General features: G+C 35.8%; 1 protein-coding gene across 1 annotated transcript; it reads right to left on the minus strand.

The window, feature by feature from the left end:
• Positions 1 to 2,342: 2,342 nt before the first annotated feature.
• Positions 2,343 to 52,574, minus strand: LOC149556716 (T-complex protein 1 subunit beta). Its single transcript, XM_089831193.1, has 11 exons — positions 52,351 to 52,574; positions 52,191 to 52,247; positions 48,751 to 48,816; positions 48,307 to 48,418; positions 48,078 to 48,206; positions 47,541 to 47,612; positions 46,864 to 46,979; positions 46,449 to 46,525; positions 22,389 to 22,874; positions 3,048 to 3,363; positions 2,343 to 2,921 (listed from the first exon to the last, which is right to left on the minus strand). The coding sequence occupies exons 1-11, from the start codon at positions 52,354 to 52,356 to the stop codon at positions 2,775 to 2,777; spliced, it is 1,584 nt and encodes a 527-aa protein (XP_089687319.1). The 5' UTR covers positions 52,357 to 52,574; the 3' UTR covers positions 2,343 to 2,774.
• Positions 52,575 to 72,089: the final 19,515 nt, after the last annotated feature.

The raw sequence follows: 72,089 nt of genomic DNA on the forward strand, positions 1-72,089 counted from the left end.
GGTGGATCTCCCTTGTATTCTTGAGATTTTATTAATCTCAATACTTCCAAATCCCCAGAACTGAATAATATGCCTTTAAAATTGCTACGGATATGCCTTCGAAATTGCTACGGAAAAAATATTGAACCTGATCTTAAGCAAATTTCATGGGATATAAAGGTTCAATAAGGTACAGTAAACAAGAGTATCAATCAGTTTTTTGAAAATATGGAATATTTTTTAAATGAATTTATAATAATATCCCACCATTATATAACTAGTTTGTATGTGAATCTAGCTATTTTTTTATTTATTACCCCTTTTATTTGAAAGAAAAAGTATCTCAAGGCTGCTCAAGGACAACTGTATGTATTAGATATAAAACAATAGGGTTAGTCACCCTTCTATTCTTGACATTTTATTAATACTTCCAAATCCCAGGAACAGAATAATATGCCTTTGAAATTGCCATGGAAGAAATTTCCAACCAGACCTTGAGCAAATGTCATGGGATAAAAAGGTTCAATAAGGTATAGTAAACAAGAGTATCAATCAGTTTTACATGATTTCTTTTCATCTGTGAAATATTAATCTTCAAAAATGATCCCCTCTAAGAGCAATATTACAATTTAACATGTAGAAAATACCTTCGACTTATCAAGTTTGATGTTGTTTGCACAAATTTATGAGTATAAATTACGAAAAATCAGCACATACATTAATGCTGATATAAAAAAAGAAAAATTGGATAATTAAAATCATAACTCATAGGGCATCACCACTCGTTTCACATAACAATGATGAGAAAGCTGAATTATCATGCCAATAAGAACTACGAGAGATTTGAACACGGAAGACGGATTCATTAGAATGTGCACTAGAAGTACACTATGACAAACATCTATTTGATAACAATAAGACATGACATGAATTTACCCACTCTTAAAAGATTAAACATCAAAATACTTACCCACTCTTAAAAGATTGAACATCAAAATACTATCCTACTACTATCAAAATTCAACTATATAATTTTTGAGTCAAACTCATTGGCCCATGTTTCACGAGTAGTGGTTCTCAAGAACCAATCCTCATGAATGAATGGAACACTCAACATTCTTTGCATCTGGCTGATGTACCTCCCTAGGTCACCCATCCCGAACACTACTACACCTCAAGTGTGCTTAGCATGGGGTTTCCTTCAAGGTTAAACCCACTCAACTTACTAACCCATGGACTCAACTTTGAAGGGAACTCCATGGTATTCTGATGAGGGGCATCACAAGGTGGTCCAATGCTTCGCCAAGACAAGGAATCTTAAATATGGGTCAATGCAAAACCTATATGATTGAATCCTTCGTAGCAATCTTACAAATTGATATACTTTGGGAAAAATCTATTAATTTTCAATCAAAATTATTAATAAACAATTGAATATTTTACTTCTTGGCACAAAATCAATATCTAAATCGATACATTGAAACAAAGGCTACTCTAGAAAGGAAGCATAATTTTCAAGAGTTGTTAAAAGTGATCATTAAAATACAACACTTTATTGTGTTTATCCAAACAAGACTACTTAATTGTAGCCACTCACACAGCCACTCAGATTAGTTAACATTCTATAATATATCCTTCAAACGCATACATCAACCGTATAAAAAAGTATTGTACAAGCAGCTCAAGCATAAAAATGACACACAGTACCAAAGGGCATTATATAAGTGATGCATCCCTATTAGAATACAAATGTAATTAGAGACCTTTCTATGATCAACATTTTTTGTGACCGTTTATCTTCTTCCACATACGTTGCTTCAAATTTAAAATGCAATCCAAAAATTGCAGTTATTTCTTGACTTCTCAACTTATGAACGATCGTTCTATACAATATTCAATATGTTACAAATAATATACATGCTGAATATCAAATACCATTGCTCTTCTTCCACATACGTTGCTTCAAATTTAGTGCACCAGTTTATCAAAAATGTAGTTATTTATCTCAACTTATAGAACCATCATTTTATACAATATTCAAAATGTTTCAAAATTTACTTATTTTTGGAACATTAGTAAAAATTCATATAATTGGGGAATATTAAACACGGCATATTTAAATACCATATACTTCGCAGACAGTCCCAAGCTCAATCTTTAATCAAATGTCACTACACTAGTCATTGTGACCACGTTAATCCAGATAAACATTTCAGGCCCCTTGAAAAGATCGTATGCATTATTATGAATTTTTTTGTTAGAAGAGAAACATGAAAAGCGAATATTATTAGCATGATAACAAGTCTTCCCTTGGAAAGAATGAAAAGGCAACTCATATTCAGGGAGAGATTACTGCAGCATGCTTTTGCATAAACATTCATCAGAAATCCATTTAGTTTTAAAAATGCTAAACTCAATCTTGTGTATCCTCCCAAAATTTATCGCACTATGAGAAAGCTTCCAACAAATAATACTCTGGGCTTCCTTCCCAGGCTACAAGTACAATGTGAATATAATATATAAACTGCAAATATCCCACTCTTTGGTGACATTCAACAAATCATAAGAGAATATAACCAGTAGCCACCTAGCATGTAACTATGACTGGGCTTAGCAGTTGATGATAAAAACAAGCTCATTTAGAAGCTTCCAGGAACAGTAAATGGCCCAGGAATAAACAAAATAACATGCAGCTGATGCAAACTGAAAAAATGGAACTTGTAAAAAGATATTATCTAGCATTACTAATTGAATCGAAAAAGTTACCGAACACAATTTAGTAAGACCTCCTGGTGTTACATTCTGTTCTCTCTCTTTCTAGGAGCACAACTAATGACTTCATCTACTCTCAAAATCATCTCTGCAGCCTCTGTTGCTGAAAGCAGCACAGCTTGTTTTACTTTGAAAGACTCAGAAATTCCTAGCTTTTCCATGTCTCCAATCTACAGAAGAAAAAAAAATCAAATTAAAGCTAGAAATTAAATCTAATATATTTGTACTGAACTTTTGAAAGCATGAAACCATTGTCACTTTCAAAAAAGCTAGAGAAATACAGAACAAAAACTTACAGCTCCTGTTATGACATCGATCCCTGTCTTGCTGTCTTCCTTCTGATGCTCTGCACGAAGCTGTGCAACTAAATCTGCACTGTCTAATCCAGCATTGTCTGCTATAATGGTTGGAATTTGCCTGAGTGCATGTGCAAAAGAATCAATGGCAAGAGACTTCTTTCCAGGTGTACTCCTTGCAAGCTCATCCACTTCCTTCGCCATGAGCATTTCAGGCCAACCACCACCAAGAAGCACTCTACTGTCTTGCACAGTTTGCACAAGCACACATAATGCATCATGCAAAGACCTCTCAGCCTCATCTAGAACATGGAAACTGCAAAATGAATTAAGACCGCATTTAGTTGAGCAAATACACAAACTAACAGAACTACAAAGTGGACTTTTTCATGGTTAATCCCTAAGAAACTGATTTGTCCCCTGGATAGCTGGATGCAGAGGCAGAAGTGGACGGATGCTGGATGCCCTGCAGATTTCCAAAGGCTTCCGGAAGCCTTCAGCTGGCTTCCGGCTAGCATCCGGATGCATCCAGAGGAATCCAAACCAATTAAATCACTTGTGAATACTCATGGAAAGCACAAATCTAGACAGCCTTCAAAAAGATTTCTGAATGGGACCTAATCCTAACACTAATTGGTCTGCTTCACTTGGCTTTGCATTGATTTGTGATGACATCTGACTAGTTAACCAATAATCATCCTATCTTGACAAAGATTTGTATGCACCAGAATCAGAAGATCCTTCTAATGCTTGTGCATGATAATTATGAAAATAAGCTGGTGGTAAAATGTGTGAGATCACATCTTCTGGAATACAGTATGTCCTAAACCAATGTTACCATCCCCTCTTATGAACATAACTGAAACAGATAATAAAACTCTGTTCAGCTCAATTTCAAAGCATTAGACTACAGAAAGTTTATAAGAAAGCAAAATCATAGAGCTTAAATAAGAAGTAAAAAGGTGTCTAATATCCCCATGTAAATGATACAGTAGTAACCATCAAAGTAGTATATTTTCTTATGCAGGCAAAAAAATAAAAATCACGGACTCAAGCAAAGGATACTAGCCACTTGTGTGACAGTGAATTGAAATACAAGGGCATAAGATGGCTTGGAATCCATGTGCAATCTACTACAAGAGTCCAACAAGAAAATGAGGATACAATTTATCAGGATGATATATCATATACTATGGCAAAAGCATCATGTATTTGAATTGAAGGCCATCTTCTTAAATAGTAGAGACGAAGACGAGGATGCCATATATAGAGTAGTTCTTGAGGAAAGGGCAACTAATTCAAGCTAAGAAACATTCTGGCCAATTCAAGTTGCAGACATGATTTTGAGATTCAAATGATTTGATTTTGTATATTTCTTGCATTTCTTTGCATATATATACATATACATAGTTATATATATATACACACACACACACACGTGCGCTTCCTCCCGCTTCAACATCCGGAAAAAAAAAAATCCCACAACCCATATCCACTTCCAGAATCCACTTCTGAATCCGCATCCGAATCGGTAACTTAGGTTAATCCTATAATTTCAATTCAAAGTGTTTGAGCATTTGGTGAAGATTTTGGGCATTGGGGATACAAAGCAAAAACTAATAGGATACATTTGTGAGGCAATCCAAAACTATTGAAGATGACATAAAAACAAAAATGGTCTCATTTGGAGGACCATTGACTCGAAGTGGAACAATAAGCTCCACCTACCCATGCATCAATGCATGCTATGGATAGTACCTCAAACCCAAGTTTTTCTTCTTAAATCATATCATAGATATTAATGGAGAGGCTATCTAGGGTATCTTAATATTCATTCAGAAAATGACACCTAAGGTTGAAGTGAGAATAAGTTATTCAAGTGTTACAAAATTATAAGCAAGCAAATGGAAATCTCTTTTCTTTGACGCTAGCTATCCACAAGAGGATATAAAAAGTGGAGTCTTATATCTTACAAATATTGATTACAAAAAAATTAATAAGAGTTATTGGTGGATGATTAGTGTAGAAATACGCCAAATCTTCAAAAGATTTTTTTTTCTTTTTTGTTTCAACCTTGTAGGACTTCTAGATATTAGCACAACTACAGATTATTAGAGATGATTCACACAAAGCAGCACAATAAGTTAAAAGACACCTTAATTATCTACTTTTTGTGCAATAAAACAATTGTCTTTGTACAAATAAAGTGGAGGAAAGCTGTCTAGGAGCCTGTACAATGACATTGATCCAAATGGAGACTTATATGTGCAAGATAAGCACACCACTTGTTTGCAAAAGAAGAGATTGCTAATTTCGATAGGCAAGCTTTACTTATAGCTACAATAGAAGAAATATGTATTGGATTAGATGCTATTGTTGCATATGTTGTTGAATAAAAACAAAGGAACAGTCTCTTCCATATAGTTCCAAGATTGAGTTGTGGCCTTCTAGTACAAGACTGAAGCCATAACTAGCTAGAAAGAGGGCCTTGTCCAAATTTTTCACTAACACAAAGAAGAGGAAATCGTAAATCATTGCAAGTTGCAAGGACATGTAATTTTATGATGATGATTCTCAATGTCAATCGTCACAAACTAGTATACCTATATTTAAAAATCAGGTTGAGCGATTTCATTTGTGGTGTATATATTTGTGAGTAATAGTACTCATAATATGTATGGACAAATAAAAGTAAAATCCTATATCCATAAACCATGGAACATAAGACCAAACAGTTAAGCTATTAAAAACATGATGGTCACAAGTTGAAATCCCCGACTTCAATTGCTATAACACTACAACATTTGGGGTCAAATTGTGACGGCAATTTGCAATGATGGTGTAATTTGTGCTGATTTTCATGTTTTTTTTGCAATTATTCCCGACATCGTCACAATACTCACGTTAGCATCGTAATTGCAATGCTCGCATAGTATAAACAAAAAACAAGACATAAATCATTCCCCATTTGTTTTGATCGTGGAGAGTCGTGCCCGAAAGAAGGTGGAGAGCTCCAAACGAGGGTGGAGAGCTCTGAATGTCATTGTGCCCTTGTTATTGGTGCATTTTTGTTGTGATCTCTGCATTTCGTTGTCGTGCCTTTGCTTTGCGATTTGGGTGTTGTGCCCTTGTGATCTCTACGATTTGGTTATCGTGCCCTTGCTCTGCGATTTCATTGTTGTGCCCTTGCTCTGCGATTTCGTTGTCATGTCGTGCAATTGCTCTACAATTTCATTGTCGTGTCGTGCCCTTGCTCTGCAATTTCATTGTCGTGCCCTAGCTCTACGATTTTCTTCAAGGGCTATGTAAATGTTCATTTCTTTTCCTTCTAAACAAGTATCTCTTCTTTATAGTTCCTTCTAAAGATGTATGTTTAGAGATCTTTTTTAAGGTGCTTATTACATCTTAAGCACAACAGAAAAATTGATCCAACAGCATACATATTGTAGAATCCAAATAATTAAACTATAAAACTCACTCAACCCGTGCTAAGTGACTTACCTCAAGATCCTCCACAAAGCTAATGCAAACTATGAAAAATGGGTAGAGTTCGCAAGAAGTTTTACAAAAACATATCATAGTAGATATTTTTAGAAAGAAACTAGCCATAACCCAGTTAAATGGGTCTAGTTGTAGATTAGTTGGGTTGATTGCAAATTCCTATAGAACTGTCATCAGATTAGGTACAATAAAACAAACAATCAATTGTTCCCAGCTAGCAGGATCAAATACAGTTTTCCAAAGTGATAAAATTGCACATGCAAGGAATTGAAGAATATCTTCAATGAAGAGTTGAGTGTAAGGAGTTGAAGAAGCAAGTTATGCTTCTGTGTAAATGCCATAATCATGAGGCTCATTCCCTTGCAAAAGCCTCTGCCATAATGACATTACCTCTAAACCACGCAAAGGATGTTGAAGTGGTTCCCAACCTTGAAACACTCTTATAAGTATTTGATGTTTGGACTATAAATTCTCAAAGACACTTGCAAGTTAGTCCAATGTCATAGTACCTACCACAACACTTTCTTGGATTCTATCCAATGTCTCCCATAATATCCTCTATGTTGTCTAGCTATTGTTTCTGTCGTATAGTCTCTTTCTAAAGTCGCTCCTTCTACCTCACTCTCGTCCCTTAATTTGATTATCAAACTTCTAAATATCTACCTCTACCTTATCTAAAATCAACTTCACATTGTGTTGTGACTCTGGCATAGGTGTTTAGTCCTCGATAGCTTTCATATCAGCATTTCAACATTCAGGTTTTAAAGATTCCTCTTCATTGTATAGTCCTTTCCACACTAAAAACCACTTTGTTACTTCATTAAAATCAAGACTTGAACAAAGCCAATGATAAAACAAAGCCCATAATCCAAAATCCAAATAATAAAACAATAAAACTCACTCAACTCGTGTTAAGTGACTTAGCTCAAGATCTTGCACAAAAATAACATATATATGTATATATGTATTTATGTATATATAGAGAGAGAGAGAGATCTTGTGGATTGTGGAGATCAGTGGAGATCTATGATTTCGTTGTCATGCCCTTGTGATCTCTGCATCTCGTTGTCGTGCCCTCATGATCTTTGTATATGTATGTATGTACATAAATATACATATGTATATGTATATATATGTGTATATATATTATGTATCTATGTATATAAATAGAGAGATCTTGGCACAATGGAAAAACAATAAAACTCACTCAATAGGTAGCATGCCCACAAGTATTGTAACAAGCTTTTAAACATAACTATATAAGGAGGCTTTTAAACATAACTATATACGAAGTGAGTTAGGATGTATATAGGTTAACCTTACATTAACTGTAAACTACAACACAAAGGCTACACCAAAGTATTACAGTATTGTAATTATAGAAAACCGTCTGATTCGCCCAAGTGGGTGTATGATGGCGAAGAGTTGTATTGGGTGAGTAAAGCTCACAGTGGTTATAGGAATATAGCTAAATCAAAACAATTAGAAACTAGAACTAAATATTCATTAGAGTGAGTAGTTCAAGGGTCTTGATCCCATGGATACGGGAATGTAGGCAACCACGTAGGCGGAGTATACCTCTAGTGTGCAAACACATTGGACATAGTTAGGTAACACTTAAACTATTTTATGACATTATATGCTAATTCACGAGGCTCATTCCCTTGCAAAAGCCTCTCGCCAAATCACCCAAGATGGCTAGAATATCTAGCTAAGCACCTCCTATTCTATACAACAAGCAATGTCTTCTCTTCTAATCCACTATAATCTTGTCACTTTTCACTCATCAATCTCAACCCAAAAGGCTAGTGTAATGTCCCCATTTTAGCAGTTGACCAAGTGTGTGTGCGTTAGCCTTGTTCTACATGGTCCCGAGGGCTAACGAAGGGTTTAATGGGATCTTGGAGTGTTTTGGCCTAGTCATTTCCAGTTTGGGCCAAAACGAAGTTGATTTACTCAGTTTCAGGCATACTTACTATTTTTAGTAAGTCGGCAGGACATAGTGCAGGTCAATTTTGGTGATTGGATTCGATACTCCTCGGTGAGAGCTTTCCGATGAGCTATCACTCGCATTATTCGGAGTCCGATTGCTAATACATTTTAATGTCTGAAGTTTTATTAAAGTAACGTCTAATTTAATTGTAAAATATTAAAGTGTTACTTTAATATTTATTTTATGGTTGTGTACCCAAGGGAGACATAAGGGGTATTTTAATATATGTTTTATATTACACATCTTTTATCCCACATTGCCCATATGAGTTGAGCGGACCCGTGGGAATAGAATAAAAGGAAGCATTTGTGGCTTCATTAGACAGGTTGAATATGAGAAGAAATTGGTGTGTGAGTTGCAGCTCTGTTCTTGGCATTTGAGGACGTCTATCCTCTCTTGTAACATTCTAGACGTCATTCCCTTGGGGTTTGGCCTTTGGAATTCTTTCTTATTGGCTTCATTATCAAACAGTTTAGTTGCATTTCCAGCTACAGACAGATTTGATATTTTGCTCATATCTTCTTCACTACTTGTCCGACGCTTATGCCGCTTGGAGGGAATGGTATTATGAAGGTAGTGGACTGATTGGAGGACAAAGTATTGTAGCAGCAAGTTCGTAAGCATGGGTTGGAGTATTATGACAATATTGCTGAAGTAATTAGTGAGTTGATAAATCTGCCATGTATTTGGTTTTATGAATTCTGAAAATAACATTTTATTAGCAGCAATTCATTTCCACTTTGCATATTATTGTAGTTTCTTTCTTGTTTATGTTGTATGATACCAATTCCATGCACGATACACAACAAACAAATAAACATTTGATTTCCGGAGTTATAAGGGGTTTTAAGAAGTTGAATGCAAACTGTTTGACATAATTCCTTTCAGCAATTTGGTTTAGTTTTTTTTGGACATCCAGGGGTGCCCATTACAGTGGTATCAGAGCTATAAGTCCTGCCATCCTGTGGAGGTCTTATAGGGAATTTGGAACAGCCGAATAGAGGGAAAAAGTGTTTGACGAAATGTCAAAACACTAAAATCAGAAATAAATAAAAAACACAGGCTAAGCATTTATGTTTGAGCATGCGACAGGGGTCTTATAATTTCCGCGATACCAGAGCAAGACAAAATAGGATTTCAGACTTGCAAAGCAAACAGTCTAGTACATCTGTGCAGGGGGACATTGAATCCAACCATACAGACACAGAGGAGATATTCTGTGATCAAGTCAATAATATGAGTGATCGAGATGACAGGAATACAGGATTAGGCGGAGGCAGAAATGCTGGTCCAGATCAGGGGGAGGTACTGTTCCGATAGTTACTGGATACATTAGAGCAGGGGCAGCGTATGCAGTAGAACCAGAATAGGCGAATGGACATGATGTTGCAGCTTATGGCTAGACAAATGGGTGTCAATATTAATCCAGGTGATGCCAACAACAGAAACAATAACGAGGGAAACAATAACAACGGGGGAAACAATAACCATGAAGGCCAAGGCAACAACAATGGTCCTGAGAATAACATTAATGGTAATAATGGACACGGCAACAATGGGAATGAGGCTGATAACTTTAGACACGTTGCACGCCCAGCACGAACTGCGAGCTCGAGACCTCTTCTACCCACTTTCCCACCCAGAGATCCGGTTCAACCAGTAAACGAACCGCATATTACCGAGTTACAGGATCAGTTCAAGAGGGACTGGGAGGCTAGTGGACCAGAGTTTCAGGCAGATATTTCTCTTAGAGATTATATGGACTTGAGGATGAGACACATGCCTAAAGCAGGAGGGAGGAATCAAAACTTTGAGCTGAGGAAGAAAGTTGGAAAACTTTCTTTACCTTATTATGATGCTTCAGGGAAGATGACTGCACGAGCTTGGGTGCAGAAGGTAGATACATGCAGCTAAATCCTATGCCTGAGGAGGAGGCTATCAAGTATGCGGCTATGCACTTGGATGGCGTTGCACATGAATGGTGGCATCATGGCATGGTGACTTTGGGGCATAATCAGATTACATCCTATGAGGAATTCACCGAAACATTGATTGGGAGATTTGACACTAAGGATCCCGAGTTACATTTCAAGGAGCTAGCACAGTTAAAACAGTCAGGTTTTGTGGATGCTTACATTGCCGAGTTTCAGCGCTTGTCTATACTTGTTACTAATATCTCTCCTAGGAGATTGGTGGTGTTATTTTGTGATGGTCTTGCTGATCCATTACGAGGTTGGGTGAAGGGACATGATCCACTCACGTTAGCTGAAGCAACTAAAAAGGCACGAGATTTAGCCCCTTCGGTATACAAAGGAAAAAACCATTCAACAGATTCTTCCTACCGCAAGGACAAAGACAAAAAATCGTTTCAGAAAGAGTATAGCAAACCAAAAGAAGGATCAAAAGGACTAGACAATGAAACCTTGAATGAACTTCGAAAGAAGAAGTTGTGCTTCCATTGTAGAGAGCCTTGGGACTTATCTCATAAATGTTCTCTCAAGGCTAAGGCAAATCAAATGGAGTATTTTTCAGCAGAAGAGTCAAAGTCAGAAGGGGAGGATCAGCACTCCGATTCAGATGAGGGTAACACTATAGAGGAGAGCAACATTCCTAAGGATGATAGATCGTTGGCACGCTTGACAGGGGCCCAAAAGGCAATCACATTTAAGGTCAGGGGTACTATCCAGGGGCAGAAAGTGAAATCTCTTATTGACACTGGGGCTACACATAACTTCATAGATGCACAGTTGGTAGCCAGGAGAGGGTTACAGACAGAGGAGCATGATGGATTTAGAGTCATGGTGGCTAACGGTGATAAGTTATTATGCACTCGGAAGATATCTAATCTTCGCATCAGGTTTGGAGATGGCTACGAGTTGGAGGATGAGTTCTATGTTGTGGACATGGGAGATTATGATGTCATCCTCGGCATGACATGGATGGCTTCACTAGTTGAGTTCACACTCAATCTAGCGAAATTGGAGATGAGATTCCAGCATGAGGGCAGAACTGTGGTACTTAGAGGGCTTTCAGATGGAGGTTGCAGAGCAGTGTCCTTGAGGAGAATGCAGAGACTTTTTCGTCATGATGACATAGAGTGGGCGGCAGAGTGCCACATTATGCCAACTTCACCAGAGCCACAAGAAAAGAGTCATCCACTAGATGTCCAGAAGATACTTGATAGACACGCTAAAGTATTTAGCGATATTCCTCATGGGGTTCCTCCTGACAGAGAGATGGAACATGTTATTGAGCTCGAGGAGGGAGCCAAACCAGTTATGATTACTCCCTATCATCATCCTAAGAAACACAAGGATGAGATAGAGAAGGCGATTAAGGATTTGTTGGAGATGGGGCATATCAAGCCCAGTAAGAACCCCTTTGCTTCAGCAATAGTATTGGTAAAGAAGAAGGATGGGACGATGCGCATGTGCATCGATTACAAGGCACTGAATAAGAAAACAATTAAAAATAGGTATCCCATTCCTATGATTGATGAGCTGATTGATGAGTTGCATGGGGCATGCTTCTTCACCAAAATTGATTTGCGATCCGGATACCATCAAATCAGGATGAGAGCAAAGGACATTGAGAAAACAGCCTTTCGATGTCACTATGGCCACTTTGAGTTCATGGTTATGCCATTTGGTCTAACCAATGCACTTGCTACATTTCAAAGTTGTATGAACCAGGTATTCAGGAAGCAGCTGAGGAGATTTGTCTTGATCTTCTTTGATGACATCTTGGTCTTCAGTAAGACCTGGGAGGAGCACTTACATCATCTGGAGTAGGTGTTATCTATTCTGGAGAGAGAGTCATTGTATGCCAAGGAATCTAAATGTGAGTTTGGCATGATTGAGCTCCTTTACCTAGGGCATATCATTAGTGCAGATGGCATTCGGGTTGATCCCGAAAAGATTAGAGCTATTGTAGAGTGGCCTACTCCCACAAACCTTACACAGCTTAAGGGATTCTTTGGTTTATGTGGTTTTTATAGGAGGTTTGTTAAGAGATTCTCACAGATTGCTACACCCTTGACAGATCTTACCAGGAAAGGAGCCTTCGTGTGGACAGGGGCAGCACAGAGGTGTTTTGAGCATTTCAAGCAGGTAATGTCTTCATGTCCAGTTCTAGCTCTACCGGATTTCACGAAGCCTTTTGAGCTTCATTGTGATGCATCAGGTGATGGGATTGGAGCAGTATTGATGCAAGAGAAGCATCCCATTGCATTCGAGAGTAGGAAGCTCCGAGGAGTTGGGAAAAGTTATTCTGTCCATGACCGGGAGATGTTGGCCATAATGCATGCATTGGCCAAATTTCGATCATATTTGGTAGGTGGACGTTTTGTGATTAAGACTGATCACAACAATATTAAATACTTCATGAGCCAGCGTGATCTTAATGACCGGCAACAAAAATGGGTGACTAAATTGCAGGCTTATGACTTTGACATAGAGTTTGTCAAAGGTAAGAAAAATGTGGTGGCTGATGCCTTATCTCGAAGACCTCACTTATGTGCTCTGTCAGAGATTTCAGGAGATTGGAGAGATCAGATTATAACAGAGTATGTCGGAGATGCTTGGGCTTCTGGATTGATTTCAGGTACCATACAGGATGATCGCTATGAGGTGATAGATGGATTGATCAGAGTTCAAGACAGGGTTTATTTGATTCCGTCATCACATTTGAGAGAGGCGATACTGAAGGCATTTCATGATGCACCCACAGCTGGACATCCGGGGGTCTTCAAGACCTACAGGCAGATCCGAGAGCGGTTTTCATGGAAAGGGCTCAAGGATGATGTTCAGAGGTATGTCAAGGAGTGTGTGGTTTGTCAACAGAATAAGGGAGAGCACACATTTCCTGCAGGTTTATTACAGCCCTTGCCCATTCCTGATAGGAAATGGGAAAGTATTTCGATGGACTTCATCACTGGTTTACCACGAGTGCAGGGAAGGGATTGCATCTATGTGGTGGTGGACCGCTTGACGAAGTTTGCTCACTTCTTTGCTATTCCGTCCACTTACACAGCAGCACAGGTGGCAGATCTTTTCTTTAAAGAGATATTCAGGTTACATGGGCTGCCCAGATTCATTGTCAGCGACCGGGATAGTAAGTTTATGAGTGTTTTTTGGCAAGAGTTGTTTAGGTTGTGTGGTACAGATCTTACACCTAGCACTAGTTATCATCCGCAAACAGATGGGCAAACAGAGATTGTGAATAAATGGGCGGAAGGATATTTGAGGAACTATGTAACTACACAACAAAAGGCTTGAATCAGATGGTTGCATATGGGAGAGTATTGTTATAACACCACTTATCATATGTCCATCAAGATGACTCCTTTCATGGCACTCTATGGTTATGAAGCACCTAGCTTCATGGATTTAGTTTTGAGGGACAGTAGAGTGCCCAAAGCCAAAAACTTATTGCAGGATAGTCAGGACATCCTGAAAGTGCTCAAAGAGAATATACAACAAGGCCAGAATCAACAGAAATTGTATGCTGATCAGCACCGAATAGAGCGTAGCTTCGAGGTAGGGGATATGGTTTACTTGAGGCTACAACCATATAGACAGTCATCGCTCAAGAAGAGGGGAGCTAAAAAGTTGAAACCTAGATTTTATGGTCCCTACAGGGTGATTCGCAAAGTGGGCAAAGTCGCCTATGAGCTTGAGCTTCCAGAGGGCAATCGAGTGCACAATGTGTTTCATGTGTCTAGGCTTAAGAAAGCCATTGGTCAGAGTGTAGTGCCTTTTGCAGATTTACCCCCTTTGGATGAGGAGGGGAAGCTTGTGTTAGTACCTGAGGCTATTCTAGATACCAGAGAGAGGAAGCTTAGAAACAGGATAGTGAAGGAGTATTTGGTCAGATGGAAAGACCTGCCGGAGGAAGATTCTACATGGGAGAGTGAGCAGGTTATTCAGCAGGCTAGACTGAGATTGCTTGAGGACAAGCAATTTCAAGGGGGGCGGATTGTAATGTCCCCATTTTAGCAGTTGACCAAGTGTGTGTGCGTTAGCCTTGTTCTACATGGTCCCGAGGGCTAACGAAGGGTTTAATGGGATCTTGGAGTGTTTTGGCCTAGTCATTTCCAGTTTGGGCCAAAACGAAATTGATTTACTCAGTTTTAGGCATACTTACTATTTTGAGTAAGTCGGCAGGACACAGTGCAAGTCAATTTTGGTGATTGGATTCAATACTCCTCGGTGAGAACTTTGCTATCACTCGCATTATTCGGAGTCCGATTGCTAATACATTTTAATGTCTGAAGTTTTATTAAAGTAACGTCTAATTTAATTGTAAAATATTAAAGTGTTACTTTAATATTTATTTTATGGTGATGTGTACCCAAGGGAGACATAAGGGGTATTTTAATATATGTTTTATATTACACATCTTTTATCCCACATTGCCCATATGAGTTGAGCGGACCTGTGGGAATAGAATAAAAGGAAGCATTTGTGGCTTCATTAGACAGGTTGAATATGAGAAGAAATTGGTGTGTGAGTTGCAACTCTGTTCTTGGCATTTGAGGACGTCTATCCTCTCTTGTACCATTCTAGACGTCATTCCCTTGGGGTTTGACCTTTGGAATTCTTTCTTATTGGCTTCATTATCAGGCAGTTTAATTGCATTTCTGGCTACAGGCAAATTTGATATTTTGCTCATATCTTCTTCACTACTTGTCCGACACTTATGCCGCTTGGAGGGAATGGTATTATGAAGGTAGTGGACTGATTGGAAGACAAAGTATTGTAACAGCAAGTTCGTAAGCATGGGCTGGAGTATTATGACAATATTGCTGAAGTAATTAGTGAGTTGATAAATCTGCCATGTATTTGGTTTTATGAATTCTGAATATAACATTTTATTAGCAGCAGTTCATTTCCACTTTGCATATTATTGTAGTTTCTTTCTTGTTTATGTTGTATGATACCAATTCCATGCACGATACACAACAAACAAATAAACGTTTGATTTCCGGAGTTATAAGGGGTTTTAAGAAGTTGAATGCAAACTATTTGACATAATTCCTTGCAGCAATTTGGTTTAGTTTTTTTTGGACATCCAGGGGTGCCCATTACAGCTAGTAGGGTCAAGACTCTTATGAATGTAAAGGGATTTTGGAGTGATTCAATAGCATACTATCTCATCCATGGCACCTATTTCATTTTCAGTTCTACAATTTTCATATCATACACATCATTCCAGAGCCTTTACACCAAACGTGTATTGGACAACATCTTCAAAAATAATCCAACGCATTACAAACTCTAAATCTTGAAAAAAAAAATGCAAATAACTACAGACCTGAATTTTACTAACATAGAATGTGCTCCGTGTCAGAAATAGAATTTCTTGAATTTATCGACATAGTACTAAGTAGAATCCAAAAAAATTGCATTTCAATTCTCCGTTGGGGACATAATCATATTTTATTCCTTCATTTTAGAGATAGTAATGAGGGTTTTAGCTCAAGCCATGGGAGAGCATTTGAGTTGTGAACATAAAATAGGGAATGATTTATGTCATGTTTTCTTTTTCTTTTTTTATATCAAAATCAACTTTACATTGTGTTGTAACTCTAGCATAGGTGTTTGATCCTTGATAGCTTTCTTTTCAGCATTTTGACATTCAAGTTTTCAAGTTTCCTCTTCATTATATGTTTGGTTTATCAATGATTTCCTCCACTTCGATTACAGTGCACCTCAACTAGCTGCTCCAATGATGCAATCACCCATATATCTCCAGATTATGCAAGCACTCGTTGATTTACAGAATCTAGATAGATATTGAGAGTTCCAAAGCCATAAACCTGAAGACCATCATGTGTGTCCCACTTTAGGGAAAAATTTGATGTCACGTTCTTGTGCATATATTTCAATCACTTCCTTCAAACTCAACTGAGGTGCGCCCATGGAATTATTCAAGTGAATCCCACTACCCATGGAAGCTGAGGCTGCTTGTTCAGAATATGTTGCTGCTGCTTGTTGCTGCTGAAGTGCCTCAAATTGGCGCTGCTCCGTCACCCTATGATAGCTTACATTCTCTCTAGCCCCAGGTTGTTCCACCATCATACCCTCTACAACTTGATTTATCATTTCAAGGGCTACATTTAGCTGACTTCTTATCCTCTCATTAGCAAGGAGCTTGAGGCGAAATAGTCCTTTCCACCCTAAAAACCACTTTTTTACTTCATGAACAAAGCCAATGATACAAAACCTGCTGCCATTTGGAAAAAATGCTTCCTCCAACATTGCAACCATATGATAAATGGGAATAGCACATGCCCGAGCCATAACCCAATTAAATTGGTCTAGTTGCTGATTGATTGGGTTGATTACAAATTCCTGTAGAATTGTCATCAGATTAGGTATGATAAAACAAACGATCAGCTATTCCCAACTAGCAAGATCAAATAAAATTTTCCAAGGTGATAAATTGCACTGGCAAAGCAAATGCAGATGCAATACATGACAAATTGCTCCCAGGATTCGTAGCATAAGTTTAGGGTCCCTTGGCTCCCAAGAATGTCGCATAGGTTCAAGGTAGTAACACCTTACACTCAACTCTTCACTGAAGTTATTCTCACTGCCACAATGACATTACCTCTAAAACATGCAAAGGATGTTGAAGTGGTTCCCAACCTTGAAACACTCTTATAAGCAATAGCAACGCAAATGCAAATACAATACATGACAAATTGCACAACTTGTAGTCTTCAAATATACAAAGAGATCTTTTTAAGGTGCTTATTATTTCTTAGCACAACAGAAAAATTGATCCAGCTGCATACATATTCTAGAATCCAAATGATAAAACAATAAAACTCACTCAACTCGTACTAAGTGACAAGTCATAACCTAGTTAAATTGGTCTAGTTGCTGATTCGCTGGGTTGATTACAAATTCCTATAGAACTGTCATCAGAGTAGGTACAATAAAACTACAATTTTCCAAGGTGATAAAATTGCATATGCAGATGTATGTATGTATGTATGTATGTGTATATATATGTATGTATGTATGTATATATGTATGTATACATATGTATATGTATATGTGTATATATACATACATACATACACATGTGTGTCTATGTATGTATCTACGTATATATACAAAGATCTTGTCGATTGTGGATTATGGATTATAAACAAAAAAGAATGAAAAACACGACATTAATCATTCCTCATTTTTATGTATATAAACAGAGAAATCTTGGCACAACAGAAAAACAATAAAACTCTTAGTTACCGGATTCGTGCCCTAGAGGCTGGATCTAGATTCGGATCCAATCCAAATCCGGATCCATGGTTGGATTCGTCCAAAAAAAATTTAAAATTTCGATTATTTTCTTTTAACTATTATGGATTTGATCAATAGATTCATACTATGAAATGATTTAGAATCATAGATTCATACTTTGAAATGATTTAGTTTTAGAATATTGTATATTTCTCTCATTTTCAAGTGTGTGTATGTATATATATATATATATATATATATGTATATATATATATATGTATATATATATATATATATATATATATATGAATCCTCCACGAATTATAATTGGGAAAAAAACCACGAATCCACAAATCCAATTCACGTGCCCGAATCAGATTTGTTTCACGAATCGGTAACTAAGATAAAACTCACTCAACAAGTAGCATGGCCACAAGTGCAATGGCAATGCCTATTGGATATAAGTAAAACAATTAGAAACCAAAACTACATATTCGTTAGAGTAGTTCAAGGGTCTTGATCCCATGGATACGAGTATGTAGGCAACCTAGTAGGCAGAGTATGCCTCCAGTGTGCAAATGCCTTGGACATAGCTAGGTAGCACTTAACCATTTTAAGACATTATATGTTAACTCACGAGGCTCATTCCCTTGCAGAAGCCTCTGCCACAATGACATTACCTCTAAACCATGCAATGGATGTATGTATGTATGTGTATGTATGTATGTATATAGAGAGATCTTGTGGATTGTGGCGATTAGTGGAGATCTAGGATTACGTTGTCATGCCCTCGCAATCTCTACATCTTGTTGTCGTGCCCTTGTGATCTCTATATATGTATGTATGTATGTATGTATGTATGTATGTATATACATATGTATGTATATAAATAGAGAGATCTCAGCACAACAGAAAAAACAATAAAACTCACTGAATAGGTAGCATGGCCACAGATGCAATGACAACGCTTATTGGTAAGTAGATTCCTCTTTTTCTCTCATTTTTCATGTGTTTATTTCACTTTAACTATTATTTCTTAGGGGGCTTTCGTAAACGTGGACCCATTTTATGCAAGAGACGATGAGAACATTCTTGGATGTACCCATGTGATGAATGCTTGTGAGCAATGAAGATGGACTTCCATGAAAGTAGCAGGAGGCGATGAGGACATTCCAGGTACTTTAAAGATTTATCCTTTCTTAAAAAATTTAGATGTTAACAGGGAATTTAGATGTTGGGTTGGGGAATGAGCTTCTACCTTCACGTGGTTGGCCCTAATGAGTAAAGAATATTAACCTATTCTCGAAACCAAGTGAAGCTCAACATTAACCTATCATTGCATGACAACTAACTCTGTGTATTTCTTGATTTCAAGCAATGCAAAAGGATGCCATAGTTCAATATGCAATCTCAATTCATATGCATACGACATCAGGCGGAGCTGAAAAATGCAACAAGTTTGCATTTTTGTTAGAAGTCTTTAATTAGGTATTTTAAGTTATAGACCACCACGAACATTGTTCATGATGGTCTATAATTTTAAAAACTTAGACCTATTAAATAAATGTAACCACGTTGTGTTTTATCAACTCCACCTGTTGTCCATCCATTTGAACACAGTTGCACGTGCATTCTTGATTCAAAGTGGCAGAATCTTATTTTGAATACGCCTTAAAAATGACATGCACTAGAAGATGGGAAAATGATGTCACTTTTGCAGGTCTGGAACCTAGTTTTGTGCTTTAAACATTGACCATTTCTTAAATATTTTATATATTAATGGGGAATTTAGATGTTAGGGCGGAGGGGGTGTGAGGCGAAATGAGCTTCCACCTTCACGTGGTTGGCCCTAATTAGTAGAGAATATTAAACCATTCTTGAAACCAAGTGAAACTCAATAATAACCTATGATTGCATGACAACTAACTGTGTGCATCTACTATGAGCTATGAGAGCATCATAGGTATTCAACATTTGCCACCAGTTTTTTTTATTAATACAGCAAGTCGTCACAATTGTGACGGATAGCCGTCGGTCCCACAGCGTTGCTGCCACATATCCGTCGCAATAGAGACAACCTATTCTGATGGCTAGCTGTTGGACCCACAACATGTGCGATGGCCTTTTCATCAGCTAGCTGTCACAATTGTGACGGTGAAAGGTGAACTCTTGACCCTTATCTCACTTCAATTTAGGAAAGCTTTAACTTTCGCAATTGCGACAGTCGCCCCTTTTGTCGCAATTTTTGGCGTTAAAATTTTAACACCTGTCTGACAAGAGCCAATTCCTGTTGGTGTCGCTTGGGCAACGGTTGGTCGTCGCAATTCAAGCCCAACTGTAGTAGTTTAAGAATAGCCATGCGGCTGAAGCTTATAGGGACCATCTTATTAGGACCTTGCAAATGGGGTTCCAAGCAATGTGAATCTTCTATATCAAAAAAAAATGCTATCTAAATTACTCGTATATGTGATGTATCTTGTTTATATATTAGTTACTTGTTTTTACATAATACTTTTATATATTATACATATGAAGTAATATTGTTCATTTATATGAAAATTTATCTTCAAAATAATGTAAATAATATAATGAATGTTCATTTATAAGTGATGTATAAATACATGTATAATATATAAAAGTTAAATAAGGGAAGTGACTTTTCACTTGGCAGTAAAGTAGTTGTCCCAGGTAATCTTCATTCTCTTGCATCCTAATGATGGATCACAGAGTGTGATACAAAACATTGATGCTAGAAAATTCTACACATTCTAATATATTAACTATAAGGGTATGACCAATTGATCTAAGGGTGGGCAAGGTTTCAAATGGTCACAACCAACATGGCATTTTATGTACTCTTGATTGCTTCAAAGAGGAGAGTGCATAAATGAGACGGATTTCAGTTATAGGGAAGGGTAGGCCCTGGGTGCTGCATTATGCACAAGAAAAATGAAAAGAACAAATATCATTTGTTCATTAATTTTGAGGTGGCTAGAAAGATCTGGTTTCTCTTTTTGAACAGGTGCGCAGTAAAGTGGATGATGCCTAGCAACATTCCAAGATTGCTCAAAAGTTGGACACTCAAGATTAAAAGCCAAAGGTTACACTTTATACGTTCCATAGCTAGACCTGTAATTGTCTAGAATCTATGGTTGAAGCATAATAATAGAGTTTACCAAGAGACATATACAGTCGTGGAAAGAATTTGGTGTCCTAGAGGAAGGCTCTATATCGAAATAAAGAGAATTTAAATGGGAAGACAACTAGTACATTGAAAGAAATGGAACCTGATGGGCTGATACCTGGCCAAGACTCAGATGGTTGGTAAAGAAGGTTGAAAGCAGCCAAACCTGGTAACGAATAGAAATGCCCAAAGCATGGATGGATGAAACTCAATTTTGACAATGAGACTAAAGGCAATCCAGGTAAAATTGGAAGAGTATTTAGGGATTTGAAAAGACAACCAACTACGTTGTTCTCACTTGATTTTGGGGTGGTGACTAACATGGCAGAGTCCAAAACCATGCTATCAGGTCTGGGGATAGCTTGAGATAAAGATTGGGAAAACTCTGGGTAGAAGGTGATTCCAATTTGGTGGTAGAAGCAATGAAGCAAAGAACTGTGCAGAACTGGAAATTGGAGGTGACAAGTATCAGCTGGGTAAACTTAACCAAGTCTACAAAAATCAAGAAAAATAAATTGAAAATGTTTAGACACAAAGCATGAATGTCCAGTATTTTTTTAAGGGTTTGGGCGAATTGTGGAGTAAAGATTTTTTTTTTAAATACTATAAGTGACAGAAAAAATCGTGGCCTTGAAGCTTTAATTCCTTTGTGAAAAATGTGCATCAACTTTACAATATTCTACAGACCCTCGTAAACTTCAATAACATGCTGTTGAATTTAATAGGATTGCTGCAGATGTAAATGAATTGCCTTCTTGGTATATTCTTCCCAAAGACAACGATCTAATATTTATATTAGAGAAAGGAAGAAGAGTAGACATGTCACATGAAAGGACATGTCCATTCATTAACATAATGATGATTATACATATCATTGTATTAAATTCTCTAATATAATAACAATATGTAATTTCTCACATAATATATATAGATAGATAGAGAGATAGATAATAATTTCATATTTCAAATATAACAAGTATATATAAATTATATCTCATATAATCATATATATTCATAGGCTTATCCGACTGAAGCTACAAAACATTAACACATACAATTCATAGTTTGTATTCTTGTGTCAAGCAGATAAATAGAATATTCAGGTAGATTTTCAACAATTACACAAGGCCATGCAATCTACTGAAACAAGAAAACTACTTGCTAAAAACCTACACAATTAAGTAAATTCAGGGAAAATATGCTATATCATTTATTTTTTCTAGCACTGTGTAGCACACCATTGTTTTGAAATATAAGTTATAACAAGATATTCCTTCTCACAAAATATATATTGCAACAAGATTGAGAAAACGGCATTAGGTAGAAAGTTGCTTTAAGAGAATCAATTTATCAAATGAAAAATCCAATTAACAATAGGGTAAAAGCAAAGAATAAAGTTCAAGATTAAATACCTTGCTCCTCGTAAGACTATGGTGCATGCTTGCCCCATCTCAACTCCTGAAAAGTGAATTAGTTTGTCCTCTCCAATCATGATTTCCTCAATGAGTTTGCAATGCCCGAGTTTGACTGACTCCGGATTGTCAAATGTTGAAGCAATTTCTCCCCCAGTTACAAGAGCCAAACGTTCGATACCATCAAAATCAGCATGCTCAATGGCAACAATACCAGCATCAGCAAAAAGCTCCTCAGGAAAATTATATATTAACTGTCTGTTTACAAAACAATTGATTCCGTGTGCAATGATATTCTGCACCTTTCTCCTCATTTTCTCTTTCTCTGCTGCCTCAATCTCTGCCACTTTTGCCATTGAATCTACACGTACACGAGCTCCATATATTTTAATTTTGTCAGTATCCATAGCAGTATTAGCTACCAATATTTTTGCATTTTCAATACGCTTTGGCTGACCAACACCAATCTTTTTGTCTAATATGAACCTGCCACATCAAATGCGCATTGTCTTTGGTCACCAACAAGATTGCGACAACATATAGGAGAAAACAAAAACAAACATATTGAGCAGTGTAAAACTCAATGACAACATAAATAGGAGCAAAAAAAAGAAATAATATCTTTGTCCACACTTAATAGAAGTTACAGCTCAACAATTTATGTTTTCACATTATACAAACACAACTTTGCCACATCAACAGCACACATACATACATATGCAGTAAATCAAAATCGGTGTTTATGAGGAAAGCAACCCAAAATTAAAAAGCCAGCCGACTTCTTTCAACAGCCTAATATAGAAGATTAACAATTTATGCACACTATTTATAGGGAAAGAAACTCAACTAGATAAAATATGTCCTATTTCTAACAATCTAGAATATAACAAACAAATATGCAATCCTTGTATTTTACAAGATGATGAAATCTTTGATGCCCTATCCTATTAATCCATAAGCCATGGATATTAACATGGATTTTTTTTCAAAGACTTATTACTCAAAAATTTCATTCTCATTTAAACAACTTGTAAGGGTTAAAACTAAGATAGTAGAACCAAAACAATGGCTGATTTTGAAAAACTTAAAATCCTTATGCAAATGTTCTGATACCACTAACATCACTGATATAAATTACATTTTTCAATTGATCCACTAAAACTTGCTGCTAAATATTTTGGTATAAGAATTCTTAAACAATTCACTTAGAAGTTATACTCATGCGGGAATAATTCCAACAAACAGGTGTTGAGAGGAACAACAACTATGCTTGTAAGTGGCTAAAAAAGCAAGTGAAAGAAAAAGAGACCAAAACAAGTGATTTTCTTAAAAGAAACTCGATGTGGGAGGAACACTATCAAAATCAATTGCACAAGCTTTCTCCCTTCATAAGGGTCTCAAGATGGTGCAGAAGAACTAATTGGTCATCAAGGCAAGATAGAGCGTCGGAGATCCAAATAGGTTGGTAAGATTGTAATAAAGTTCCATAGACCAATTAGTCTAAGTTGTAACATGGAACCAATATTGTAAGCCAAATTTGGCATCAAATTTGCAATTAGGACCTTTTAGGCATTTTATTGTAAATCAAGATCAAGGGAGTCAAATGTGTGAACCAACCTTGGACCATGTTTGTTGAGTCATTTTTAGCATGTTTTGATCATATGTCAAGTGGTCAAGGTCTTATAAAGGGTCTAAGACAAAGTTGCGTAGAAGTTGCAAAGTTGCGAAAAAGTAGTCATGACAACATTGCAACTTTTGAGCGCATTTTTGTAAAATGTTGCCAACAGTCACCAAAACTTGAAAAATTGTTTGGGAACCATTTGGAATGGGTTGAAACAGACTTGTAATGGTCTAAGGTCGATGTTGATGAAGTCTTGTGAAGATTGAAGCAGTGAAGCAATAGAAATCTCTGAAATTCCGTACAAAAACCTGTGCAATTTGTGTGTGATTGGATTGGCAAACATGATCAATGCTTAGGATCTAAAAGTGCTTTGTTTTAACTTTGTTCTACATTTGGTTTGAAGCATTGAAGTTGCAGGGAATGTGTGTAATAGCCAAATCTCTCTTGGGTACTCTATAATCCTAACAACCTAGGGTTTGGAGGAAAATCGTGGATTTTGGGCTATCACCCTCCTAGTTAAGAATTCTAGTTTTATGGAGTTTGATAAGTCCAACCATGCTTTGTATAAGGCATCTCTAGGTGACAAACCAGTACGAGCATTAGCAGAGAGGATTTGGTTGGTTGAACAATGCAATCAAAGGTTTGAATGAATGTTAAGTGTTGTTTAGAGGATAACCTAAGTGTCCAAAGTGATTAGTGTTGGAATGCGCTGATGAAAGGTGACTGATCACAAGTTTTCCACAGAACTGTTAGTAATAGCCCTATAAGCCTAATATGTGGATTACAAAGCAGAGGAACTCAAATCAATGGATCTACTACTGATTTTGAGATTTTGTATAGAAGATCGAAAAGGGTATTTGTAACCAGCATCAGTTTGGGAGGATTCCTTTAGAGGCAAGTTTGGTAGTACAATAGCAAGTAGGGCAACTAGGCCTAATTGAGCAAAAGAGTGGATCAGATAGAAACTGATTGGTGGGACCTCAAAACCTGTTGATTTGGTATTAATTGGGTATAGATAGACTATACCTAGGAGATGGAGAAGAGAAATGAAGGTTAGGCATTCAAACCCAAAGACACCAACCAAACTATGTTATAGAAACTAGGGATAAAAGGGCCTAGAACTTAAAATTGTTTGATTCAAGGATTGAGGGAAGAGGTTGGTCCTTTAGAAGTCCATTATAGGACATACTTGTGCACTTAGACAAGTGAGAGAACCTTTGTGAAGAAAGGATACAAGGAGTCTTGAGTGTGGAAGCCAAGAGTGGTGAAGGAAGGGACAATTACAAGGTGAAAGACAACCCTCTCCTAGCCTCCTCATCACAAGAACACCTTCCTGTCATCCAATCATTTGACATGGCAAAGTCCATGACCATACAGTATAATTATCCAAAAAATTCTGTGGCAACAAACTACAACTACAATATCAAGGATCAAAAAAGGATTACAACTAGAAAATGCTCCTGCATCATTATTTGAACAAGTAAATCACAAGGCATTGCAGTGCCCTCTTTGGTCTTCAAAAAAATTCTCCATTAGAGATATTATGCCTATTAATAATCAGAATAAGTAAATGTTAAAATTATTTGCTTGGTTATCAGTGTAGAACCTAGGGCATTCTCTTAATAACATAGATCAGATTAATAAAATTGAGTTAATCTAAAAATGAAGCTCAAAGTATGTTGGTGGATAACAAGCATAGAAACTATGTTGGGTTACGAATTGCATGTAAACTGATAGTGGAAGGTAATTATAAGCCCAATACAAAGCAATGTGTTAATATAGTGTTGTGTTTAATTACAAAGGGCTAACAATACTCATGAAATGGGCCAAGATGTATCATTTGAAAATAGTGTAATATCCTCCTCCATTTAGAATGCCAATAATTAAATGAATAAAGATGTTAGCCTATTCTTCTAATTTTTCCCCACAGGCTAGCGCATTAAAATGACAGGGATTTGAGAATAATTAAACAAGAGGCCAAAAAACTGAAGTCCCAGCAAATATTATTTTAATTATACATTATAGCTGCCATGTCAACATGAGCACTATGAAGGACATCCACTCAAAGGAATGAGGTCCAGTCAAACCCAATGCTTGATCATGATTAACATTGTTACAGCTAGAACTCGGAACAGGACAGCTGGGTAGTAACAAAGACAAAGCACAACATGATCTTGAACACAAACTGAATGCTCGAATTCAATACAAGAGTTCCAGAAGGCAATTAGAATGATTTCTCTTGCAGCTACTAAAACATCAACAATGGGGCCACACCTTAGGTTTCTATTTTTCAGTCATGAGTTGTGAGGACACACTTATGTTGCTTCCTTAAAAACGCAGGTTGATTTTTTTAGTAATTGCCATCAGTTAGATTTCAAAGTTGGAAGAAAGCAAAACTCTGTTTTTTTGGGTCAGTCGCATGATGATACAACAGCAGATCAATCTGATTTTTCACGCTAAAGGTTGAAGCTTAACTCCTAGTATAAAATGTAGCCCACAAACAGAATCATAGATCCTAATTCCTACCTTGTGAATCACAAGCTCAGACTAAAATCAAGCAGCTTTTTTTATTTTAGCTTCTCATGAGTTTGGAGCTGGTATTTCCAGGATCATACAGCAGCATTTCATGTACTCACCTCTTCCTAATCTAAGTCACGAGTAAAGGACAGATGGTTCTGAGTTTCTCAAACAATATGTTTATTTGTGTTTCTTTTTTCAAAAATCCCATAAGCTATGTTTTGGCTTTCGTTTCTATGATCTATCTTGTTGGCCTGGTTTTTCGCATGATAAAATTCTTCATAATTTACATTGGGAAATCCAGTGTTTGTTTTGTGATTAGGGATTGAAGATTTCCTATTTTATTTTGCCCTAGAAAATCCCCAATTGTTTTGCCCTAGTATTGTTTGTGCCCTAGGTTCTTCATTATTTTTTGTGATTAATGTGGTCCGCTTTTTATAAAGTATGCACGGGAAATTTTAAAGCCTTTGAAATACCTTTGAAACCCTCATTTTATAAAGTTTTTCCCATTTTCCTTTTAAATTTCTCCGCATTGTTCTGCCCTACCCTAGTTCCTTACTCATTATTAAGCTAAGGTCATGTCGTAATCCTTTGTTATCCTACATGGGTTACCTTTTTAAATCTAAAGTTATAGGTAGATAACGACATCCCTTGATCTTCCTTAAAATCAAGGGTCATCGTTATGTCGTGGAAATATGAGAATGTTTTAATCCATGTGACATAGCGATGAAGTGACACCTGTCCACGGGACCCAGCTAGGGTGAAACTTCAAAAAAAAACCAAGATCAATGGACATTGTTATGTCACTAACAAAAGTTGCTTGATCTTTAATTATAGCGATATAACGACATGAGGACATGTGTCCTTGTGGGCCATCTCCTTTCACGGCTAGTAGGGTTGTCAGACGAGGCAACATGTGTTTAGATTTGATTGGTTGTTTAGCAAAGTGAGCCAAGTTCTTGAAATGCTCTATTCATCATTGATCTCCAGATTAATAAAAGGTTTTTGTTATATCGCCATGAAGAGATGCATGATTTTTAATCATAGCGACATAACGACAGAATGACATGTGGAACAGGTGGGACCTTCTTTGAGTCATGCGCAATAATCAAGGAACACAATGAGGATCGTTCATCTCAGGACAAATCTACAACTCTCGTTTTGTCGTTATGGAAAGATGACTATATTTTAATCTATGCAACATGGCAACAGAGTAATAGACGTCCCGATGGGCCCATAACATTCTATAATGCAATTTTCTCCTAGCCGTCAAATTAAAGATTGACCAGAGGCTGTCACTATGTCGCTAACCCAAAATGCAAGGTTATTAATTGTAGCGACATAACAATATGATGACACGTAGCACAGGTGGCCCACTTTCAAACAAAGCTAAAGTCTTGTTCTTGATCATCAGATGTGCGAAGGATCTAAGGTTGTCGTTATATCACTAACGACAACTGCTCAACCTTTAACCAAGCAACATAACGACAAACTAACATGTGTCTTGTGACATGTAACTATTACACAAGGAGTGCCAACAAGGTAGAAGGGTTTCCATGTGTCAAAATTTGATTGGTTTGACTGCCAGGTCATAGATTTGAAGATGAATCAAAGTGCGAATCGTATCTTCACTGTCATATTTTTACAAATCAACAGCCCTATTTCAAGTTTAAAAAAACATGCCACTCTGTTCTCTGTAACACATTTCTAGGAATTAAAGGCATCTCGTGTGAATTGTTACGAAAGCAGAAGGATTGTGAGATCATAAGAACATAAGATGCTAAGGTTATACAGAGCGAAATAGGGCACAAGTCAGCACTGAACGACCAGGTGGATGAGCATTGTGTTCAATCTACACAGTAATGATGGACATTTGATTTTCAGGTAGAGTAAGGCAATAAGAGACTTAGATGAAATCAAATGCACTAAGCGGCCATCAAGAGGGAAATAATATTTTGAAAGCAGTTGGAGAGATTAAGGCTCTGCCGGCGGGAACCAGTTGAAGATCTACACAATTAAAGGCAATAGAAGACAAACGAAATTAAATTAAAGACTCCTGCAGTAAGTGTCACCTGCCGATTTTGCAACTACTTTCCTATTTTGTTTGAACACAAAGATGTTTTAAATGTAACATTATAGAAATATCTTTGTATCTATTTTTCCAGTAAGATTTCAACATGTGTCCTCCCATCTAAAGCTTGTTGCAATTCTTTTCTATAAAAGATTTTCCAAGATGTGGAGTGAAAGTCGGAAGTCTGTAGTATTTTAGTGCTTATGTCATTTACAGTCGGTCCAATTTTTGTCAATTGTATGATGTATTCAATTTTGCCAATCTAGGAATATAGTGAAATCTTGAATGATAGGTTTTGTCATGTCTTGAGTTATATTTTGAGTTTCATACAAGTGTTGTATTGTTTCCAAAGAAGATTAATGCAAAGAAAAGTTATGCATATCTGTGTCTCTGAGTTTTGTCTTCATTTTCATATCTCTGTAATTTTGGGATTGAAATGAACAAAGTTATTTCACTTTAATGCAAACTTGGATGGGTTTATCTTTTCACTGATTGCTTTTAATTCAAAGAGTTAAGTAAATGCTTTCATGAATTGATAGGGTTTCTAGGTATATGGGAGGGATATCAAAAGAATGAAATTCAAGGCTAATTGTTGATAAATTTGGTTGAAATCAATTAAATAGGTCTAGGGTTATTGGTTGGACTCTATATAACAATGAATAAGGTACTAATCAATTAATTCATATGCAAGTTGATATGATCATGTGCTTCCACAATACACAAATTAATCAAAATCAAATTTCCATTCTGTAATGAAGAACTAAATTGCTTGTCATTACTTATTTGTAATAGTTTCCCTTCTGAGTTATTGTAGTGCCTCTCATGTTTGCAGTCTATGTCTTGTCTATTCTGATTCGAGAGATACTTGATACTCTTATTATTTTGTACCTTATGATGATCCGAGGGTCAGATGTTATACTTGGATTCAGTACCATAGATGCTTTATTGCTATACTGTTCAGTTTATTACATTTGCATGTGGATGCCATTTTGAGATGACAGTAGATCTATGATGATATCTAGTTATATGATGTATTGGACCTATTTGTTGATTATGTTATGAGATGGATTCTATGCTTTGGTTATTTACTTCATTCTTGTATCTTCACACTTTCTGCGAATGTGAGTGATGTAAATGGATTAAATAGGTATTTTAATACATGTTGCTTCGGCTATGATATTATTTGCCATTGCACTTGATCGTGTGTTTTAGTGTGCAGGAATTATATCCCTGGCAGTGGCACATGGAGTTAGTGATTCAGCTATTCATATTTACCCATGTCGTTCCTATATGGTCAACGTACCCTTATTGTTATTGTTTAGATCAAAACCTTTCGGTGATTAGTAAATCCGAACTCATTTGCATTATGTGATTAGCCCAGTGCGTGTGTCTGTGCATTTAGAAGTTCGCATTTGTCGCGAAAGTGTTAAGTGTTTTTCTATGTTTTTGGGGTTTTCGGATTTTAATCTTTTTTTATTTAATTTCTGGCAGCTTTGCCTTAGGTAAAATCCCGTTGCGGATAATAACTTGTTTTCGTTTGGGTCAATTCGGAGTTTAACTACTCCAGCTAGCTATTTTCCAGAATTGACTATTCACCCAAAAAATGAATAAGTATTGGAAAAAAGTGATTTTATAAATCACTTTTCACAATTTGAAAATAGAATTATAGAGCAAATTTGGAAATCCTCTTCTGGAGGATTCTTGTTTTGCTCGTTCTGGGAGCTGTGAGCGTGGGATCTGCGCGAGGTTGGTCTCGTTGGATTCGGCTCGAGGAGTTTATGCTTTGCCGTCGTTTTCAACTGTTTTGGCGAGTGGTTTATTTTATTGTGCGGGTTTCAGTTTCTGCCTCTTTTTCCTTCAGGTAGGGCCTTCCCGTTTTATAGTTTTCGCTCCGTTTCAACTTCCATTTCTTGTAGCAATATGTTAGGAGGCTGAGAACTAGTGTTCCCCTCCGTTTCTGGTTGCTAGTTCTGCCCAGTTGGTCGGGTATGAACGTTTTTCCCTGTTTTTGAAATGGGGTTTTGTGTTTTTGGACCGTTTTTGCATACGGTGTCCGTTTTCATTTATTTTTGGATTTTTGGGGTTTTTGAACCCAAAGGCCAAATGGGTTTTAATTTTGGAATTTTTCCAAAACTTGGAGTTTTTACCTCATTTTGCGTGCCAACCTATTTTATCAAGTTTTCTTGGCACATTGTGGTTCGTGGACCTGGGTGATCTGTTTGGATACCAGTTAGACCACTTTTGCATCTTTTGTTGCATTGGGATGCGTGTTGCATCCGTCCTCTCGATTTTGTTTACAGTTGAGGGACTTGTTGCTTTGTGTTCTCTTCCAGTCCTTTTATTTGATCTTCGTGATAGTGGTGCACCACACACGAGTACGTGCGCGTACGTAGTCGGATGTCTTGCGAGCCCCGACCTTCCGTAGCACTTTCGGAAGTTATGATCATTGGGGTTGGGTTGGGAATTTGCATGCCTACGAGCACTCATCATTGGATGAGCATGGGTAGGGTAGGGTAGCATATGGAGGGGGCTTCTATTTTGCAGCCCGACGATCATGACGTCATGGGTTGGCAAAGGAAGTTTTATATAAGTGATAATTAAAGAAAACACTGGGAGGTAATAAAATTTAAGATAATAAAATGTGTGAGCACCCGATTAAGTTCGAGGACACAATGTGTGAGCACCCAATTAAGTTTGAGGACACACGATCCGAGCTTGGGCTTGTCGATGCCAAGCGACTCTCCATGATGTCAGCCCCTACATAGTAAGCCCATTGAGGTGTCTGACCAGGACCTGTAGTTTATGCATTGTCTATGTCTTGGTTTCAATCATCATATTGCTTGGCGTGAGTGTTAGCCATGGTTGTTGTGTTTTTGTGTGTTTGCGGTTGGATCACTATCTCCATCAGCACGGCGGGTGTGGACCTACGGGTGCCACGTGGTTGGGAGGCATAGCTACCCTCACCACTGCTAGGGACCGGTGTACAGATACGGTCTATTGTCCTAGTACGACTGTAGCTGGATGTGTCACTTGGTACTTCAGTATACGAAGTATGCTTCTTGTGATTTATGCTCTCATTATGATGTTATCATGTTTAGATGATGTTAGTTTTAACGCATTCCTCATTATGATGATTAGCATGTAGTAGATGATGTTATCTGATTACATTTTTATCTTATGCCTACTACTAGCATGTTAGATTTTATTTACTCACATTGTAACATGTTTAGTAGTGACATCCCTATTACGACAACACCAATGATTTGATCGGTGGCTTGGGATGTTATGCACAAGGGATGGCTAGGGCCCACGATGGTCCTATGATGCCATTAACGGTTGGGAGGAACCGCGTACTTAGTTATTTTTGCTCATTGCAATGTTATCTATGTTATTCGATGTTTATTTTAGTTGAATGTGATGTTTCCTTTCTGTACTTTCCCTTCCTTGTTTGATAGATGGTTAGATTTCGTTTTCTGTATTTCAGTTACTCAATTTTGGTTCGAGTGTTCTGGCCTCGAGATGTGGATCCGGTACTCCCCGGTGTGGAGGTTCTTTTGTCGTTTTTTTCCGTTTTTGAGTTTCCTTAAGTGTTTTTATTTTCTATGGGCGACATTTGTTCAGCATTGTGCGACACTGATAAAGTATCGCACGTCCATAGAAATAATGTCGCACGAAACTATAAAGTGTCGCACGCATTACTGGAGAAGTGTCGTACGACACAGGAAGAGTGTCACACGGCTTCATGAGAAATGTCGCGCGATACTTTTCCAGTATCGCACGCCTTCTTGAGAAGTGTCGCACGCAGTAAGGGAGAAGTGTCGCCCTCCCTTAGTAAAAAGTGTCGCACGCCTTTTGGTTAAAACCTGCGCGTGCCAACAGCGGGCACTTTTTGTAGTGTTCCGAGCTTTTTGAGAGTTGATCTAGATACCCTTTTGGGTGTTCTTGAAGCCTACGTTGTTGCATTTTGAATTCAGGAGGTTTCGTTTGAAATTCAGTTTTTGGGTTTCTGATGTTGTCCTTCGGGGTTTAAAATATATCGTTTAATTCCTTATACTTAAGATATATTTTAATATATGCGACAATTCATTTGAGATGGGTTTCACACCTCTACGAGCTAAGGTGTAGATTCTAGGAAAAATCAGGGCTTCAAGAATTCAGACTTAGCCAAATTTCAGGGCTTCAAGGTTTCAGACTTAGCCAGTTTCCAAGAGTCAGCTTATGTCTTTCAGCTTGGTAGGTCTTTGTGGTTTTCGTGGTTGTGTTCTAGTTGGTAGTGGCGTTTGGAGATCCGTTGGTGCTTGGTTGTCTTTCAGTCTTCCGTTGCAATCTTTTGGTTTGTGTAGGTTGTATCATGTGCACTTACACTTGCAAAAAAAAAAGGATTGTTCTGACTTGTTTTTCATCCTTGTTTCCAAAGATCTCTGGGCGGGGCATTACAGTTATAGCTAGCTATTGTAATCAAGGAGTTAATCACAAATCCAAGAAGAATACTGACCATTTTTTGCTATAGGGGATAGATCTGAAAGAAGAGTATTAGCGAGCAAATTCTTAATGTCTTATAGCTTCAGTCAGATAAATCTTAAGACGTAAGCTTTAAGGTCAAACTCTTTGTTTAAATATTATATTTATACACATAATTGTAATATATATACATATATATAATCCTTCTATATATATGCATATATATAAATTAAGTTTTATTTATATAATTTCATTGATTAAATATTATTAAGATATTATACTAATGTTATTATATTATTATTTTGCAACCGTGGTTAATGCTCGTGATTGTCTTTCTGAAATGCAAAGGTGATCGAGGTCAAGGAATGGGCTATTATATATTTCTAAGCCCTTAGTAATTATTTTTAAACGTACCTTTGCATTGTTTGATTAACCTTTTCCTTGATTAACCTTTTCCTTGGTCAACCATTGTGTCCTTGTCTCCATTCCGTGTGTGATTTGAGCTCCTTCGTTCTTGCCACCCTCCATCCTTTCATATTTATAGTCATTCTTTTCTTACGTGATACATATGACAGACATCACCAAAAAGATATCTTGCATGGTTTATATATGAGATCGGACACCAATACAAATAAAGTAATAACTCAAGCACATCAAAGGCGCTATTAAGAGAGAAAGTATATCTAAGGAATATACTATAATATGAATTTATATTGATACATATGCAAGGGATTATTTAAGGAGCTAGTTCATAAGAAGATATGTATGATATCTCTGAATTAATATAGAGATATAATTGAAGCCCTAAGACATTCATAAAGACAATTACATTAATAAATCTAATCGATAATTTTAACAATTTGATGAAGAAAATCATAAAATAAATCATTACCAAATCCCTAAGGTGCACCTGCCTTGGCCTTGCAGAGCCTAAATCGTAAAGTCTTTGTACTCTGTTGAAGTTGGTCCAGATCTAAGATTAATCCTGCTGAATATGGGATCTAGCTAGTCCTTAGGCTTGTTTTTGTCTTTTGTTTCCTGGTATTGGGTTTAACGCAACTTGGTAGTTTTAAAACACCAACAAAATGGTGACTCTGCTAGGGAGTGTATTGATACTATATGATAGACAAGCCTTGAGAATACAAAAGGTAGTGCATGAAACAAGTTGCAGCAGTAAGTCTCTGATGTGATTTCCAGTTTCTTACTCAATATCATGCATCCCAGTGGTTACCTTATTCAAGACAGCAGTACCTTGAATGTTGAATGTAAATTGCATTATTACTAGTGATTTCATCATCAATCAGTTCAGCTGGGTAATGTTTTGAAGTGTTGTTGTAAAAGTTCAGAGTCAAGAATGAACAGAAGTGTTTGTTCTCTTTTCCAGGTTTGTAAATCTCCAAGAGTGGTTTGATGATTTGCATGGTTTTCTTACAAATTGAAAGTCTGGTTCAGATTTGTCAAATGACAAATTATGTTTTAAAATTTTCTCACAAGTGTGAGTGGGGACTCTATACCTATACCAATATCCTAGTTGATTTCAAATTAAAAAAGCTGAAGGACTTTCAATTTGTGTGGGCAGATCTGAAGCTTTTGATAGTGTTTCTTGGAAAACAAGATATCAGTTCTTGATTTATAGTTTTCAGTGTTGTATGCATCTGCTGTTGTAAGAAATTAAAATGTTAAGAAGCCAATCACAGCAGTGATTTCTTTATCCTCTTCAAGGAGGTGGTGGCTCTACATGGTTTTCAAGTAGGATCGAGTTTCAGCATCAACACTTTAAGGTATTTTGATTTTCATGTGTTCTCTTTTCATTAAAGTCAAATGTTAGAAATCAGTGCCTCTATTCAGTAATTCTCAGCACTAGGAGAAAGAGGTAGAATTTTGTTTCAAAATGGAATCAGATCGCAGATCTGAAGTTAGCTTACCAAGTTATGAAAGTGCGCTTGAAGATATTGTAGAGATAAAAAGGGAACTCCGCAATCAGATTGTCAGTTTCATAAGAAATATGGTAGGAAGTATTCAAGGTCTAAGAGATGATCAATCTTATATGAAGTTCAAATCAGCACTCATGGAGCTACATTTTTCTTTAAGACCTAAGAAATCTTCTTTACCCATTGATTTCTTAGAAGTCTATGTGCCTGATTCAGTTGATTGGCCAGCACATTTGAAATTACAAAAGCTTTTGAAAATTGAAGAATACATCAAGATGGAAAGTAATTTGTATAACAATAGAATTCATGTTGAATCTTCTAACGATAATAGTGAATGTGCTGAAAGTCAGAATGAATGTAATGAATCCGTTGATAACGATAATTTGTCTTCCGAGTGTGAAGAGAAGGATTCAAATTTTAGTGAATCAGATTTTTTCAGTCAGCATGAAAAAGATGGATATGTAACTAGAGATGAATCAGGTGACAGTATGTATGAGAGTGAAGAAATGTATAACAGCACTAGAGGTAATTCTTATTATGATGAAAATGAGTGTAGTGGGGCTTCTAATTTTTCAGATTTTACTACTAATGTTTCTACTGTTGTAAGTTCTTCACGTCATCTGGATAATAATCACAGCCAAGAAGAGAAGATTTGTGAGGAAGTCTTTTTGAACCCCAATGAAATTTTAGCTTTGTTAGCTCGTGATTTTGAAAAGCATGTAAGTATGACTAAGGATGCTCATATTTTCCCTTGTGATATTTTTTCATTTAATGAAGTCACTTCCCCAAAGTTTGATGTGGAAAGAGATATAGAATCAGAACCATCTTTGTCAAGCTTTGGAGGTGTTACATGTATATGACAGTACCCCAAATCTCTGTGTACATGACAACTTGTTAGATGTGGAGGATGTTATTTTAAGGGATATTTCATACTGATTCAAATTCTTCTCATGTTGGTGATGCTGCATTAAGTTTTGATGTTTCATATAATGAAAAGGAAACTAGTGGAAGTTGTAAATCTGATTCTGAGTTTTCTCATATGCTGATAAATCTTGTAATAATGAGTTCAAAGTTCACTCTAACAAGTTGTTTGATGAAGACTATGATTATGATCAGCATATTATATGTCAGCACTTTCATGAGAGTTTATCAAACTTGGTGACTAATCAATTGTTTGAATGTGAAAGATTTTCAGAACACGTTGAATCTGATTGGATGTCAAACAAGATTGCAAATGAGGAGAAATCAGATTTTATGCACTCTTCACACCCGGTTACACAAGGTGAGTTGCAAACTTTTTACACGTGCAACTCTTCGATTTAAGTAGAATATGAAGCCTTCGTGTTTCTAGTTGATAGCATGCATCAGTCATATGTGGATGAAGATTTTCAGTCTGATTCTAGTTTATATGAGCATGCTGATTCACTTTTTCATAGTGCACATGATGTAGAGGTTAATTCTGATTGGTATATGCACTATAAGAGTGAAGGGAGTAATTTTTTTCCCAAATGAGCTAATTCAGAATGTTGATTTTGTTGGTGAAACTAATGAGAGTGATGTTTTCAGCTTACCTCATGAAAACGGAAACGAGAATCAGGTCTATAACAGAGGTAAGAAATTTTGTTGAACTTCGGTGGCCCGAGGCCATTGTTTGGATAGCTTACGAGTAGTTTTTCTTGCTTTCAATGAAGTTGTTTGAGAGATTTGTTGGTGTGGTCTGCTCTAACCAGAAATTTTGAATCCTTGTCATGCCCGCAAGGGACATGCATCCCCAAACAAAGCCACTGTTGGCTGTTTTTTCGCATGATAAAACTCTTCATAATTTACAGTGGAAAATCCAATGTTTGTTTTGTGATTAGGGATTGAAGATTTCCTGTTTTATTTTGCCCTAGAAAATCCCTAATTGTTTTTCCCTAGTATTGTGTGTGCGCTAGGTTCTTCATTAATTTGTGATTAATGTGATCCTCTTTTTATAAAGTATGTGCAGGAAATTTTAAAGCCTTTGAAATACCTTTGAAACCCTCCTTTTATAAGGTTTTCCTACTTTCCTTTTAAATTTCTTCGTGTTGTTCTGCCCTACCGTAGTTCCTAACTCATTATTAACTTAAGGTCCCATCATAATACCTTTTTACCCTACATGAGTTACCTTGTTTTAAAAATCCAAGTTATGGGTAGATAACGACAGCCCTTGATCTTCCTTTAGATCAAGGGTCATCATTATGTCATTATGGGGAGAAGAGGGTGTTTTAATCATAACAACGTAGTGACTGAATGACGCCTATCCGAAAGACCCACCTGTGGTAAATCTTCAGAAGAACTCACCACCGTCGATCAAAATAGAGATCTAAGGTTGTCGTTGTATAGTTAACAAAAGTTGCTTAACCTTTAGCTATAGCGACATAAGGACATGAAGACACGTGTCTTTGTGGGCCTTTTCCTTTTGCGACTGGTAGGGTTGCCCAACGAGACAACAAGGGTCTACATTTGATTGGTTGTTCCGCAAGGTGAGTTAAGTTCTTGAAATGTTCTATTCACCATTGACCTCCAAATTAATCAAAGGTTGTCGTTATATCGCCTTGAAGAGTTGCATGAATTTTAATCATAGTGACGTAACGATAGCATGACACATGGAGCGGGTGAGCCCCCTTTTTTGAGTCATGCACAGTAGTCAAGGAAAATACTGAGGACCGTAGATCTGTCCCTTGTCACTTTGTCGTTATGGAAAAATAAAGGTACCATAGCGACAAGGCAACATGTGACCTGATGGGCCCATCACATTCTATAGTGCATCAGATTAAAGACTGATCAAGGGCCATCGCTATATTGCTAATCCAAGTTGCAAGGTTGCTAACTGTAGCGACATGGAGACATAATGGCACTTGTCAACATCCAAATGAATTTCGGGCTGATTTTAGCTAAAGCACTCTTGCTTTCTCAAATGTCGCGAAAAAGAGACACATGGCATTCGGAGTTAGAGACAGTGACGTCAGCCAATGACACATGGTGAAATCTCATGGATTTGCAAGATTGGATGTCAAAAATGAGATAAAGCGAGGTGGTGCAACATGGTGCTAGGGGCTAGTTGGATGCTAACGGAGCAAGTGACGGGGATAAGGTGAGAAAATCAAAAGATGACACGTGGCACGAGTGGCCCACTTTGAGGTAAAGCTGAAGTCTTATTCTCGATCGTCAAATGTGTGAAGGATCTAAGGTTGTCATTATGTCACTAACAAGAACTACTCAACCTTTAACCATAGCGACATAACGACAAGCTAACACGTGTCTTATGACATGTAACTATTTCACAGGGAATGCCAACAAGGTAGAAAGGTTTCCATGTGTCAATTTTTTATTGGTTTGACTACCAGGTCAGAGATTTGACATTTTCTTTGATCGGATCCTCGCGGGGTTGAAGTTGTGGTTAAGACTTAAGGTTGCGAAATTGCAAACAAAGAAAATATTAAGGTCAAAGCAGCTACCACAACATCGCTAATGGTAACACAATTAAAATGTTTTAAGTTGTGACGGTGTGGAAAGTGATCATGACAATTAGATTTTAAACAGTCGCAGCATCGCATGGAGTTAAGGCTAACCTAAGATCAAAGTTGCGAAGTGGCGAAAGCTTGTAATCGCACTCTCGCAAGGTTGAGATATAAGTTAAAAGCTTAAGTCGCGTGGTTGCAAAATGTAATCAAAACAGTTGAGTTAAGAGGCATCGCAAGCAAGAGGAATGTTAAGTATTAGACCGCCGTGAAGATGCAAGCTAGTAAGTTTCATGGTCATTGTTGGGTTGTAGCGGTTAGAAAATTGAAATTTGTGATTAGTCACGAAGCAACGATAAGGCATAGGATGAAGAGAACGCAATTTCGCAAGCCCAAAAAGCTAACAATTGAAAACCGCAACAAATCAGTGGCAAAGAGGAAGCACATCATCGTAGGCATAACATCACAATTTGGTTTCAAGGCCCCGAAGGCATGACAAGATGACAAGGTGACAAATCCAACCTATCAGGTGGTGACACGTGGCTCCCACTAGGCAGTCAACTAGAGGTTTGACAGAGGTGGCACGAAACACTGGTTTTAAGACAGACATTGCTATCTGAGAAGTTAGAGATAAAAGCCCAAACACCCGAGAAAATGATTAGGCAGTGAATCAGTGACAAAGAGGAAGTGCATCATCGCAGGCATAACATCACAATTTGGTTTCAAGGCCCCTAAGGCACGACAGGGTGACAAGGTGACAAATCCAGTTTATCAGGTGGTGACACGTGGCTCTCACTAGGCGATAAGCTAGAGGTTTGACTAAGGTGGCAGGAAACACTAGTTTTAAGATGAAGGCATTGCTATCTAAGAAGTTAAAACAGAGATAAAAGCCCAACCACCCGAGAAAATGATTAGGCAGTTCAAAGATGGGTGAGCATTGTGCTCAATCTACATAGCGATGATGGAGATTTGATTTTCAGGTGGAGTAAGGCAGTAAAAGACTTAAATGAAATCAAATGAATTGAACGGCCCACCTAAACGGAAATAATTTTTTTAGAAACAATTGGAGATGTTAAGGCTCTACCAACGGGAAGCAATTGAAGATCTACAAGATTAAAGGCAGAAGATGACAAACGGAATAAAATTGAAGACTCCTGCAGTAAGTGTCACCTACCGACTTTGCAACTACTTCCCCAATTTTGTCCGAATACAAAGAATATTTTTAATGTAACATTGTAGAAATATCTTCGTATTTCTTTTCCAGTAAGATTTTGACATGTGTCCTCCCATCTAAAGCTTGTTGCAATCCTTCTCTATAAAAAGATTTCCAAGATGTCAAGTAAGAGTTCCATATTCTTGGATAGGTTTTCCATATCCTATGTTCCAATGGTTGGTTCCAGTCTTTAGGAAAGTTTTACATTGCTGTGATACCACCCTTCTTCAACATTTTCTCTCTTGTATCGATACCAGTAATAAAATTGTATGTTCAGTTCTGGCCTATTCAGTAGTTTTATAAGTTATTTATATGCATCTTGAATGTTTTGTTTCAAAGAAATTAATACAAAGAACATCAAACTTATTAGTTTCATTCTAATTCTCATCTCCTATCTCTGTTGTCTACAATGTTTTGTGGCTTACGAACAAAGATCTTAAACCCGTTTGCAACCCCTTAAAGTTGTATTTCTTGTTACGTTTTGCTATTGGTACAAGGAGCCAAGTAAATGCTTACTTATCTTGACAGGGTTTCAAGTTTCATAAGAAGGATATTTCATGAATATGAGAGTTTTTTTGAACACTAATGTTTGATTCACAAAGTGATGGGATAGATTTGATATCTTGATATATGGGATATGTCACTGTTATCATGGATGTATGTTTGTAATTTGTGGAATTGCCCAATAGATAAGGCACTAATCGGTTACAAGATCAACATGTTCTTGTTGTTGAATATTTGGATTTTGCAGATAATCAACACATTAATCAAAGTCTTTTCCCTTTATGTTTAAGAGCTGAAAGGATTTGCCCTCACTAAGTTTATGGATTTCATAGGTTTTGCAATTTGCTGCTGCATACCTTTGTCATTGCATGAGTATAGGAGAAATAAGGGTGTTATCTGCTTTATCCAAATTCGAGTGTGTGTTTTGGAAACTGGTACCATATGAATGAGGTTGTTAACAACATCAAGCAGGGAGTGTCCAAGGTTGTTAACGACATCAAGCAACTGCTTTTTCTGCTCGATGGAAAAAGGTTGTTAACAACATCAAGCAAGGAGTGTCCAATATAGTTGCATCCTAGTTGTCACAGACATTAGTGGACGATGAAATGACAACGAACAATTTGAAAGTCAAATTGGAGTTCTTTTAGCTAGAATGTTTTTGAAAAATATGATTTTGAGAACTTCTCCATCTTCTCAGGACTTGCTACCAGATTAGGAGGAATGTCTAGGAAAGGCAAAAAGAGCAATTGCAATTTTAGAATTCGAGCAAGAATTAGTGCCAAGCATCAGCACAGAAGAATTGGAGATGATGTTGGATCAATTCCATGCCTTCAGGCAGGGGAATCAAGGATACATGCATTTAATGCATAGTGTTCTTAGTAGTCATTTATTGCACTCCACTCCCTTCATGAATGAGCATGCAAATTGGGCATTTATTACCTACTATAGTAATGGTTCCCTTATTGCATTAATATAGATTCATTTTTTTTGCCCTAACCCTAGTTAGGGTTGATGTGGCACAATCTAGGCCATCAATTTTTGTGATCATTTCGGCCACCCATTGTAATCAAGGACCTATATAAAGGCCTCACTTCTCATTTATAAGGGGAGGATTTTCTGAGATTGTTGCTATAAGCTACTAAGATAATAGAGTTTCCATTGAAGCTTGGTGAATACTTGATGTGTCTCAATGCTTGCTTTTTCTCTTAAATTTCCTCATTTAGCTTAAGCTCGATTTAATAAAAGTGGTGCGATTCCAATGGAGGAAATGATGGTGTTTTGATGGATTCCTTTGGTTCATACTTTTGACGTTTTAGTGATTCTAAATTGTAATGTCCCCATCTTTTTAGCATCTCAGTGGAATTCTTAGCCTTTACGTTCTCTGAAGGCTAAGTGGAGAAATAAGGAGAAATTGATTAAATTAATTTCTTATAATGTCATTAAATAAATTAAAATTAAAATTAAAAGTTGACTTTATATATAATTAATTTAATTTTCTAGAAGCACAGCTAATTATTGTATTGGCAAAGGGGAAGCTTCTAGGGAGTGCATTTTCTAAAAGTACAACTAATTATTGGAAAGTGGGAAGTTTCTAGAGACTGCAATTAAATAATATTTTATTTCTTTCTAGAAGGGTGAAGGAAAAGAATAAATAGGGAGAGCAGCGTCATTGTTGAGCATCGAATGTGTTGACATCTACTCTTCTAGATAGCTTGTGGAGCCAAGGGTTTCTACAGTTATTATAATGATCGTTGGGAACGAACACTCCCATTGATTTGCATAACTGAGGTGGTGAAATATCTTCCAAAGAGTTGCGATTGTTGGAGAAGACAAATCAATCTTTTCATTGTGCCAAATCTGTGGCCTAGGGCCAGCTTTGTGGAGTAAGGAATAAACTGGAATTTGCTACAGTTTTGCTACAGGAAAATTCATGTTTTTGGAGCAATTCCAAGTTTTTTTATCTACTACATTTTGCATTGTTTGAGAATAGATATTTAAGTCATTGGTAGAGTTTGCAAAATCTATCGTAATCTGATTTATATCAGAGTTTTATATCAGAATTTGTTGCCCTAATGTCTTATTGAAGTAGATGCATATTTTCATATTTGTAATCAGTGTTATTCAAAAACAATTGCATCTTTATTGTTAGTTGTTTGGTGTGTTCTTTGAAGGCATATTTATTAAAGTTTGGCATTTAGAAAGCAATAAGAATTTATGTTTGACGAAATGTCAAACAACTGAAGTATAAAAGAATTTGGTGTTTGAGGAAGTTATAACCTGTTGGGGTTATTACATAAATCCTTGTGCAAAGTTAGTCTAAACCCCTTTCATACAAATGTTAACTTCTAACATTCATATACATTGTTCTCTTTGATGGTGTATGTGGTGGTTTAAAAATCTTTTGCATAACCCCTAAAGATTGCACCAATTCACACGTAGTTGTAGAATAACTTGGTGAAGCAAGGGATTTGTCCACCAGAGTACCATCTAATGTCATCATTGCCCTTAGGATTAGAATAAAATTCTTAAACCCTATCCCCTTTCATTTTTGCATATTTTGTGAAACCCCAAAAAATTACTTCATTGCAAAACCTTTGGATAGCTCCCACATCCAATATGGCTGGAAATGAATCTAAGTAAACATACTTAAGGCCTCTTGTGATTATCAACAAATCACATCAACTACCGAGCTTATCCACTATCAAGACCTGATGTTGAAGGAACTTTGGAGTCGTAGCATGATTTTCTTGCAATGTTATCTTAGCATACACGAGACTTCGTTCAAGAGAGGGTAAGATGTTTTGGTATTTTGTTCTACTGTTTGGTGGGTCATAAACACGCATCAACAGATCAGCGATCCCAAAAAGGGGGGACTGCAATGTCCCCCTCCATTTACAATGCCAATAATTTGGATGAATAAAGATTGTAATTGTAATATTGCTATCAGGATTTAACTATGTGATTTTGAGTCAAACTCATTGACCCATGTTTCATGAGTAGTGATTCAACATGAATCCATCTCTCATGAGAATAAATGGAACACTTAGCACTAATAGGATGAATAAAGATGCTAACCTATTCTTCTAATTTTCCCCATAGGTGAGAGCATTAAAATAAAGGGGATTTCGAAATACTTAAATAATAAGTCAAAGAGCTCAAGTCCCAACAAATATTATTTTAAGTATTCATTATGAGGCCACACCTTAAGTTCCTATATTTCTATCACGAGTTGTGAGGCCACTCTTGTGTTGCTAAAGAAATTGTGAGTTTTTCCATAGTCTTTTCTCAGGGAAAATCTACAAGAATTATATATACATTAAAAATTTGATAAACAGACCTGGGTTCAAGCTAAAATTGATATCCACAATAACCCAAACTCTAGTCGATTCCAGTAGATACTCAATTTGGTTACAGCTCATACCTGGAAATGGGCAAATTTATAGATGATTCAGTAAATTAGGTTTTTCTCAACATTTTGTAAGGTGCATAGTAGACATGGAGGTATGATTTAAGACTAGAGGGACTCTACCCAAGGGGATTTCATCTAACCCACTTCAATTAAATGCCTTCATGTTTAGAATAGAACCTCTTAAGGCTTAAACTAAAAGTAAATACCCTTAAAAATGTGATTTCAAGCAAAAATCAGGATGTCCCAACTAGGACACATTATTGTGGCTGCATCCAGGTTCAGATGTACAACGCAAGCGCACACACACAAATGTATATGCCAACGCCAGTGATGCATTGGGCATTGCATCCTCACTGTATGAATTACTAACCCCTAAGGATTGGAGGAACATGGCATTTGTCAAAAAAGAAAAAAAGCAAACTAATTTGACAGGAGACTGACAAATGTTATAGTCAAAATATCATTACACAAACCCTGTAAACAAAATTTCACCATTACTGCTGATTGATCATTTTTGCCCTCTCTCTTAAGGTGGAGGTTTTAATTGGTGTCAAGAACAAAACAAAGCAAAAAATTGAATAGCTAAGCAGATAACCAATGTGTTCACAGACATATTAAGTACTTAATAGTCAAATAATTCACTAATTGTCCCAACCATACAATGACATATATATCAAGTTGCTTCAATAGGTAGATATATTAAAAATAATAATATAATGTTTCTAATGGTCACCTTCAGTAGGTTTAATTTAGTTAGTTTCTATTCTCATAATCAGTTAATGCTTGTTTTGTTTAGTAACATTGTGCAAATTTAATTAATTACCAGAATATCAATTGGAAAACTTATAGTTTGTGGTATATATTAGTCAGATTGAAATTAAAAATTGAACTTGACTGGATATTACAAAATATTCCCTCTTAGATATTAAAATTTCAAATTTTACATTATATCAACATCTTTGGCTTGAAATAAAACACCCTAAATTATATTTATATATATGCAGCCTACAAGCATGAATTGAGATTAGATTGTCACATAGTATCCTATACACAACAAAAACACCAGAAACTTGTGGTATCACATGCTTCAAGTTCAATATGATAATATTAAAAATATATAAACTAATATTACTTTCAAAGTACATAAACTAGTATTGTCACTGTTACTCGAAATTATATAACCAGCAAATTATTTGTCTAGACAGCTATTTTTCTAAAATAGGTCAATAAAAACATACTTCAATAATTAAGCATAATAGATACCTCAAAAAGGAATCTGTGAACCTATTTTACATATTGTTGTTTTAAAGATAGATAAACCATTATTACTTGATATTGCACAACCAATAATGAAATATGAAGAGAGGCAATGGTTTGTTGTCATTATATATCCAGCTGCCTCATTTGGGCTACTCATAAACACAGATTACAATAATAGCTTTGGTCATAGAAATGTTATCAGAAATAAGATGGACTTGTTTGAACTTTGCGAATAATCTTTTTCATTTTCCTGAAATGATCAACATTGCACGGAAGTTTGAGAAGGCTGTTGTGGTCAAATTGAAAGGCTTCCTCTGCTGCTCTCGACAACTCTGCGAGAAAAAAACTTGTTTTCTGCACTTTTCTGCCCTGGTTCACTGTCAATTCGCCCAAGTACATCCATGTTTGTCTTGGGTTCATCCCAGGTTCATCCTGGACGAATCAATCTGCCTGGGTGTAAACCCTAGCCGAGCCCAATGTCGAATCAGACAGACCCATAGCCAGTTTGAAATGGAGCGGACCAAGCCCTAGGACCAGCTAAAAAAGGAACTTAATTTTTTTCCAATTGATATTTCTGATAATTAATCGAATTTCCACAATTAAATATCTCTTTCAAAGATAATGATCAGATTCGCCAACAAACAGCAAATGTTATTAACTTGAAATTTTGATAAAGTCTACTAGGAGATCAGACAGCACAATGGTGATTTCAATGTGAAACCATTATTGAGAAATTGTGTTTCCATCCTTTACTTTCTTCCGTGAGTGGTTTTGTCCTCAGGTTAAAAGAACCACAGTGCTATGGTCCAAAGCAGTAATAATCAGATAATAAAGATGTATGCTTTGCAGGGTGGTAACTTTTTATATATCTTTTCCCTTAAAAAGTCACGATTCTTCACATTCCCCTTAACTTTTGATAGGATTAGAATTATATTTTATAAGTATATTGTATTTGAATTTATTTTTTGATATTTTATTTTATTATAATCATCCCATTTCAAAAACAGGACATTACAGCTGACATGCTAGGTTAACTTTTTCGAACTAGAGGGCCCCAGGGAACAAGAGCAAAGTGGTGTTAATCCTCCCTCTAGAATCTGTTTTATCAAAAAATGAATATAAGGATCTAAAATTTCTTCAATCTAGTGTTGCATTTCAAATTTCCAACAACCAGCCTTCGCTCCTGATTCCAAGTAAATTTTGAGCAACGTGTTGGTTGAGCTGACTGCTTTTAGCAAATTTTTACTTGCTGTGTTTAAAGACAGATGAGCTCTGCTTTCATGCAAAGAGTCAATATCTCCATGGATTTTTAACAAATTCTGGAAGGGGATTCCCTCCTCATCAAAGTCCTTTTTTATAGTAACATATAAGATTGGAAGATGAAATCAAAGACCAATAAAAAAATTAAACATTTTTGAGATTCTATTAAAGCCGCGCCTTCTTTTAGCATTATCAAAGGCCTTGCATGCATAAGTTTTCAGAAAATAATTGCATGTGAAAATATACATAATGGAAAACCAGCAAGCACTATCTATCTCTTTCATGGCTTCTATGTAATCTCAATCAAAGAAATAGAATGCAAAAAAATTACCCTTCATCCAAGAATGAATCCTTTAATGACCCTCCTGCCTTTTTAATAATCTGTATTGCTTCCAAATTTGTGCTACCCTGAACAACAATTGATAGGAGCTATTAATTAATATAAGAGATATAACTGGACAAGTTAGGATCCTAGAAACATAAGAGCATAAGGAATGCCCTGAATTGGTTCAAACCTAAGTTGGATGCAAAACAAACAAAGAATACCACAGAATGAGATTGATATCTGTATTTGAATGAGGAAGACATCATAGGAGGCCTAGCTATGCCTAGTAAATAGAATGAATAATAGCCACCATGAATATGACGTATTGGCAACAATTCATTCTATTAATGGCAAAAATTCCTTTAAAGCACTTTGCCTTCCCCATTTCGAAATACACTAATAACCAAAAGAAAGTAAGTACCTTAAGCCGCATTACTGCATCGACAGCCAACTCTGCAAAATGTTCTTTGTCCTGTGCAAGGATTTTGGAACTCAGTGTGGTCATTGCAATCTTCATCAGATCTAAACGGAATTTCTCTGCATATAACATAATTGGCAAAAGAATCAAAAGACATGCCATATATAACCAAACTTTATGAGGCTATATTTACACACTGTGAAATGTCTTGCCATTTAAAAACAACAGATTAATAATTTCATTCTGTGGACATTCAAATAGAAAACATTCACTAGCAAAACAAGACCTCCCCAGATGTCAAGTTGACATCCCAGGGAATCATGATTTTAAGGGGAACGTCCCTATTTTTCAGAAATTGTCCACCTACACCATTTGGGGTATAACTTCTAAAGAAGAATATTGCTGATACCCTTAAAAGACTAACAGAGTGAGGATACATATTGTGAATTAGCTCATCGCATTTACAATTTTTTAGTCCAGCTTCTTATTTTTTGTTTAAAATATTTTAATAGCTAAATCCTACCATCCCCAAAATCTGGGAAAAAATTCCCCTTCCAAAAAACTTCGAGAAATTCTGAAGTTGAAGTAATTCAACTACAAATGCCATTCAGGCAATCAGTGTACCTAAAGACTAAAATGATTCGAAATTATTACATAAAATGGTAAGCTTAGAGCTTTACCTGCATTTGCTTTATTGTCCCAGACCCGCTTTTCTAATGCATTACGAGCACATTCAACAGCCATTCTATAACCTGTCATTCATCCAAAAATAAACAATTGAAATAATGCAGTTAGAACACCAATTTGATTTGCACAAAAAGCAATTGTATTCTGGAAAATCCTCTGAACATGTGTACTAAAGCAATCCTGAAATTCTTCAATTGTCATGCAAAACTTGATATGCATTAAGCTATAATGGCAATCTCCTTTCTATACACTATTTCACTCCCTGCAACAAAGATTTTTTCTGTAATGCATCCATAATATTTGAAGTATCGTAAACATTGATGACATTTTTACAATTGATTAGACCCTTTTGCTACTTATTTAACATTTCATTGGGATATAGTTACTTGAAGCAGAAGTACAGAATCATACATCCTAAACACATAACTTAAAGGATAATATTAGCAAAAAATCATTCACACAATCCTGTCACGAAACTGCAAAATCAACAAAAAGTGATCCATTGCAATGCTGACAAGTCTAGCATATACCAGATATAATTGTCATTGGATGGATCTTCATTGCTACTAGTTTTTCTGCCTCCCTCAAAAGTTCTCCGGCCAAAACAACCACAGAAGTGGTTCCATCCCCTACTTCATCATCTTGCACTTTTGAGATGTCTAGTTCATAACAAGGTTAAGGAAACTAGCGCAATGATCAAAATAAACTTGGCAATTATTATTGAATCTAAAGAAATTCGATAGCAGAATTGTAGGATACCGACCATAACTTTAGCTGCAGGATTATCTATATGAAGAGATTTCAAGATTGTAGCACCATCATTTGTCACAGTCACACTGTGTCCCCTACCTGTCGATTGCAGAATTTTATCCTACATAAGAACCACAGAGATCAAATATATCAGATAACAAACATTTATTATTTAATTTTTAGTCCTAAACCTGTTGATACAATACTTTTACCCCAAACATCGATGCGCCAGAGAAATTAAATAGATTATTGTATACATAATATTAGATTAATACATTTTTCAAATTTCTCAATATGTCCCATGGTTGCACCCAAAGCTTTTATACGATTAGCACATCGAAAAGCAAATTATGTTATATATTTTTTAACACTAAATATTTTCTAAATATTCAATATAAATGATGAACAGATACCATGATTAATTCATTGCAAGATAATTAAAAAATTAATTACCATTCCCTTAGGCCCTAATGTTGTCTTCACAAGGTCAGCAACTGCCATGCCACCAATAAATGATGCCTGCGTCAGCAAACTTTAAATAGTTAGTTATCATTGTTTGTACATGCTATTCCTTCAATATCTAAGCCTTCTTGCCATCTATATTAAATATCCTACACAATTTAACCAATTTTACTCTAGTTCAATTCCAGAATATCGTTTTGCTTTATCTAATAGAACAACATCCATTAAACAAGGAAATCTTCTTTAGCTTGACATTTTCTGCACATGCTATGGTACAATTAGCAATCCCAATTGCACATTACAATGACCTCCTGTTGAAACTTCAACTCCCAAAAAAAAGAGAAACTATAAACAAAAAAATTTAAGTAATAAAAAGCAATAAGTAATAGAAATGTATACCCAGATTGGTCCCAGAAAAAGTATTTCAATAGAATATAATTGAAGTCCCATTCCAGATATTATTATGCAGTTTGAAGACTTAAACGGTTCAAACTTGATGCATATAATCTACAAAATTGAAGACATGTTTAAAACACAAGTACATGTTCTCTCAATGACACTGTGCTCATTGGTCAGTAGAAAATCAAAATCTTCATGAAAAATAATGCCACATCTTCACTTGCAGATATCACATTTTTTAATATGGTTATAAACACCATTTTGATCATAGCACACTTTGTCGATTAATCTGTTATGTTTTAACTCATTAATTTCCAATTCATTGTGGAACCACTATCACTTTTTGACAAATCCTTCCACCAAATTTAAGCTTCTATTCTCCAGAAAAATGTCAGCAAAGCTATCTAACTTATTTCAATAGCAATATGTCTTTGACCACTTTATTGATTATCATCTTTTATATACAGCTTTACAGTGTCTTAAAAATCATATCTAGGAAAGGACTTTCTCTTGGCTTTGCTGCTTGTCCCCAGTACACAGTATCTTGAATCTTTGATATCTCCTATATGTCAATACTCTTCAATTTACCACCACACGGTGTGTGTAGTATGATGGGCCATTGATCCCCATGACAAAATCTTCTCAGAATTTTGGTCAACATTTTTGGCACTGTCAACGGTTTTCAGATCTTTTTGAATAAGTGTTTTATAGATTCACTCCCTACAATGATTAAACTCATTGGAATTGTATCTTCAATTTTTTTGGAATCTCTCCATTTCAAATCACCCCTCTCAATCCCTTCACAGACAGGTTAGATTTCCTCAGCAACAAGAGTGGTTTTGATTTGTATCTGCCTACCACAGTTGCTATGTGGATGCTGTAAGCTAATGTTTTGCAATGTATATACTTAAATACTATGCAATTCAGTAGATTCATCAAACTAATCAGCTTCTATTCACAATAATCCTATTGTGTTCTTCAGCTGTTTAAGGGCTACTTTTCTCACTCAATAGGAATTGGTCCGGGTAACATGGATTGATGATGGTACAATCTCAGATAATAAACTTAACCATTTGGGTGAGACTCTTAAAATATTGCAATGCACTCCTCAAAATACTGTCTAACTAATGATTGCTGGATATATCAGCCCAATTTCACATTTGAGGTTTTTGCTCTACTAAATAACATCATTTTAATAAAATAGCATTTGGGCCTTTAACCTCTCAAGTTTGTAAAAACATGGAGGAATAGTTGTGAAGGAAATTTCTTCTCCTTCAACTGCCAGCCGCATGGCAATTCTTTTGGATTCTTGGCTCAACCAACGATGGACAGAGCTTCATCTTGCCCTATAGTAGCTAAAGAAGGTTTGTAGTAATCAAGAATATAACCAAAGAGTGAATGCTTATTATTGGTACACTGTTTATGTTAATAATTTATTGCCTTCTGTTGGCATATGAAAATTCACCTCCATTTTTTATTTATCTATAAGCCCTTTGCATTTTTCTAAACATTTAAAGGAAACATCACCACCCCTGCTTTCAACAATTGATTGACAGACCAGTATCAGAAGCAAAAAAGAAAAGAAAAAATTGACCTCATGTGTGGCTGTAGGTATTCAAACCTATCCCTGCTGGCAGTCATATTGTAAGATGAACTAGTGATAGATTCTACTGTACCCGTCAGAAACAGATTGCCCTGCCCACATAAGACAAAATATTTGCAATGTTTGCACAAAAATAGCTTGGCAGAGTGTATGATATAATGATACTACCTTAACAAACCGCCTGTTGGAAAAATCAAAGCTTTTGGTGCACCTTGCATTTTGCTTCAGCCTTAACAATTTCTGTCCTAGATGTGTATAAAAATTTTCAAATGATTGCTGAAGTTATCTGCAACAGAATTGTTGTTATAAACCAGGATTTCAAGGAATAAATACTGCTTTATTTTGAAGAATAAAACTCTTTCCTTTTCTGCGTCGCTGTCTGTCTTGTAAAGGCTTATGCAGCATAGGCCAACTATGGTTCTTCGAGACAATGAAGACTCTCTGTTAATAATGTTCAGAGGTACCTATATGCCAAATTATCTCTGAGCACAAACGTGTAAATATTTGTACTTCCAAGATTTCAGTTTTTAGGTAGTGGTGACTTATCGCTTCTAAAGTCATTGTAACATAAATATTAAAATCTCATATAGATGAGATAAATAATTACTATTATCAACTAGTACAACTGAAACCCTTAGTTTCTTAGGAGAGCATATCAATACAGCCACACTCTGCAAAAATCTAATCACCTTCAGTTTTCAGCTTCTATTGAAGTAATACACAATGAATGAAGCCTTGTGTGTTTGACGATATTTGCTTGAAAAAAATCCTCATTCGACTTTTCCAGCTATTTTCCCCGTACTCTTTTGTTTTTTTTCCTCGGAAGGACATGTCAGTTTTTTGACCTCTTCGAGTTCATTGTGTCGGCACATGGCTACCAAAGCTTTAAGCATCTTATATATTGGCAACGTAAAGCTAAGTGACTATGGTGGTGGAATCCATAAAATCCGTGACCTGGATTCAGAACCTGTTATCCAGGTTAAGGTTACAGTGGATACTAACCCGTTATTGGCTACCTGTAAAAAATAAACTATAATACTTGCTTGAGGTTTTGAAAATGACGCATCGAACAAAGACATTTTGTTATTGTTAGCTATTTAAAAACCTGCAATCCTTGGCAGAGGTTTAGCAAATGACATATCAAACGACATCAGCTAGTTGTCTTTCCATCTATCATAAAACTGCCCTATAAATTAAGGTTTTGCAAATAAGATATCAAACTAAGTTGATTCATTGTGGTTAAAAAGCCCGCATATAATCATCATCATACGCAGGGAATGCTAGTTTGATCATTCATGGGATCTTGTAAGGGATGAGTTCTTGAAGGACGTTAGCCTTGCCAAAAGAGCTACTAAAGAAAAGAAAACAGCAATATCAAGCCAAAGTTGCCCAGAGGATTTCCATCATTGCTTAGAAACATAAATCTTACCATTCTGGCGCGATCACCCTTCTCATCCGTGGCCTCATCTTTGAATAACTTTTCATGCTGCATTTTCATTACAAAGTGGACATCAACGATAAACCCTAACCCTTACGTTCTTGTTCAAAATGGCGAAAGCAGGCAAAAATATTTATATTCCCAAACCTACCGCCATGAGTATTGGCGAGGAGAAAGTATCGCTCTTCTAATAAAGATCAGTTGTCAAAGTTCCACTCAAGCTGCTGCTGCTGCCGCTACTTGCCAACTGCAAAGAAATGGAGAAAGTGTTTGCAGGCGCAACAAAAGTAGAAGAGGGTTGGCTTAATGCGCCGCGTTAAGTGCAAAATCTGCTTATCTAATGGAAGAGAAATTTTTGAATCGTTTAGGACTTCTAGATTATTTCAGCGAGCGCTGCACATTTTAAAGGGGGTGATTCTATGAGGGCCCGTTTGGTTGCAAGCGTAGGAATTGACCATTAGAATAGAAAATTTGAATGAGAATGGAGAATGGAGAATGGAGAATGGAGAATGAAGAATAGGAATGGAAAAATGCAATCCAATCTTGTTTATCCCTTGTTTGGTTATGCAAGCTTAAATTGGAATAGGATTAACTTGCAATAGGCGCCATTTGAAAATATTTCTGAAGATACAATCGATGCCATTGGAAAATCGCTGAAATATTTGAAAATATTGAAAACAAAGTTCCAGCGCTCACCCCACGTCAAAGCGGATTTGAAAATTTAATCAAATTTGAGAAAGTTAAAATGAATGCAAGAATAGCAATTCCAATTACAGGTATTTTTTGGAATGGACAAAAGCTCATTTTGGGGCTAAAATGAGAATACGTATTCCTATTCCCTATTCCTATTCCACGCACCAAACAAAGAATACAAATCATATTCTAATTTCCTATTCCTATTCCCGTTGTATTCTAGCAACCAAACGGGCCCTCAAGGATGTGAGGGAAAGTTTGGAAATTGGTTTTTTTGTTTTTTCAAAAGGGAAATAGATAATGTTGAACTTAAATTTTATACAGCTCTCATTGCTAAAATAACCTTTATTAGTCCCTGCCTTATATAAGGGAGGGAACTAATGTTCTCGGATGCAGACTTGATTAAATTTTCTAATTTCACCTATTTCAATAGTGTAAGGTTAAGCATTCAACTATTTAATAATTGTAATCTATAAGCTATTTTCCTATTTTATGATTGGTTGACATGAATTTGTTGGGGTTTTGTCAATTTATAAATGAAGCTAAAAATAATAAAAATCTTATGAAGACAGTTGTAGCGCAAAAGAAACTAATGTTTTGACAATCGGACAGAGAAAAGATGTGAATGTAATAAATGCATATGAATGTTTTGACAATTAGACAGAGAAGGGATATGAATGTAATAAATGCATCTGAAAACTTGTAGCATTTACAATGAATATCTCTGTGGCATCAGTCGGTGGATCAACTCTCAGTGGCATTAGTCAGTGACTTGATTCAAATTGAGGAAGTTCGTTGTGCATAGTGGTGAGGGTCAAAGTCAATGATCTGAACATCAGGTTTTTGCTTTTTTCCACCTTAGATTTGAGAGCTACAAGTCTTCTTCTTTCAAATCTGTAAATAATTTAAGTTTTCAGAAATTGAAGCTTAGATATTAGACTTGACGTGCTTCCTCTCTCAACCTTTTTCTTTTCAATCGTTCAAATCGAAACCTGTGCAGAAATAGTATGTTGCTCACAAATTTAGGCATACCAAGTTTTTGCAGACCCTAGCTGTAGCATTAGTCAGTGCTTAGATGCGGGTTGCATATAGGGTGAGAGTCGGTGTGAAAGGGTGAGACTTTGCCCTTTTGAAAATTTATTCTTCTTGTTGTTTTGTCAATGACATCAATAATTATCTCCATTTAAACCGTTATAGTCTCCTACAATTTTCTCTTTCTATTTAGATGACATGCTTTGTTATATTCATATGAAGGGTTTTTGTTTCAATAGCAATGATTTTTCAATTTTTTCCCCTTTGTGCATCAGGATAGAAATAGATTTTTTTCCTCTATTTGGTCACTTCAGTAATCTCCTCTATTATCTTTGGCTCGCTGATACTAATCACAAGTAACGCATCGACGTCATTGTTTGGGCTTCAAAAAACTTGATTTGTCGCAACTTGTGCTCTAAGGTCACAGAGATTATCATCAAGTACTCAACTCCCTGAGATCACTCCAATAACTCCATCAATAAGTTGTCCATGTTCATCACAATTCTGCCCTTGAAGTAGTTTGATGATGTCGTCTTCTCGAAAGATCCCTTGTTCTACTAATTTAAAAGGCTTAATTGAAGCTTCCTCTTCCCACATTGCTTTTGAAAAAGGGGGCATACTACCAAGGGTTATTCCACCTATTTCTACTTGGTGGCCCCTATTTTCCAGCAAAAAATATGAGCCTCCCATCTCGAAAAACTAGAACTATCACAGTTATATTAGGTAAATGGCTTCCACCTGCACAGGGATGATTGGTCACCAAGACGTCTCCTTCTCTTAGATTTTCACTCCAATGTTTCAGTTGCCAACACACAGTGCTAGACATTGCTCCTAACTGAACAGGCACATGAGGTGCATTGGCCAGAAGACCCCCATCAAGACTAAATAGTGCACATGAAAAATCAACACGTTCCTTAATGTTTGTTGAAATGGATGTTCTTTCAAGTGTCCTACCCATCTATTCTGCAATCCTCATCGAAATTAAAGCTTGGTTCCAATTTTTTTGAATGGGCATGTCCTTGTTTGTGAACTTATAGTATTTAGGAGGGTTTGTGAAAAGAATCAAAGTGCCATTATCTTTGTTCATAAACTTGTAATATAATTTTGAAGGATGTGAAGGATCAATTCAATATTTTCCTATATTTTTAAAAACTTTGTTTGCAGTAACTTTCTCTTTCTAAGAATATATTAAATCTTTAAATTCATAACTAATTTTATTACAATGCTAAGACATAGATGGATGTTTAATAAATTGATGTCTGGCACAAGGTTTCCAGTCATAGGGCCCGAGCCATAATAATTTTTTGAATTTAAATTGATTAAAAGACAACTACTTACAACTATTTTTTTTTCATCATCACTCTTTCTCCATGTAGGAAGAGCTGGAAATTAATGTCCCTTCTTCAAAATGGAATTTGTATATTACAAACATGAAAGACTGATTTGAAATTTTCTTCTGAACTGTTGTTCATCTTTACTCGGATTCAAAATCTTTAACAAAAATGGATGCTAAAATAATATTGGTTACATATATATTTTTCAATTGAAGTTTATGGTGAAGAACTCTAAATAAATCCTTAGTTGTTATTGTTGTCCTATTTCAGTTTAACATCAACACTAATTATCATATTCTTATCTCTTAGAGCTTCGAGATTACCAGTAATTGTTACGTTTCGCTTCCACTACTTCAATTATTATTGCCTAATATTGTGCATATAACAATTCAAAGTTATAAGCAGACATAATTATTATTATTTTTTAGTTTATACTATAGAAATAACTTACATTTGAATATAATGACATAATTTTACTAATTTCTTTTGTTTGTCTTTTCAGTGTATGCTTGTCTAGTCCAATAGTGTTGTCAACCTCACACTCCTTACAGCCAAACACCCTCATAGCTCGATTGAACAAGTGAGCAATGCATTTTCATGCTTGCAAAATTCAATTTAAGAAAATAGAATTTATGCAAATTGTGTATAGATATTGTCTATGTCCTCTGTAGTTGCTATATGCAAGTCTTTTCAAATCGTAGTTACTAGTTTAAGGCAAAGAACTCTAAATAAATTATTATCTATTATCACTGTCTTATTTCAGTTCAACATCAATAGTAATAATCGGATTCTTATCTCTTAGACCTCTCAGATTACCAATAATTGTTATGTTTCGCCTCCATTACTTCAATTATCATTGCCTAATATTGTGCATATTAAAACTATAATTTATATGCAGACATAATTATTTTATTTATTTATTTTATTCTATAGAAATAACTTACATCTGAATATAATATAATGACATAATTTTACTAATTTCTTGTCTTTCTATTTTCAATGTGGTTGTGTAGTCCAATAGTCTTGTCAACCTCACAATCCATACAACCAAACAACCTCATAGCTCGATTGAATAGGTGAGCGATGCATTTTTATGCCTGCAGAATTAAATTTAAGGAAATAGAATTTATGCAAATTGTGTATAGATATTGTTTACATCCTCTACAATTGCTATAAGCAATAGTCTTTTCAAATCCTAGTTACTTACTCAATATTACATGTTTAGAAATTAGAAATTTGTTGACATAATTGATATCAGTTGCCCTGAATTAGAGTTAATTTTTCTCACTCTCAACTATAGTAACATCTTTCCTAAACAATAAGAAATTGACAATGGCAGAAGCAAATGACCTCAACATGCAACAATTTCATCTAGTTGACCAAAATAGTCAAACTGTCTCTCAGCAAATTACACCGAAAGAAAATACTCACAACAAAGAACATGTGGTCTTAAGACATGATGAAATAATTCGGCAAATAGATAGTGTACCTTGCAGAAGCTCAACAGCTGAAACAAGCTCTTCTACTACTACAAACATAACAAGAAAATGCTCAATGAAAAGATTGTAGGATACAATACGTGATAGGCAAAAGCAAGGACCCAAGGACAATGTCATTAATCAAAGAAGAAAACATAGGGCACTAGCAAGTGAGTTGAATATGCAACAATATCATGTAGTTGACACAAATACAAACCCTATGTGTAAGGTAATGACACTAAAATCAGATACTGAAAAGAACACTAAAACAACACCATCCAATTCTACAAATAGGACAACTCAATGCTCACTACGATGCCTCAAGAAAAGAATATGCAATAGCAAAAAGGAACAAGAACCTAAGAACAAGGGCCTCTTACAGATACAGACACATAGAAACCAACAATTTTCTAAGAACATAAATCAGACATCAATAAATAGATATTTGGCAACAATAAATGACACCCCAACGTACTCATGTACCCTTTGTGAAACTTTGCATTTCCAAATGAATATACAAAATACAAACAACACATGTATTGACGCTTTTTCCTTGTTATGTGGTACAAGTATCGAAAAGAAACTACAAGTTGGGCAGATGATTTGCAAACAGTGCCTAAAATCCATACTAATAGGCAAAGTGCCTTGTCTAGCTGTGCCTTGGAACATAAGACGTAACCCACAAATAGAAACAATACAATTGTTAACATCATTAGAAGAAAGACTTGTGTCTTTGTGTATAGCTTTTGCATAGATCAGACAATTAGGATTTAAAAGATCATAATTTGGCTTAATAGGAACAATCATCAATGTACTTGTAGACATTGACAGAGTGCAACATGCATTGTCTAGAGAAACAAAAAACAACAAAACTATTGTAGTTAAACTAAAACGCAAATTAGAATATGAAAATGCATATGCACAAGAAAATGTAAGACCATCTTGTGTCATGAAGGCATTGACAAGTTTATTAAGAACTTCATTGTATAAGAGTGAAAATATTTGCATAAACCAAGATTGGGAAGTTTTGCTTTAGATTCAAAAATACAGCATGCAAAAAAACACTAATACAAACATGGAAACAAACATTGATACTTTAGAGATTGATGATGAGCCAATCACTGGTTCATTGGTTTAATGATGCACAATCAATTAGGGATCTTGATTCAGCTATTATTGAAATTGTGCCTTCTGGAGGCATGAAGCCTTTGGGCATTTTCCATGACACATATTCATAAGAAATTAATTTTCCAGCATTATTCTATGGATTTCCACGTCCAACTGACATTACAAGTACCCTGTCATACCAAAAAATTGCAAAATGGTAGCTCATGCATCAGGACAATGATTTTGCAACTCATATAACCAATATTTTTTTCAAAGCTATTAAGGTCATTATTCAACAAATTTCATCACTAGCATGGGTTTTGTATAAGAAAAGTTGAACTCAGAGGGAAATTATTGTTTGCCAAAGACGTTCACGAACCTAGAAACATGGAAAAGATATTAAGATCACCACTAGGCTTTAGAACATTAAAAAGTATCCACACATCACCATATTACTTGGAAAATACTCAAAAGAACATATTCACAATGATTAGACAACTGGGCCTGCCAACTTTCTTTGTAACATTGACTAGTGCTAAACATTTATGGCAGCCACTATGCAAAGCATTAGAAGCTATATCTAAGAAACAACAACACAAGCAAATTGAAACCATAGGAGAAAAAGATTTAGACTTCAACATTAGGCAAAATCCAATTCTTTGCAGTTGTTACATTTGCCATCGAGTAAATGCATTTCGAAAGTTGATGATGAAAAATAAAACACTCTTTGTCAAAGTAATTGACTATTTCTTTGTCATAGAATTCCAAAATAGAGGAAATGAACATGCTCATTTTCTATTATGGGTATAGGATGCACAAATTTATGGCAGTCATAATAATTAAGACATTTAAAACTTTGTAGACAAGTATATCTCATGTGACTCAGCACTTCTTGACCAAACATTGGCCACGATACAAATACATCACCACACAAGAACTTGCAAAAAATATAGGACCTCTAACTGTCGATTTGGATTTCCATTGCCCCTGATTAAAAGAACTATAATTCTAGAGCCATTGGACAATGCAAATGCAACAATTAAAGAAAAAGCAAAATCATTCTTTGCAAAACTAGAAAATGAACACTATATAGATGAGACCACATTTATGGATTTCTTGAATAGAATTAACATGAATGAAAAAGATTATGTTGCAATGCTACAATCTACATTAATGAGAAGAATTGTACTACTAAAGAGACATCCAAAAGACATTTAAACAAATGCATTTGCAAAGCAAGTGCCATCTCTATGGTACGCAAACACAGGCACACAATTCATTCTAGATGCATATGCTACAACATCATACTGTTGCTCATATATGACAAAACAAGATAGGACCATGTCTCTAGCATTTTCACAGATATGGAATCAATCTACACATGCCCATGATGACAAAACACAATACATAAGAAAATTAGGAAATACTTTGCTCCACTATCAGCAAATGTCTACTCGACAAGCTGTGCATATTGCCTTGTCATTGCCACTACACAAATGTTAAAGAAGAACTATCTTCATCAACACTGCACCTTCGAAAAGTCAAGTCTTCATGCTAAAAAATCCCAAGTTATTTGCAAAAGAACATGACAATTTAGAAAACATCATGTGTGCATTTGCAATAGACAAATACATACAACAGGAAGATGCATTTGAAAAATTATCATTGGCTAAGTACACTGCATACTACTACAAAGGCCCAAAAAACATACAAAAGAAACATAAACCATATATCATACGCTATGTGGAATACAGTGCCCATATTGACCATGAAAACTATTGTAGAGAAAAAGTCATGCTTTATGTACCATTCAGGCATAATGAAAATACATTGCTAGTTGGCCACAACTCTTGGCATACAATACACAACACATATAAAACACAAATCATGGATATAGAAAGAAAGTTCAATGCTCAAGTTGATGACAAATGGGGTAACATAGATGAAGCTGCAATAGACCAAAACATTGATAAATGCCCAATATTTGAATATGAAGCTAGACATACCATAATAGACATAGAACCAAACCATTATGACATTCTTGGTGATGTCATGCATGTAAGGAAAATGAAATAAATAAACTTTAATACAACTCCACCATTCAAAGAAAAAGCTCATTCATTCTTACTTAAACATGAAGAATAATATAAACTATGACGGCAATTAAATGAAGAACATCAAGCCCTTGTGAGTGATGTTCTCATGACAAAGAAACTACAACCACATAAACCATTATACTTATTCTTGACAGGTGGAGCCTGAATAGGTAAAACGTTTACAACAAAGATCTTGTATGAGGGCATGACCTGATTCTATGACAAGTAACTAGACGATGACCCACTAAAGCCCAAAGGCATTGTAGTAGCCTCAACTAGAAAAGCAACATTCAATGCAAGTGGCACAACTACTCACTCCATATTTCACCTATACTATAGCTCTTCAAAAATGCTACCATGAGATTCAGACACACTTGACAATTTGAACAAACATCTTGATTAACTACAGCTTATCTTTATTGATGAAACCTCATTGATTGGGTCCAAAATGCTATACAATATTGATAGAAGACTTCAACAAATAAGACATACACCAACAAAACCATTTGGAAACATTGACATCATATTTTGTGGTGATTTCTACCAGGCACAACCAATTTGTGATCAATGGATATTTGAACAACCTACAATTGACAATGAGATAATCCCCTACACATTTTGGAGCAATAACGTTAGACATTTTGAGCTACACACCGTTGTTAGAAAAATTGACAAGCAATTCATTTCAACACTCAACCGTGCAAGAACATCTGAACAAACTAATGCAAATATCTACTATTTGAATATAAATTGCTATAGGGTGCCACCAAACAATCCAAAGCTACCTCATTTGTCTCAACAAAATTCAGCTATTGATGACCACAACAACAAAATGGTAGACTACTTACCCGATAAACTATACTCACTAGAAGCAATTAACAAAAATGATATATTCATTGACAACAACCACTACCACATTGAGAAAGTATCCCTAACAAGAAAAATCTTAGTAAAACCAAGAATGTTAGTAGAGCTCATAGTCGGTAATCTAGACACACAAGATGGTCTAGTAAATGGTGTTGATGGTACATTCCAACTCTACACAACCCAGCAAGAAGACATTGTCTGGATTGAATTCAACGATCCTAGCATTGGGAAATCACGATGCCAATGTTTAGAGAGTTTCTACACAAATTCCATCCCACTTAACTAGACACCAATAACAAGAATTGCCAAAAAAGGTAAAACAATCAAAAAAATTGTCACACGGCTATAGTTTCCCATCCACTTGGCCTGTGCAAGAACTATTCATAGAGCACAAGGTTTAACAATGGATGCACTCACTTTCAATCCTTCCAAAGTGTATTAGCATGGAATTGTCTACACAGCTTTGTCACATGTATGAAATATTCAATCATTGTATCTGTTGCATAAACTACAACACCAAAACTTCAAAGTCTCTGAAAAAGTGAAATCTAAAATGCAACGTCTACAAACATCAGCACAATGGAAAATTCAATATGCTCTACCTCTTCCACCATCAAATGATATTACCATATGCTCATTGAACACTCACAACTTAATATCACATGCCGAAGATATCAATCATCACCATTCCCTAATCACTACTATCGTACTCTGGTTACAAGAAACAAGAGCTAAGAACACTGAACACTTAGCACTACTAAATCATAACTTCAATTGCTACAGTACGATAAGCATTCATGGTATCTTAACTTGTTGTGCAAAAACATGCATATTGCAAAACATTCAGACATTCACAACAAACCACTTAGAATCAATAACAATAGACCTGCGTCATTCCCACATAGCCATATGTATCACAAATTTATACTCAACTCCAACAACACCAATTGACAACTTGTTCACATTGGTAAAAAATAGCATTGATACACTTCCTATAGATTCAATACTCATACTCGTTGGTGACTTCAACATTGACATGCTATATAGTCAACAAATAAAATAACTGAGCTTCTCGAATCTATGCATCATCATGGCCTATCTCTTGTTGTTGAAAAGCCAACAACACATGCAGGAAGCATGTTGGACCACTTCTAGATCTCTAACACTCATAATCCCAATATCAATTCCACAGTACTAGATACATGCTGGATAGACCACTTTGCAATAGCAATGTGTTTTTAACTTGACAAAACACAACAAAAAAATCCAATACCATCTTCCACAACAATGATTTAAACTCACTCCATCATTACTCGCACTGCAACAATAAAACTTCAAAGTCTCTGAAAAAGTGAAATCTAAAATGCAACTTCTACAAACATCAACATAATGGAAAATTCAATATGCTCTACCTCTTCCACCATCAAATGATATTACCATATGCTCATTGAACACCTGCAACTTAATATCACATGCCAAAGATATTAGTCATCACCATTCCCTAATAACTACTATTGTACTCTTCTTGCAAGAAACAAGAGCTAAGAACATTGAACACTTAGCACTACTAAATCATAACTTCAATTGCTACAGTACGGTAAGCATTCATGGTCTCTTAACTTGTTGTGCAAAAACATACATATTGCAAAACATTTAGAGATTTGCAACAAACCACTTAGAATCAATAACAATAGACCTGTGTCATTTCCACATAGCTATACATATCACAAATTTATACTCAACTCCAACATCACCAATTGAAAACTTGTTCACATTGGTAAAAAATGGCACTAATACACTTCCTACATATTCAATACTCATACTTGCTGGTGACTTCAACATTGACATGCTACAGTCAACAAATAAAACAACTGAGCTTCTCGAATTTATGCATCATCATGGCCTATCTCTTGTTGTTGACAAGCCAAAAACACATGCAGGAAGCATGTTGGACCACTTCTGGATCTCTAACACTCATAATCCCAATATCAAATCCACAACACTAGATACATGTTGGACAAACCACTTTGCAATAGCAATGTGTTTTCACCTTGACAAAACATAGCAACAAAATCCAATAGCATCTTCTACAACAATGAGTTAAACTCATTCCATTGTTACTCGCTCTTACACACAACTTGCAAGAAACAAAAGAAATACTACATCATACATACATCAAACAATTTTGCAAATGGCACTTCCAAATAACAATCCTATTTGCAGGTACTATAACTACTCACTTACGCATCTTCTGCTCAAAATATCTGCAATATCACATTATTTCTCCCTTTAACTAATCCTTTCTCGCTATGTTCTTTGATGCAGATCATGGTTGGTAGAGAGAGAAATGTTGAAGATAGGATGTCTCTTGAAAACATGCAAGATGCTCAACGCCAAAAGAGGTAAATCCTTTCCAAATGATATCGATAAAAAAAAGGAGCTTCACTAGACAAAGTCCACTATCAATGAATTCACATACTAAAATAACGTCCACACATGCAGATTAAAATAAAAAACAACCAAGGCATTTAGCATTCTTGATATTTTGTGATTGACAATTAGCAACAGTCTTCAAAGGTGACATTCTCATTACATATGGACCTGCTTGCAAGAATAACTCTACATCTAACTAGAAAATTGCACATGTAGAGCTCATTGACAAACATGGATACATGACCATAATAGCTAGCATAATGAACAACTTAATTGATAAACTTCTACCCTCACTATTCCCAGATGCAAGCGTTCGGCTAGAGAACTTCAGAATAACAAGAAAAACACAATTTGAAAGAGGAGATGTAGAACAATGCTTACAATTAACCTTAGAGACAAAAATCAAAAAAATTGGCAGAGTTTGCAAAGAATAGAAGCTAGCGCCGGATACAACAGTTTCTCAACTTATTCAGTCACAACAACCTTATCCAATAGGCAACCTTGGTGTACTTGTCACATGGCAACAACAACAACCAACATAGTTCGAGCTCCACATCTAAGATGGCCGCCTTCCATTAGACACTACTACTGTAAGACAACTTTCCCATGTTAAAAAAAACAAACAAATTTTTTCCAATACAATAATGCATTTCACAAACTAACATACATTGTCTCTGTCCTTGTAGTTCATTGTTCCAAAAACACATGCACAACCATTTAATAGCTTGCAAAAAATCTTTGGAGCACACCATCAGTCAACAGACAAACTCCTACTCCTTAAGAATGTTGTCTGTAGCGGTGCCAGTGGGTCTATAGTCATCAGAAAAGCACTATCCACCTACATTGACGTACTCAATGACGAGTACACCATTAATTTTCTAGAAGCATTGGTCTCAACAAATTTGCAAGTAAATAAATCCAATGCAGTTTATGTCTTAATAATATATACATAATTAAAACTACTGTTATTACTCAATTTTCTATATTTCCATAAAAAGAAATTTACACATTACTTCTCAATCACAACTCCCAATAGGTACTAATTAAACTACATTGCCTACTTCTCTCCACCAAGTAACAGGTACACTAAGGGACAAAAATGTGTACCTCACACCATACCAACCAATTTGCAATCTCTGCCAATAGGCCATATCCTTGACACATGCTGCATTGGACACCATTGCTCATTGCACCAAATGCACCACCAATACAACATTCACTTATGAGCCCTACCTTCAATGTGTCCTCCAAACTGAGGATCACACAATAGAATGTGATTTCCATGACATACTCCTCCAACAATACTTCCCATAACTTGCAAAAATACCATATGAAAAGTACAAGAGCAACCGGTCTACAGTAGTATATATCATGTGAACATTTGAATTGCCCGCAACCTTTACATTGGCTATGAACAATTCAATAGTTGTTGTAACACATGAGGCCACTATCGTAACCTCTGATAAATCTATAATGGTCACTTCTAAGGATTAGTGAAAGATATGGGATTTCAGGTGCAAAAACATATTGCTTCAACTATGCCTATCATACTTGTCTGGAATTTTGTCCTTGTAGAATGTAACTACAAACTAAATTTTGAACTTGTGTACTAAGGATCAACGAAAGATATGGGATCTCAACTACAAAAACATATTGCTTCAGCCATGCCTGTCATACTCGTTTGGAATTTTGTCCTTACAAAAGGTAACTACAAACTAAATTTTGAACTTATATAGTAAGTATTAGCAAAAGATACAGGATTTCAATAGCAAAAACATATTGCTTCAGCTATGCCTATCATGCTTGTCTGGAACTTTATCCTCGCAACCTTTACGTTGGCTATGAACAATTCAATAGTAGTTGTAACAAATGAAGCCACTATTGTAACCTCTAACAAATCTATAATGGTCACTTCTAAGGATCAGTGAAAGATATGGGATTTCAGGTACAAAAACATATTGCTTTAGTTGTGCGTATCATACTTGTCTACAATTTTGTCCTTGCAGAATGTAACTACAAACTAAAATTTAAACTTGTGTACTAAGGATCAACGAAAGATATGGGATCTTAGCTACAAAAACATATTGCTTCAGCCATGCCTATCATACTCATCTAGAATTTTGTCCTTGCAAAATGTAACTACAAACTGAATTTTGAACTTATATAGTAAGTATCAGCAAAAGATATAGGATTTTAGCAGCAAAAACATATTGCTTCAGCTATGCCTATCATGCTTGTCTGGAACTTTATCCTCACAAAATGTAACTACAAACTACATTTTGAGAATTTCAGCTATAAAAACATATTGCTTCCTAAATTTGGAACTTGTATAGACAATGTATACATTCCTTCAAAAAATAATTATTAGCTTTCGTAGACAATAATTATCCAGCTTTTCTAAACTATTTACATATATTAAAAATATATTACATCGCTTTCACTCATGTAGAAGGCAGAGACTCCTACTCACCTAGAGCCCTTATTTAAAAAATAATAATTATGGGTAGAAATTATTTTTAAATTTATTTTTAAAAATTTAAATTTAGTGATAGAATCTTTAAGTTAGGTAAATTTTCACAATTGCAAATATACATTTTTGAATTTGAAAAGTAAAAAGTAGGGGCTTATATTTATCTACAATATATTCTAATTAGTGAATAGGTTTTTATTGTGGATCTATTAGTCTATATTTTGTCAACATATCTATTTCACATTTTAAAGCCAGCTAAATATGAAATACAACTTGTTTATTGAACCTCCAAGCTTATTTGTGGCATAAAGACAAATATGTAAGGATTTGCAAAATATTTTGTTTTTATGTGTGGATTGTGTATCAATCCATTTAAATAATTAGACTACTTCCTTAACAATGCCTTGTTGTTGAAGAGGTAAGCCATTCTATTCCTTATTCCAAATAATGAAGGAATTGAAGCATCAATTTCTCAGGTGCATAATATTGATGACGTCTTGCTATTTATTTTGTTGTCTTCAACCATCACCCAAGTTTTGCATAGATACTATCAACAATAAAAATTTAAACACTAGTAGTCACATAAACCTCACACACCAATAGGTAGGTTTTGGGCCTTCTTTATTTTTATTTACGTCACAAATTTCTCTATTGGAATATTGTCATTTTATACATTTTTTAATTTGAAAAGTAAAAAGTAGGGGCTTATATTTATCTACAATATATTCCAATTAGTGAATAGGCTTTTATTGTGGATCTATTAGTCTATATTTTGTCAACATATCTATTTCACATTTTTAAGCTAGCTAAAATATGAAATACAACTTGTTTATTGAACCTTCAAGCCTCTTTATGGCATAAAGACAAATATGTAAGGATTTGCAAAATACTTTGTTAGTATGTGTGGATTGTGTAACAATCCATTTAAATAATTACACTACTTCCTTAACAATGCCTTCTTGTTGAAGAGGTAAACCATTTTATCCTTATTCCAAATAATGAAGGAATTGAAGCATCAATTTCTCAGGTGCATAACATTGATGACATCTTGCTATTTATTTTGTTGTCTTCAACTATCACCCAAGTTTTGCATAAATAATATCAATAATAAAAATTGAAACATCAATAGTCACATAAATCTCACACACCAATGAGTAGGTTTGATTGGGCCTTCTTTATTGTTATTTATGTCACAAATTTCTTTATTGAAATATCATCATTTTATACAAGTGCCTTCTATTGGAATTTTGTTTTAAATTCAACATGTTATAGTGATGGTCTTGCTATTTATTTTGTTGTCTCGACCAACATTTTTTGATGGACAAGGAGGCAACAATAAGGTTGAGACATGGTTATTAGACCTTAGACATTGTTTTGTTATGCATTATGTGAGAAACCTTAGTACCTGCTATGTGATCATGCACTTGAGAGACCATGCTTCCACTTGGGGGAATATAGAGGAGTGGAAGCTCTAAATCAATCTTCTAGATCTCACTTGGGAGATTTGAGGAGCAGATCAAAGATATATGTCTATCTTCTTATTATAGAGATACATCCATAGAAAATTTTCATGAGATCAGATAGGGTACCATGTTAGTAGGTCAATATGAGCAGAGCTTCTTCAAGTTGAGGTAGTATTGTAGCTATAACCATGATGAGGCCCTCTTGACTCATCACTTTGTTATGGGACTTGATGGATCCATTACTAGAGATGTATGTATGCATCAATCTAAGACACTTGCACTCACTTTCATGAAGGTGAGAATTGCAAAGGGCAACATGGCTAGTGGCTATAATAGTAAGGTAGACAATAGAACCATATTGCATGACCTATGGGGTTAGTTGTACTAGTTACACATATGTAATCTTATGGGCTAGCTCGTACATAGTTAGCACCCTCTAAGGGAGGTCACCATCAATTCATTAGGCAACGCCATTCATGGATTTCACACAATGGTTGTAGCTCTGATAACTTAGGAGGGAGAGGACAAGATATGCATCAAGATAGGAAGTCATAAGCTAGTTGCCCAGCTTAGGGTGTGCAAGAAAGTTCTAATAAGGAGCTATCAACAATCTAGTGCTCCTTGTGAAGGATATGGGTATAGATATGGTTATATGGCATTCTTTTCTTGTGGCCAACATAATCACAAGTCAACAGTGTGTTTGCAAAAGATGGCAGCATAGTTGAGTAGGGGTGCAATCATGTCAATGCCTATAATTGGGGACATACATAGATCCCACAAATTATTTGTAGTGATTGTGGTGTAGGAGAAACATGGTTTATCCTGACTATTTCCCTTCAATATTGTATGTTTGGTCATTACATGTAGTTATATTTAGATGTTTGAGTATGTTGGAGTCATTTGATTTTGAATTGTAATCATTTGTGTATGTGTGTGCCATAGTGAGGCATTATTTGGTCATTGGTCAACAAAAGTCAACATTGGTCAAAGGGTTAGTCAAGGGTAAAATTTGACATGTGATCAAATAATTATTGTCTTGGAATATTTAGAGGCAAAATGGTCATGTTGGTTGTGATCATAAGTGGTTTTGGTTAAAAATTGTAACAAAAAGTTGCAAGCATTCTTGCAGAATTTGAACAGTCATTTTTTTGGGTTATTGAGATACATCTATGAAGTTTGAAAGTCATTTATCATGATGGTATAAGACTCGTGGAAGACATTTGGAATGGTAAATGAAGTTGTGCTTGGATCTGGTGTGATGATTATGTGTTGTAGTAACCAATACGTTTGTTTTTGCTTGCATTCATTCTTAATTCTTAACCTCTTAATACTGCATATGGATTAAGAATGTTGTATATTACATTTTATTCACTCTGATAATCTTGGTTTCTAATAGTGTTTGATATTATGGAATCAAGCAATTTTAGTTTTCTCTTGGGCCCTGTAAGACTATAACTAGGGTTTGGACATAAAATGGGTTATCTCTCCTAATTTCACCATTGAAAATAGGGATCTTTTGCAAAGAGGGAGGTAGCCTCATTTACAATAATGGTTTAATTTCATTTTTCTTTCCACTCACAATTTCCATGTGTGATTTGGATTGTTAGGGTGGGCATTCACACGTGACTATCCTAGTTTTGAATAACTACATGTAGCAATAGAGGTTGGAAGAAGCTTTAAACCATATTATAGGTGTATGGTGGTGTGTATGAAATGTCCCTAAAGGGTTTATGAAGATTGGAAAACTAGGTATTAACAAAAACTTTGAAGTTGTTGAAACCTTTCCTTTTAGGCCTTTTAAGCCCTTAGTTCTAGGGTTTTTTAATTTTAGTGCACTAGAAGTAACTTGGAAACCTAAAACCCTCGAAACTTGGAGAGCTCCCAAATAGTTATTTGAATATCAATTTATTTTTGAGATTGTTTTGGGTAAATTCAAAGTTATTTTCCACGAACTTGAGAAGGAGGCCTAATTGAATTAGGTTTGTTTTAGGCCTTATTAACAGTTTCTTATTGTGGGTGTTTGAGTTGGAACTTGAAACATTCATAATGATTGAGTCCATATGGATTGGGTTTTTCAATGCTATTGGAATTCTAAAGAGGTGCATTTCAAGTGTTTGTGAAGAAATATCCTAGGGGGTAGTAGTAGGGGTTAAACGAAAGGTGAAGACTCGAGTTGGAGTTGGGTAAAGGTTTGAAGGAGCATGGAAGATTGAGGTCTTTGGTGATTTTTGGAGTACCATTACCCTCTTCCTGGTTGTCCAACCCATTGTGAAGGTTAGCCATTTGCCTTGTAGTAACTTACCTAGATCAATTTAACTTGCCTTGTATCAACCCTACTCGCATCTAATTGGTGGTAGAGCCACACTAAAATGTATTTGTGTTCAATTTTAACATGCAACCTACAGGATTTAAGCAACTTAAAATGGAGATTGAACAAATGGAGAAGAGGATTAATGAGAAATGGGAAGAGAGATTGAAGAAAATGATGGGAAAATTGAAGGCCAGAGAGAACAATTATGAAAACAAAGAAGATGAAGAGTAAGGAGAGAAAGAATAAGGTGGGGAACAAACGCAAGAACATGAGTCTTCTAGTAACAAAGTTGTAGATGAGGTTAGGCAATAACAACAAGCCTTTGTAGATGCTATTTTGGAATCTAAGAATGAGGACTTCAAGGTTAAAGTGCTTTCTTTTAGTGTGAAAATGGATAGAGAAGGGAAAACAAATTGGATAGTTTCCTTGAATACTTGTTATGATTTAAATGATGTAGAAGAGAAGAATAAAGTCAAGTATGCAAGGACCAAGCTCAAGGGTTCTGCAAATGTTTGGTGGAACTATATATAAGATGAGAGAGAAAGGAATGGTAAGAATACTATTACAAAGTAGAATGGGATGATTTCCATGATGGAAAACAAGATCATGTCAGCAAACTTTGAGGTGCAAAGGATAAGGAAGTTTCACAATCTTAGGCAAAAAGACCAAGATGTTGCCACCTACGCTGAAGAACTTCATAGGCTAAGTATGAGGGATGACTACAATGGAGATAAAAAAATAACTTATTGCCAGGTATTTGAATGGATTAAAGTACAACATTTGAGATGAAATTAGTCTTCTTCTACATAAAACAATTGATAAATGCTTCTAATTAGCCATCGAGGCTAAGGAAAAGCTCGAAAGGAAGCGTGTTTAGAGTAATAGGGGTAGAGCAGGTGGGAGTAATAGTAGGGGTAGAGATAACTATGGCAGAGGACACGACAATAGGAATGAAGAGCATTAGAATAATGAATTATGAGGTGAAAGTAACCACAGAGGTGGATCGAATTGTAGAAGTTGCCAATTCAACTTCATGAAGCCAAGATCACCTTATTGCAAATATATTCTATCACCGAGAAGAATGGAATAACAAAGTAAGGGATTGGGCTTTGAAAATATAGAAGATTATATTATCAGATCAAATGAATCTATAAAGATTTCTGACAGACTAATAAAAGATAGAATGATCGATCCTTATAAAGAAGATCTGGTAACCTAAAATATAAAACCCTAAAAAGTAATCATTTAATAATTAATATAATGATTAAATGTCACTAATTCATAAAGTGTTATATTAAGAAAGAAGTAAAGGTAACTTGATGATTGAGCTAGAAAGACGATAATTAAGTTATTACTTTATTTGAACACCCCACCTTAAGATGAGCGACAATAAGACTACAAATAATGCATGGAAAGAAAAGGAAACTACAATGCATAAACCAAACTTGGGTCTTGGCAACATGACCTAATGATTTACCCAATAACAAAAAATAAATGTATAGAACAAAGAAATAGAGAAAACCTCATGGGAAAAACTATACTCCTAGAAAAGATGGAAATAATGCTAAATATTAGTGAAGGACTGTAAAAGCCTCCAAACTAGAGAATGTCCTTAAAGATACGAACAAAATAATGATCATGAAGAACATCACTAAAGCATTCGAAGTTGGAAAGCTTTGTAAAGAGTACCTATTGATCAAAAGAACCTCCACTAAACCATAGCATGACCAAGTAAAGAAGACTGTAGTTTGCACGAGTGCCCTCAAATGACACTACTGGAACCAAGAGGCAAACAACTAAAGTTGAAGATCCAAATGGAAAAACACTAAAGCCTAAAGAGTTGATTAATCAAACATGGAACACGAATAGGTAGAGAATATTGTGAACTACATGAGTGCACTTAGATGACACTACTTAAATCAAGAGGAAAACAAAGGCAAACAAATGAACTTGAAGATAGAGATGGCATAAAATACCAAAGTTTGAAGAGTTGATCAATGAACATGGAAGATTTCCTCTAAAATAAGAATGAAAAAAAGTGTTCATATGGTATATGGTCCATCTCATTGAAATGCATAGCTACCCAGCTACTGTATCTACCTAGTACATAGGAACAAATATTGTATACATAGCTGACTCCATTGAGCAAAGGAAGCATAAGAACTAACTAGAGAAATCCCCTAATGTAGACAAGGGTGAGGTGATAGGCAATTGAAAAAGTGGACAATAAGAATTGCATTTCAAGTAACCAAGAGGCACAAAAATATGTGATAATGTTGTGAGGTGATTAATCTTTGGACATAGATCACAAGGCTAATGTCACAAAAGGAACACTCATTGGACAAAGGGACATGGAAAACAAAACCAAACATCAACCCCCCCATGACACTTAATTAGTAGTGCATGTAAAATAAGGCACAATATGTGGTAGATCCCAAGAATACAATAATCTTGTGAGTGCCATCAAATGACACAACTCAAATCAGATAGCAAAACAAAGGCAAACAACTAAAGTAAGAAATATAGATGAAAAATGACACTTTATGTCAGGGTGTTTACATAGATGCTTACAAAAGATATTAACAAAGATTATAAGAGACATAAGG

This window comes from Cupressus sempervirens, chromosome 5 (assembly GCF_028749045.1).
Source record: "Cupressus sempervirens isolate cs-2001-9-10 chromosome 5, ASM2874904v1, whole genome shotgun sequence".
NCBI classification, from domain to species: Eukaryota; Viridiplantae; Streptophyta; class Pinopsida; order Cupressales; family Cupressaceae; genus Cupressus; species Cupressus sempervirens.

Excerpts from the sequence above, each read along its gene's own strand:
- LOC149556716 (XM_089831193.1), bottom strand. Across the intron at positions 48,817-52,190 it reads AGGGTGATCGCGCCAGAATG|GCATCATTTATTGGTGGCAT; the intron begins GTAAGATTTATG and ends TTGCTGACGCAG. Across the intron at positions 3,364-22,388 it reads ATAGTCTTACGAGGAGCAAG|TTTCCATGTTCTAGATGAGG; the intron begins GTATTTAATCTT and ends TTCATTTTGCAG.